The 72,089-nt window shown below is 33.7% G+C and overlaps 4 protein-coding genes and 1 non-coding gene across 8 annotated transcripts in view; 2 read left to right on the forward strand and 3 right to left on the reverse strand.

The window, feature by feature from the left end:
* The first annotated feature begins 5,185 nt into the window (after positions 1 to 5,185).
* LOC128211273 (uncharacterized) lies at positions 5,186 to 7,720 on the forward strand. Its single transcript, XM_052915921.1, has 3 exons — positions 5,186 to 5,307; positions 6,922 to 7,102; positions 7,450 to 7,720. Exons 2-3 carry the CDS (start codon positions 6,928 to 6,930, stop codon positions 7,716 to 7,718), a joined length of 444 nt encoding a protein of 147 aa, XP_052771881.1. The 5' UTR covers positions 5,186 to 5,307; positions 6,922 to 6,927; the 3' UTR covers positions 7,719 to 7,720.
* A 25,533-nt stretch (positions 7,721 to 33,253) lies between these two features.
* LOC128239437 (uncharacterized) lies at positions 33,254 to 36,783 on the forward strand. Of its 3 annotated transcripts, XM_052956072.1 has the most exons (4): positions 33,254 to 33,461; positions 34,669 to 34,807; positions 35,157 to 35,334; positions 35,688 to 36,783. In XM_052956072.1, exons 2-4 carry the CDS (start codon positions 34,670 to 34,672, stop codon positions 36,224 to 36,226), a joined length of 855 nt encoding a protein of 284 aa, XP_052812032.1. In that variant the 5' UTR covers positions 33,254 to 33,461; position 34,669; the 3' UTR covers positions 36,227 to 36,783. The 3 variants fall into 3 exon arrangements, 2 of the variants coding, with proteins under 2 accessions (XP_052812032.1, XP_052812039.1); XR_008261884.1 differs by lacking the exon at positions 34,669 to 34,807 and having other exon boundaries at positions 35,157 to 35,386; positions 35,691 to 35,827; XM_052956079.1 differs by lacking the exon at positions 34,669 to 34,807.
* Positions 36,784 to 45,861: 9,078 nt separating this feature from the next.
* LOC128228677 (uncharacterized) lies at positions 45,862 to 49,515 on the reverse strand. Its single transcript, XM_052940124.1, has 4 exons — positions 49,359 to 49,515; positions 48,059 to 48,194; positions 46,345 to 46,543; positions 45,862 to 46,125 (listed from the first exon to the last, which is right to left on the reverse strand). Exons 2-4 carry the CDS (start codon positions 48,182 to 48,184, stop codon positions 46,097 to 46,099), a joined length of 354 nt encoding a protein of 117 aa, XP_052796084.1. The 5' UTR covers positions 48,185 to 48,194; positions 49,359 to 49,515; the 3' UTR covers positions 45,862 to 46,096.
* A 13,794-nt stretch (positions 49,516 to 63,309) lies between these two features.
* On the reverse strand, positions 63,310 to 63,382 carry Trnaa-agc (transfer RNA alanine (anticodon AGC)). The gene has a single exon. It is a non-coding gene; the product is annotated as a tRNA-Ala (tRNA).
* A 4,255-nt stretch (positions 63,383 to 67,637) lies between these two features.
* The window catches only part of LOC128228319 (uncharacterized), a 9,402-nt gene continuing 4,950 nt past the window's right edge, over positions 67,638 to 72,089 (reverse strand). For both annotated transcript variants that reach the window (XM_052939685.1, XM_052939604.1), the window contains 3 exons: positions 70,298 to 70,433; positions 69,004 to 69,190; positions 67,638 to 68,788 (listed from right to left, as the gene is read on the reverse strand). In XM_052939685.1, coding sequence (XP_052795645.1) covers positions 68,253 to 68,788; positions 69,004 to 69,190; positions 70,298 to 70,423 — 849 coding nt within the window. In that variant the 5' untranslated portion in view covers positions 70,424 to 70,433 and the 3' untranslated portion in view covers positions 67,638 to 68,252. The remainder of the gene's footprint in view (positions 68,789 to 69,003; positions 69,191 to 70,297; positions 70,434 to 72,089) is intronic.

Raw genomic sequence — 72,089 nt, forward strand, 5'->3', positions numbered from 1 at the left:
TTAATGAAAATAATCTACGATAATCTTTGATGATAGCGATTCTTATTACTGTCACCTATCCACGAAACATAATTATATCATACTAACAATATGATATTTAAACATATTCAACATATTAACCAATTCTGTTACCATCCAAGAAAACAAATCAATGTGTGAAATTCTTTCCTGGGACTGCGTAAATGACATCGAGCCATGCAAAAAAAGATACAAAGTGTGAAAATCTTACTTGGGATCGCGGAAAGGACATCGAGCCTAGAGAAAAACCGACCCTCGAGAAATCGAGCCATCCGATCGAAATGTTATGGGAACATATATATCGTATACATAAAAATCGTTCCTTTTAATCTGTTTGAGCCAATAAGGATATCAGGACAAACGATATCGAGTCAACGAGTTTTGACTTTATTATTAAGCAGGAATGTTTTTCATTGGCAGTAGTAATACCACTGTAAACCTTAACTACCATAAGTTAAGCGGGAAGAGAATCACATATTAGGTATCAAATATTGAAATATATTGAAATGGTTTGGTTACCTCCGTTGACCGGTGAGCAAGTATAGCGGGCCAGATTGTCACCTTTGAACAGCAAGAGATTTTATTTTACTTTACTGTACTGCAAGATGACTCGAAATCTTTATTTTTATACAGGCCAATTAATTTCACAAATAACTTTACAGTGAAATCAAACCATTTTTGTTGCATTTATAAAGACATATGTTATTCGATCTTAAAGAAATATACCGAGAAAAGCTTGTCTTCAGGCATGAAACACAAACATTTTAATGGTCACTAAGTAAAACATTTTGGAGATATTTAAGAAGTACTTCTTTAGAATTATTAATTATATTCTGTTTTGATTCATTATCTTGATTGTGCATATGATATAATATGTCATCGATGTATATTTTGATGAGTAAAATATGTTTGAACTACGTTTTAAGATATATTTTTTTACTTATGTAGTGTAATGTAGTGCAAAAAATACTGATTATAAATTTTAATTCGTACTTCGAATTATCATTTCGTATTAACTAATTTGTATTTCATTTTTATAACGAAATACATACCGTTGTTTTAAACAAACATGAAAGTGATGCTTCAGAAAGAATCCACGTCTTGACTTGAAAGGCTGTATAACCATATAATATGTTAGGAAGAACCTCTATCATTGAGGGAAATATAAAATATGTTTCACAAGTTTTCTCTCATTCCTGTCGCTTCGGTATAGGATGATCACAGCTTCCATAAAAACAACATTATAAACTCAGAGGACATTATTTTAATCGATGTTTAAATTGGTAAGTATTGGTGTTTCCAAAAATGTAGAAGGTAAAAATAGGATAATATCTGTTTGTATTGCTACTTTGCCATATGTTTAAACACGCGCGATACTTCTTCCAACATGCAACATGCAAATCTTGGAATTGACAGCAAACTGTTTATAACACAATTTATGACTCTAACTAAACTATCAATTCTTTGCCTTTCTAATTTCCACTAAGTTCTTGAAACTCTACGTTTAGCCGTTTTATTGAAGTTTAAATTAAAAAAATAGTTTGTTTTTGTTATCATGTTGGAGGTCTTACAGGTACAATCTGTGCAAATACTTTAATTCGACTGTCATGATCAACGTTGATTGTAGTTTATAATTATTTGAACACACAGCACTCTGTTTTTTTTCTCAATTTATCTAAAGTCATCGGAGTACTTAAATTCGTCAATTAGAGCTGCCGTCAATAAAAAACCCTCAATATCTGAGACTGATCTTTCAGCAGACGAAACAAGTTAACTTGACGGCAGATGAAAGATCTCAATATTAATAAACTATGTAAGACATAAACATAAACACTTTGTTCTTCCGGAATGCTGTGACTTCAATCCGTGCTGTTTAAAAGAAATGCCACATACATGGATAGTTTTATTGCAATCAATTTCTTCAATAAAATATATTCTTTGAACACAGAGATGATGTTAACTCCATATTTTAGATCAAGGTGCCATTGCCGATAATAACTGATTATAACATGTATCAATGATAACATGTCTGACATTTAAATTAAAACTTACATAAAATGCTACACATCATTCACCGTATCATGTTGTTTATACTCTGGCTGATCTTTTTCTGTAATAATAGGATATACTTGATGATATCTGAATACGTAATCAATGTTGACATTTCAGAATTCTACAAACATTCCAATCCAAATTTATCTCCAAAAATTTCGTTGTATGAGCCTCACTAACGGGAAGCGATTCCGATATATTCGAATAATATTATATTTTATAATATTTCATTATTTAGTATATTTAATTATTTAGCACAATATATCTTAGTGTAAATGCTTATGTCTCTATAATAGGCATTGCCAATGAGTGAACTTCAAAAATAACCCCGTCAATAAAAACCAATGAATGGCTAAATGCAACTTTGGCGTTCGTTATCTTCTGGGGCCTGCTTCAGTACTAAATCAGACTCCATCTTGCGATCAAATTTCTTGAGAAATGAGCGCACACATAAAAAAACACAACTACCTGAATATAACAGATCTGGAATCTTAACATATACCGATTCTAAATATATACATTTTTATAAAATCGGACATAAAATCAATACTTTGTAAGAAAATAAGACTGATCCAATATACTTTATCAAATGTTTCCGTTCATGTTATAAGCGAGGTTATAGTTTAGTATCACGCTTCAACTCAAGACACTAAATGGTTCTCCACCGATGGTTCTCTACAGACAGCCATTCTAAAACGACTTTATTTTCGTATTTGTATATTCTGTTTATATTTGTTCAAAACGTCTTTTGGAAATGGTTATATATTACGTCGCATTTATTCGCAATGAAACAATGTAGCCGTAAGCTCGTTAATAAGATTGCCAAAATACAATTGTAAAGGACTTGAAGTTATGTATTACGTCTTATGTCTTATGTATAATATTCCTTGACATGGCATTTTTTCAAACGCAGTTTTGGTATCATTTTAGAAATGATTTAACCAATTTCAGAAACGTTCATTAAGACATGCAAATAACTGAATCAACGTAATCAAAAATTACTTTCGTTCTGTTTAAAAGTACTTCGACCTGAAATAACAACAGTTGGAGCAAAGAACAATGTTTTGTTATTTTGTAAGACTTTTACAGAAAGAAATGTTATTAATTTTCACAATGTTGGCATTTTTTTCCATTTTCGCTTCAATGTATTGACATAATGTTACGACTAAAACATGAAAAGGGAAAAGAACTACTTTATCGGATTAGTGCGTTCTCGGAAGGCCAAAACACAAGACGTGTATCTACAAGTTGAAGACACGTGTTGTGAGGCCTAACTTGGATTATAACGTCACGTCCGAAACATTGACGATGATACCGAGGGAAGGTATAACTTGATTAATTGTAACGTCAAAATACAACAAAGACATATAACTTATGCAGTGAAATATATTTATCAATAAATGTTGGGGTTACCGCATTGGGAAAGCCAACAAAACAGGGAGGTAACTCATGGTTTAAACTAGACTATGTGTATTCAGTTGAACAACACAAAGATTGCTTTGTTCTTACCTGGCCTGCTAACAGTTAGAATGTAGAACACATGTTTCAAATCTTTTCTGATGGCCTACTGGTCTTATTATAAACTATATTGACTAAACGGTCAAACAACTATTCCGCCGCGGTAGAGTCCCCCCCCACCCCCAACCCCCTTTTACCGTAATAGTGAGTGAAATACGAATTATTTATGAATGTGGAATATTGCCCCTCTTTTATTGCCTGCTGGTGTAAATTGTACTTGGTAAATAGGTTGCTCCTTGCGATGTTGAAAATGCATCACTTATAATTGTTGATGATCTAAATTATAAAAACAACACTTTCACAATACATGGACAAGCCGATGTTCCGTGGGTTGCAATTGATTCTTCAACTTCAGATCTGATAACTTGAAGGTTTTCTAATGGCCTATTATGAACTATTGACTTGATGGTCAAACAACTTTTCCGCACAGGGAAATACGTTCAACCAACGGCTTCAGCAACTGCGTCATCCTTTTGAATACTGATCATGACTTATTGATGTATGAACATTGAATTCCGCCTTAACCGGCGCTAGGAAGCGTTGACACTGTTGCAACTACTATTTCTGTCAATATAACCGAGACTCTTGTGAACCTCATTTTGATGTATTGACTCCCAAAAGGTGTTCTTTTTGTATCATATTTTATACGGAAATAACTTTGTTTAGCACTTTAAAGGGACTGTGTCACAGATTGCCACCAAAAAATGTTTTGTTCTGTAACAAATCTCAGGACAATTATCTAATAGAATGTGTAACGCTTTGATATCATAATTGTAAAAAAGTACCAAAATGTAAAAAAAAATTGTGTCGTCAAAATTTAAGTCCAGCGTCTTACTCACTGAGCTACAAAGACTTATTCTAATCGGGTGACATAATTAAGCTATGCACCTACCTCGGTAATATCACGTGATAACACCGACTAGCCAATCACGCATTAGGAATGAATCCTACGTGGTAGACATACCCAGTAATCTTTTTTAATGGAAAAATACGAAATAATTGCTAAACTTAAATAAATTGTAAACTATGTGGTCCTTCAGTTACTAGTAAGTTCCAATGCATTGTTCACATCGATGCCAAGTTTATGTCAGTTTTCGACAGTTTTCTTTTTTCCGCTATTTTATCATACGTGAGACAGTCCCTTTAAGAACATGTAGAATAAAAATATTCTTTAATTCAAAGAAGAAGACAATATAATGCAATTTCTTTCACGTTTACATTTAATGCGTTTATAAAAAACGGGTTATTTTACGACATTAAATAATATGGGAAAATAACATAATATAATAATATAAGAAAATAACATTTGAATTATCTGCTGGGCAAGCGATGAATACCTCTAGTTTTAAAGATTATTGAATAGATGTAATAGTTAAGCGAAACTATGTAAGAGCAATTTTACGTTTTTCTTTAACTGTATTATTATCATGGCAGCTTATCAGAGGAGGAGAAATATAGACGAATACTACGAAGGTGGAATGATTCCAATTAATTGAAAGTCGCGCCTCAACAGCAGTGGGATTTCTGAAAGGCTAAAAGCTTTACGAAATCATCTGTTTATGTGATTATGCTTCCATTGAACATGCGGGGACATGGAAAAAACCGACAAGAGTGTAACTATTGTTGGATTGCCGTGAAGCCAGTGAATTATTATATCGGAGATTAAATACGGTTGGATCATAGATTGTTGCGTAACAGAAATTCAGCATTTATTCAGAGGTAAGCGCATTCATAACGTTTAACAATTTATATATAAGTGCTTTAAAGAACAAAACGTGCTTCTGATACAAACACTTAAGTAGAAAAATACATAACAATAGTTTATATATATATTTATATGTATTTTACTTAGGCGCAATCAAGAGATCCGATAAAAGATTAAAGATCACACTTGCTAAAGTAGGTGCAAATGAAAAAAAATGAATACACCTAATATTACATTAATAAGAAATAAATATAAAAAAGGTAAAGGAAAAAATATTAAAAAATATAAATGAATGAATGAATGAATGAATGAATGAATGAATGAATGAATGAATGAATGAATGAATGAATGAATGAATGAATGAATGAATGAATGAATGACTGAATGAATGAATGAATGAATGAATGAATGAATGAATGAATGAATGAATTAATTAATTAACAAACATGTCTTATTAAACTAGGATTAATATGTTCTAGTAAATTAGTAGGTGAAGTCATTAAGCACTCTCTGTTTAACAGCTGCACATGCAATAGCATACATACTTGCTTTTTACGTGAAAATATAACTCTCATTTTCGTCAGTATGCAAGATTAAATAATCCTGAAAATACCAAACATCTGACAAGGCCATATGGTGTAACATCATTATAGCTTGCGTATCGACAATTGAAACAGACGTTTAACAGGTACTGAGAATTTATGTCAAACCTGTACTGTATGTATTTGAACGATGAGGGGAACATTAATTCCTTCGGAAATTCTGTTTAATCTGAATCCGATGATCTATCACTGCTTAATCGATTGTTTCAAATACCGTTGATTACTCGAATTCTTGAAATTTCAAAGCGATCATCAATTGAGATATGTTTACAATGAATGCGGAAGTTCTTGCGGTTTTAAATGTTATCCTAACCGATATTAACTGATATTTCTGGGCTAGATAAATTGAAAAACTGAAAGGCATTTTCAAGTAAAATGAATAACAACTACATTTGTATTTTCAGAATGTCAACTCGCATGGACCGTTTCATGTATATTTTGGTCGTTTTGGCCTATAATTCTTACTCGAGTCTCTGTATTCAGCCCGAAATCCCACGCATATATCAAAACTCAGAGGTACCGACATCACACCGAAACAATCAGAAAGCATAGTTTAATCCGATTGCTTCAGATTGGATCAAGTAAAATTGAAAATGTTATTTACAAATAAACTGTTGCCGATGTGTTTTATCGACCGGTTCACACTAAAAGTAATTTAATTTTGATTCAATATCTAATAGTTAAGACAGAATAAGTGCCATTCAAAAAACTATGGTCTATTTGGACAAAATAATGATAGCAACAGCTAGTTATATACATGTTATAGGTTTGATTGTCATCAGAGTAACAAAAACAAACATAATACCAGCAACGCCTTCATACTTCGTTTACTTAATAAGCTGTATTATGAGTTACGCTTGGAATTATATCTTGGACAAAAACTGGAACTGATGCAAATTTAATATCATCATAAAGTAAGTTTTGGTTGGCCTCGAAACTGGGACCAGCTAAGTGTGATCACCTAAAAACCCTTCCTCGCCTACTAACCATTCATCTCAATTTAATGCTTATTTGGGTTTCTTTTAGATACAGATGAAAGAGCTTCGCAACTTAGCCATCATAAAAGCCGACATACTGAGGCGCTTATGGATCATGGATCCTCCAATGCGTCCAACTGCTCCTCATCTCACCACAAAACCCCCACAAAGGTCAAAGGGGATGGCTTTTAGATCACGCGATATCACCAGAATTCTCTCAGAAGTATCAGGTAAAAACTACATAAAATATGTAACGTTTGAATGATATTTTGATGAAAGGAATGCATGTAGAAGGAAATCATATCATTTACTCACGATATCATTTTTGTAAATCTGGATATATGCATGTAAAATGTTTTGTTGACGGCAAATTAGTAACCTATTTAGTAGGACTGTCGTCCTAAAAGCAACAGTGGCTTATAAAGTAATAAAATAAAACGGTTGACTAATACGGACAGTGATTTAAATGTCACTTCGAATAGTACGTTTTGGAATTCTAAATTTTATCAGTATCAAATAATCAATGTCACTTATTGTTACAATCGAACAATTTACATTGATATTTTTTTATTCTCAGCTACGGCCGCAGACACTCACACCATTCAGTTTGAGCTATCCGGCATTTCGTCCGATAATCGAACGGTTATAGACATGGTAAATTTACTTGTGAGACTCAAATACAAGAAGAAACGAAATCAACTCAGTCTGGATTTCCAGTCGGTCAAATCATCGGATAAAAACAACATTGATTTGACAAAGATGAGCAAAAAAGACATTTGGCTTACGGTGTCCAATGTGAAGCACGATGGAAAACAAGGGACTGTACTGACATCTCGCCTCAAATAGACAAAGACCCTCTTGTATGGGAATATATATATATATTAAATTGCTTGAAACAGTCATCATCGGTGAAAGTTTCAACATAATTATTTATTAAAATATTTATTTATTAAAATATTTGCTTTCATTACAAAAATGTTTCTTGTCTGTGCTTGTACGATTTAAGAACAAAATAATAGAACAGAACAGAACATTTATTTCCAAGAAGGTCATGGCAAAACATGTACATATACAATGGCGACAAAAACAACAATAACACAATAAACACAATTTGTGAAATATAAATGATATAAATAAATCATAATATTAAATACACAATTATGCAGATATAGAGAGGTGCACTAACACTGTGTACTTCTTAACAAACAAATAGACGACAGTTACAACAAACCTATACACATTACATGGAATACAACGTAGTATTTCTAAATTCAAAAGCTTTAAAAATATAAACACTTACATTTTTCAAAATAGCTTCATTTTCGATATTAAAAAGTTCCATTAATTTATGCATACTGAGACGTTGTCTATAATATCTAAGTAGACATCTTACTCTGAGTTCAGTATATAATGTGCACTCTAAAACAAAATGATACTCGTCTTCTAATAAATTACAAATGGTACACATACGTTCGTTTAATGGTGTTGATTGCGGTCTATTCCATCTACCTGTTTCAATGCTTAATCTGTGTGAGCATAGCCGCAATTTAGACATAGATTTACGGAACTTTGTAACATTAAATATTTTGAGGTAAGGCTGAAGTCTAAGACTTGATACATTAATATAAAATCTAGCTCTACTCGATGCCAATCCTTGATGAAATTATCTCTTCGCCGCTTTTTCACTAATGACAAAAATAATTAAACATTACCTATTTCTTGATAAAACCATGCATCAAATAAACCTAGACTACAAAGAAGGTCTTTAGTAAGTGAACACCAATTCGGCTTGTTGACATTTGTCATTTTAAGCATAATATAAACCATTTTTATGTACTTGTTACTATATGTATGCAATAGTTTCACCCAGTTTTTAATTATATGCATATATCTAATTGTTTTAAAACTTAACCTTCCTAATTCTCCGTAAACAAAATCATTCTGGGTTGTCTTTTTGACACCGAGTAGATGTTTGCGGAATTGTAGATGAACTCTTTCTACAGCATTACCTTGCACAAAACCCCAAACTTCTCATGCATAATTAAAAATTGGGGCTATACGTTTGTCGAATAGACCAAGTCTATGCTTTACTGATAGACAAGTGAACTTATAAAGATATTTATTCATTTGGAAAATGGCTTAAAGCGCTTGGCCTGCTAATGTAGTCTGGGCATCCGAAAAAGATCCTCCTTTACTAAACACAACACCAAGATATGAAAACCCATTGGCAATTCCTAATTCCTCGTTATTAATAATAATAGTAATAAAACTTTTAATCACTTCTCAATCTCCCTGCCTTACTAAATATCATAATTTTTGTTTTAACGGTATTTACAACTAATTTCCATTTACTGCAATATTCAAACAGAGCATCTAAACATAACTGAAGCTCATTTGCTGAGTTATAACAATATAACAATGTCATCAGCATATAAAATAAGGAATACCTTAATCATTTCGACATCAATCCCATCTAAACCTTTATGTATAAAAATATCTTCTATGTCATTCAGAAACATCGAGAAAAGGAAAGGAGACATACTTTCTCCTTGTCTTACACCGAGAGTACAATTAAATCCATCGCCTAATACATTATTATGTTTCACCTTTGAGTTGACCAAATCGTACATAGATTTAACTATATTCAGCATATTACCCCTAATTCCAAGCTTTATCAATTTTTACCACAGATTGTCTCTAACTATATAGTCAAATGCTTTTGTACAATCTATAAAAGCGCAGTACAAATGTTTGCTTTGATTCAACATATGAGTTATAATGCCATGCAGGACGAAAATATTATCAACAGTTCCCATACGTGATCTAAATCTGTGCCTGTGCTTCTCTATATACATTATATGTTTCTGCCCAATCAGTCAATTTATTATTTAATATTCTCGTAAAAAGTTTACCAATAGTTCTCAGCAATGTGATTCCTCGGTAGTTATTCTCATCATTGATATTACCCTTTTATGCAACGGTACAACAAGACCCTCAGAACATTCCGGTAGAAAATACCCTATTTCAAAAAGCTTATTAAACAAAGTAAGAAGATGTGGCAACAAGACAGATTTCCCATGAATGAAATATTCATTTATATGCATATTTGGGCCCCCACTTTTGTTAGTATTCAATTGTGTTAAAGCATTAAGTAAACAATCAGAGCTGATGGGCGTTTTCATTTCTGCACACATAACATCAAACTCATTTTTCTCATATCTATCTATAAAATCCACAACTTCCTCGTCTACGCAGAAAAAAAAGGATCAGTAGGATTATTCACACTCTTAAAATAGCGTTCAAATGTATGTATTGAAATATTCGTACTCTTGATATTAGCACAACCTATAACATATTCCAGTATGTTTTTGCATTTTTAAATCTTGACTCGTTTAATTTCTTTGTTTGTAATTTATCATAATTTAACTTTTTTGATGAACACATATGTTATATTGAGATCTAGTAATTACCATATTTTTTTTCTATTTCCCTCTGATTTATCCAATCTATACAGACTTATCATACTATAGAAACTCCTTCTTTTTATATAACAATCCTCATCAAACCATGGCTTGTCAGAAGTAATAGTGGCATATTCATTATGACTTGTATCTGAATGCACATTACATTTGCGCTTAAAGGGTTTTGCTGAATCATATAAAATTGACGAAAAGTCAGAAATACATAAATCAATTTTATATGCCGAGTTAGCATCTTGTATCGTTTGATTACACGATTGTAATTTATCTAGTGTTTCCTGGTTTGATAAATTTTGCATAAATGCATCTTTTTTATCACAATCCCAAACAAATTTACTATTAATTGAGCTACGAGTTCTATCTTCAATGATGTTAACTGAGATAGGTTTGTAAAATAACAAAGAAAATTTAACAGCACAATGATCCGAGAGTATATTTGATGATTCAACTCGATACATGCTAAAATAAATTCTGTGTAGTCAAAACATAGTCTGCAACACTTGAACTCCGACTTCCAACGTGTGTAAAATTACCCTCTTTATCTCTATCAAATTGACCATTTAAAATACGTAATCCGGTTTCTTTACATAAATCTAACAGCATTAATCCATGATGTGCTGTCGTTTTTCTCTGTACACATTTACACGCGTAAAAGGTAATTATTCATTTACCAAACTATGTTAGACACACGGTGTATATAGTATTGCATCTCGAAGACAAGATAAAAAATAGGAAAGAGACAGTTACACGTTCAATTCAAAGCATATGTAAAAACAAAAACGCAAACTTATTAAACTAGTATATAATGCTAACTAATATTAACACTAAACATTTCGATACTAGACAGTAGCTGGACGCAAATGGGCTATATCCATCAAACTGTCATAAACATAATTCTCTATTCCAATTTCATACCGCTATACAATTATTAATCATAATTATACAATTTTTTTTGATCAGTATTACCTCAAACGAAATATATCCCCTAAAATTAGTTAATGCTAATATTACCTCTTAATAGATGGAAACACGTTGCAAATATGCACAGATGTTGTAAGATCCGAGGGAATTGCTTGTGTTTCTAATTCAAGGCGTCATTTTACGTATTTTACGCATGCTACTAATGCATATTCAATTCCTGTGCCTCTTTAAATGCCATCATGCAATTTTGGAAACTCCCGAACTTGGTATAACTTGGCGATGGTAGTTTGTCGCTGCCTTGTAAATATTGTATTTAACCAAAAACAAAATGCATTGAAGGTGTTACAAAAAACGCAAAAGCTCGAAAACATGAATTTGTATGGTACTTTTCGTTTTAAAATTTACACATTGTTGATATTTAGATTATAAGTAATACCTCGGTATGTTTACACAATACAAACCATTACTGATATGGCCTCGTTTAGTTTTAATTTAAAATGCTCAACAAAAGACATTTTTATACTGAATTTTCTTGGTGTAATAAATAATAATAATATATAAATAAATATATATTATAAAGAAAGAAACGTATATGCTAAATTTTATTTTTAATATACATGTAGTCACATAAGTATTTTATTTGTGTACTGAATACAGTTGTCAATACAATTCGATAACTTTTTACTTTTGTTTTTATTAAACTGGTTCATGATGTTAAGGCCTTTAAGGGACTCGCTTACGTTTTTGTAAACTAAATTTTTGTGTGACGAACTGAAGTGTAGCAAATGATTAGAATTGTTAGAACTAAGAGCGTTTTTGTTCATACCAAAGTAGTTTCAGTTTAGGCTTCATGCGTTTCGGCGGATTGGAAACCTGTTTTTACTTGAGGTAACAAATGCATGGTTTTGTGTATAGTTTCAACAACAAAGTATAGCTTCTGCATGTAGCCATTACTTCTGAATTTCTTCAAAGTAATGGTACTGCAGATGGTCGTTTTCGTGTTCTTTACTAAATGGTGTTTCAACACACGTGTTAGTTCACTGTCCGCCATGTTGTTGCTTCAAAGTGAACTAGTTTTCGGATGGAGCAAACCGACGAAACCGACTCCAGACGGGGTTTCGATAGCTTCAAAAACCAGTTTCGGCTACGTAAAACAAACGATAAAAATGTTTTTTTTTATTTGAATCTTTTACAACATAAAAAATCCGACGTTAAACCAAAACTAGTTTATTACCAACAAAACCACCATAAGACACCTAAAACTGGAACCCTTCAGCAAATGTTGATATTTGCTCAAATATCCTCTTTCAATACCGCTATTTTCATTAGCGTTAATAAATGTAATGATCACTTAATTACTGATTACTTGTTGCGTGATTTGTGGATTGACATTATCACGTGACGTTATCAATGTACAGTCGAACCTCGCTATGTCGACGTCGGATAAGTCGACTTTCCGGTTATGTCGACTTTTTTCTTCGGTCTCGAATTTATTCCTTCTTATTCTATATAAAATAAATCTGTTTGTGTCGATTTTTTATCTCGACTTTTTCGCTATGTCGACCTCGTTTTTTCAGTCCCAGTGGTCGAATTTTACACATTTCCTATGTTCTTTATGTCGAACTGTAGATCGAGAAGTAGGTGTGAAAATATTCATGACAGTTTGCGGCATGTCGCAAAATACCGTGCGTGTCAATATAACAAACTGTCATAATTTGGGGATACAAAAATGTAATTGGTAAGTGCAAATAATTAAAGTTGTTTGTTTATGTATTTAATCAAAGAGACATTTATTGATCAAGCTCTTTGGTATTGTATAAAAAATGAACATTTTATTGATTAGACATCAATCCCGAATGGGAACAAAAAGAATAACTACAAAATGTCAAATGTTAGTTCCACTGCTCTGGTCGACCAATTCAGTGAAGGACCCGGTATAAAATCTTACAATGTACAAATGTATGCAATTGTGGTTTTATATGTGTTTTGTGTGATTTTTGTTTCACTTTATTTTTCAATAATAAGTTTCCTGTTTTCACGACGAAAATATTTAACAAGACCGTTCAATTGTGGATGTAAACATCGTACAATCCAACTCAAACGTGTTGGGATTGGTGATATTTTTTGTATTTCGGATGAGTCGACTTTTCGTTATCTCGACTTTTTTCACTAGGTCCCGAAAAAGTCGACATAACGAGGTTCGACTGTAATGTCAAAAGGTCAAAATATGCATCACTTTTGTGTATGTTCGGTTAACTTTTTTTGCAGTATAATTGCATTTTTTCTGCAATTTCAATATCATAGAGTAATGATCAAATAAGCGTTTTCAGATGCATTACCGGGAAAGAACATATTTTATCTATAAATATCACTGATTTCTGACTAAGACCGGTTGAATGCTCAAACCTCTCCCCCTTTATTACGCTACGTGTTTTTCATAAAAACATTCTGAAGGAAAATATTTAACCGGTACCATATAACACATTAAATAGTTATACTATCTTATGTTTTAGTCAGTTTTACAAAACTACGATGCTGCTGTCACTCATTGTATCATGTCCTTATTAAAAACTGGCTTTTCAAACTGTACACACTATAATTCTTTTTAGAGAATTATAGAATTATAGAAAACTTGCGATAAGGATGACATATATATAGAGGACTTCTGGTGGGTGGAGTATTGTTCTTGGTGTATCTGGGAGTATGTGGGGCTTACGTTAGAGCTTCCGTTGTTCTTGAACGTGAGCAATTATATAACTTAGTCACACGTCCCTCATGAAAGACAATCAGTGTTTATAGTTTTGAGGCGGGGAATCGAATATTGCTCCTATGACATTAAAGTGTGTTTCCACTAAATCATGGATGCGGTATATAAGTCAATCCTATGTACAAACACCAATGACTACATGCACCGTACAGATCCGTTTTTTATATAGTGCAATCCGAATGGCTACATCGTTTCTATAACTTGGAAGGAATGTACACCTACAGTAACAATTTCTTAAGGAGTGCTGATTATGCATAGGTTTAATGTTAGAAATGACAAGATACAATGTATTGTATGCCAGAGAAAGACTTTAGTGCTAAGATACATTAGTCGTAACAGGAAATTGTATATATGCAAAATAAAAATCTCACTAATAACTTTACATTCAACACTTTTATTCGTTGACGTATTACCAAAGTGTTTCTTTTTTCTCATTTATTGCCAACATATATCATCTTGACATTATATATCAATAATATATGTTAGTCTTTCTTTGAGTATTATGGTTTGAAATAAACCTGCCCAGGATTTAACACTTATGGCATCAATGCATGCTCTTAACTTAATAAAACATTAAAACAGTGTTTGGTCGATGTTATTTCGTTTTTTTGAATTATAATTGAATACTTCGTTTTTACGAAATACCTTTTTTAAGAATAAAAATGATGCTTCGAAAACAAACTTTAACTTCCATTCGTAGCAAAAAAGAAAAGGAAACACTTCCAACATCGGGGAAATATGTCAAACAATTTTGCGAACAATCCTGCCGCATCAGTCAGGGATGATTAAAGCATACATAAAATACATATTATTTGAGAACGAAATTATTTTAAAAGATGTTTAAATTGGAAAGTAATGCGGAAGTTCAAAAAATGGGTGCAACTGATTGTATTGCTACTTTTCATCATTTCAGACACGCGCGATATTTGTAAGAATGTGAAACATGCAAACCTAAAAATTAAAACCAATTAAAACCAATCTGATTTAAACATAAGACTATTTATGACTGTGAACTAGTTGAACCAATTGATGTTTGTGTAATTATATATTATTTCTTTAAACACTTTCTTTCTTTTTCGTTTTATTGCAAGTTGAAAATCCAAAAGTTCTTTTTGTAAACACATTGAAGATTTAACAGGTACATACCTTTGCACTCAAAGTTCTGCGCAAATGCTTTAGTAATTCGACTGTTATGATAAACGGGAATTGCACTTTGGATTCCAATATTTGGAAACGCAGCAGTCGGTCTTTTCTTTATCAAAACTTAAAGCATCCGTCAAGAGCTTCCGCCAATAACATACCTTCAATATTAGGGACGATGCCTTTCAGCGGATGAGACTTTTTATATTGACGAAAGATGAAAAATCTCAATATTAATAAACTATAGACAAAAATATAAAAACTTCAATCCGTGCTGTTTGTAAGCAATATCACATGAAGCGATTGATTCCAATCAAACGTATTTCCCTTCATTGAAATATATTATTGAAACACATGGATGATGTAATCTCCATATTTTAGATCAATGTGCCATTGCCGATAATAATTGATAACAACATGTTTCAGTGATAACATGTCTGACATTCAAATTAAAACCTACATTATATGTTACATTTCATTCACCGTTTCATGTTATCTATACTCTGGCTGATCTATTTTCGTAATAATAGGATATACTTGATGGTATCTAAATACGTAATCAATGTTGACATTTCAGAATTCTGCAAACTTTCCCATCCAAATATATCTCCAAAATTACTTTTTTCATTCTTTGTATGAACCTCACTGACGAAAAGCAAGTCCTATTAAAGCCGAAAAAATTGATACTTAATTACATCTAATTATTGAACACACTAAATTAAACTGATCTATTGCAGTGTTGGTGCTAATGTCTCTATGCAAGGCAATTCCTATGTGTAAACTTCAGAGCCCACTCAGTCAAATTTAGTTATTAACTAAATGCTAGTTTGGCGGTCGATACGTCTGGTGACTTCTAATGTACTGTATCAGACTCCATCTTGCGATTCAATCGTTGGAGAAATAAGCGCAAACAATACTGTAGTATGAATTAAACATACAAAATCAAAACTTAATTATGACAACTGTGGAGTCATGTGATAAATCAAATATGATATCACGTTTCAACCCAAGACACTTTATGGTCCGCTACAGATGGCTCTCTAGAGATAGCCATTCTAACACGACTACGTTTTCATTTTATATTTTTGCAAATGGTCATATATCACGTCGCATTTTATTCGTAATGAAACCATGTATTGGTTCGATCGGTGTTTTGAATTAATGTAACTGAGTTTTTGTAATGTATTTTTTTCTAAACGATGTGCTTTTCTTGCTTGTTTTGGCACAGTGTATGATTTATGCTACAATGTTTGTTTGTACTCTTACGATTCACCTATAAGTCTTGATCTTAAGATATGAAGCCGTACGGTCGTTAATAAGATTGCCTAAATATAATTTTATATCACTTAAATTGTATCATTTCTTATGTACATTTTATTTCCTGATATTCTTTTAACGTTACCAATGTACTGAAATGAATTACTTTGATTTGTGTCTCAATAACCAGTGTGTGTCTACCATGTAATAAATAACATCATATATGCTACGTCGGAGGGCAAAATTTTGCTTAAAATGAAGACTTAAAACAGACCGAAACTGTTTAGAAACCTCTTCCGTTGCATTTCGTCGGCTCGTTCCATCCGAAAAATATCCCACATTGGAAAAAAGCAGCATGACAGACAAGTTATCCAACACGTGTTTCGCAACACGATTTAGTTAAATAAGGCAAACGACCGCCATTAATAAGTTCCTTTCTCTTTAAAAGCTGCATTCTCCTAGATTTGACAGTGTGTTTTTACAAAAGGTCTCCGGAACGGCTTATTTTTGCACCACTGCATTCAATTCAGTCATATAAGATAAGTAACAATATGACTGATCTCATTTGCCTTGAATATGCAGGGTTTTTTATAATTCGTCAGTAACGCTTTTACTCATAAAACATCAATAAACGGAAATATGATAAACGGCGATCAGATATTTTGTCAGCAGTCTTATATCACAGTACAGGCTTCCAGATATTTACCCAAAAAATAGCTAATTCGAACATAAACAAAGATGCGAGTGCAGCTTTACGTATACACACGATTGAAAGATAAGTCAATATTTATCCTATAATAGGTGTTATCCAATCTCATCGTTTAATGTGCAAACTGGCTAAAAGATAACCCGTGGATAACTGATCAATGTTTTATACAATTTGGCTGTCGTGATCCATGTTGATAGAAAATGAGAGAATATTACTTCAGGGGCTCGAATCAGCAACTTAAATAATGACAGGCTTTTTCACAAAGCATTTTATTATACAATGAGCAAATGCAATTGTGACACAGAGTTTTAACTTTTTAGTTCAATTTCAATTATGCTGTTACCAGAAAAATTAACAGGTTCAACATTTGTTCTTGAATCATTTTCACATTGAAGATAAGCAAAGCCGGTATTTCTGATTAGAAACAAAAATACTATGGCGCCCGAACATTTTTCTAATAAATCAAGCACAAAAAGTATGGGAAATGACTTGACGAATGATGATAACCGCTACGTAATCATTTTTCTTAGATTACACATATCTTTTCTCATCCACGCGAAGCACAAACAAAAGTGCAACACTTCATCGTTTCTGTTCTGTAATGTATCAATTTTGAACAAGGGATTGCTTTCAAAGTATATTGACATGTAGGAAATATAGGGAGGTGTAATTTGAAATTGAAAAAAACACACTTTAACATTGAGAATATAAAGATGGGTTCAATGCATGTAATTTGTACCGTAAATACATCCTTAAACTAAGACATTCAAGGTTTGGAGACAGCAGCCTCGGTATACAAAACATTTCATTGCTCTTTATTAAAAAATAAACTCCAATGGGCCCGAAAACAACAACAACAAAATGAACTTTAATGGGGCTAGACAACGATAGGTCCCAAAATCTTCAAATTCAGTATTGAATCAAAACAAGCCAAGAATTGTCAGAATGAGCTAATATGATGCCGATAATACATTATTTTTGCGAGGTTGTTTTCGATGGTGAATGGTCGAGGAGTTCAGAATAAATACAGGGATAACATCACTTGAAAATGAACAACATTAACGATGACCCTGATGCAAATACATAGCATACATTTCACGGGTAACATGCAGCGTTCCACTTCAAAGAAGAGAGAAAACATAAATTATGCTGTTTAATGTTTATTTATGAATGCTAATACCGTTCACAAGCCGCCTATATCAGTGTATAAACAAGACACGCTCTTGAAGGGCATTATGATGTCGTAAAAGCATTCAATTTGTTTCATTTAATGTTGCCACCATTGAGCATTCGGGGACATAAAAAGCCTTCAAGAGTGTATCAAGTGATGGATAGTCGTGAAGCCTGAGCAATATTTCATTGGACAAATATTACTGTTAATTCATATAGTAATGTGCAACAGTAAAATAACATTTATATGATGATAAATTAGTTGGAGGTCTTATCATTTAGTGAGGACTTATCCGTTCTCATAAAATAGTTGGTGGAGCTATTTAGCACTCTCTTTTTTTGAAATTCTAAACATATCAGCACATACTGTAACATATACTTTTGTTTGTTGCCTTGAGGCTTTCCATTTCCCTGTGAGATATATAACTCTGATTTTGCTTTATAATGCAAGATTACGTAATCCTGAGAATATCAAGAAAAATCAGACAAGGCCATATGGTGTATCTTCGATATAGCTTGAATATCCACACTTGTTGTAGACGTTAAACAGGTAAAGAAAAACAATGTCGAACCTGTGATGAGAATATGTGTAAAATGAGTGGTAGCATCCGTTTCTTTGAAATTCGATTCAGATTAGATGATCTTTCTTTGCTGAATCGATTGTTTCAAATACGGTTCAATTCTTAAATTCTTCAAATTTCAAGGAATAATCAATTAAAATATTTTTTTAAAGGAATGCTAATGTTCTTGCGGTTTCAAAGTTTATGTTGAACGATGTGAATATTTTTTTCTGGTCCAGTTTAATTGAAAAACTGATAGGCATTTTCAATATCTTTAAATATTTGTTTCAATACAAGGAAAACATATTGCTACATCCTATTATATTTAGGTAACAGTTAAATGACATGGAGTAAATTCTTAATGAATAAGAATGGGTGGCGTGAGCGTAGCGAACGAGTCCTTCTTAAGCAGTTAGAAATTACTTCAAGCTTGCCATTTCATTGGCTAAAAATGAAGGTTAAATTCAAAAGAATGTTAACCCTTTGAGCGTTACATCTATGTATTGGTCGTTCTGGCCTATAAGTCTTACTCGGGGGACAACATTCTGCCCTATGTTTTGCGCTGATATCAATACTAGGAGGTACAAACGTTAGAAAAAAAAAAAACAACTCTAGGTTCAATCACTACGGCTTGTATTAAACAAAATCTAAAAATGTGAATGCGCTTCAACAGGGAATAATTACATAGATGAAAAAGAACTTCCAATCCTGCAACTGTTTGTTTATAATTATGTCTTATATATATTTTTATAAATCACGCTTGCATCTGTTTACTTGGAAGAAACATTAACTGTTGATGTAACAATTCACAGGATGTTGGCCCCTCTTGGGCTCGACCCAAGGACCAGTTGGTTGAGATGCGAACACCTATACAGCTAAACCATAAAACTCGAAACTAATTGATTTCATGTTTGTACCGTGTCATAAACCAAAATATTGTACGCGAAAGATGTATATGAAATTGCAACTCGTAGCTCTGAAGAAATAAATAGATAAACATTTTCATTTTGTTCATTTACTGAATAACCTTTTACTCCATTTAAATTTTACAAAAGACAGTGCTCAAACAGACCCGTCTTATTCGCTCAATTTATATATTATTTAATTATAATTTAAATTAATGATTTAAAACAGTCGCTTTATAAATTTTTTAAATTATGCATCTATTAATAAAACTACGTATTCCGTGTTTTTCGATACAGGAACACGTGTTGGGTGCTAATGAAAGCTGGAAATTAAACTGTCATCAACATAATTCTCTTCTCCACTTTATACCGTTATACAACCATTACTCTTTATTATCCATTTGAGTTAGAACATTATCATCATAAGCCAAACATATCCTCTTTATTTCGTTGATTAATTACAAAATTCCAGAATTATCCAATAAAAGAGGGAAAAACAAATGTTAATTTGCAAAGTGGAGGCAACTGCTTGTGATGCTGATTTAAAAAGTCATTTCACAAAATTGAAGTCACGACGTTTCTATTCCTGTGTCTCTAAGAACTCACTTTGTTTTCCTAGAAAACATTCAGACGTTTAAAAACGCATCCCGTACAGAATAACCCACTATAAAACTCGACTAAAATGGATATTTCAATCAGTTTTTCAACAAGAGCCTTCTTGAAAATGCATTTCGGAGGATGGCTGTAGCATCAAGTGAAGAATGTCTTGTTGGGGAACTGGTTTCTAAAATGAAATACAATATTTATTTTATAAGTGAACATTTTCTAGGAAAGTATTTGAATATAATTGCGATTATTGTTACTTATCCGCAAAACATATTAAGTCGATATTTAAGAAATAAAAAGAGAAATAAACCTGAACAGTTTGACCAACAATGATATCAAAGCTTGCATTGCACGCATAAAACACAAACATTTTAATGGTCAAGGGTGACACAAATATGTTTCAACTATGTAAGATATTTCCTATAACTAATGTAGTGTAATATAGTGTAAAAAATACTAATGATAAATTTCATTTAGTACGTTCGAATAATCATTTCGTATTTACTGATCAGTATTTCAATTTTATTACGAAAGTATTCCTTTTTTTAAACAAAAATGAAAGTAATGCTTCAGAAAGAATCCACGTCTTGACTTGAAAGTCTGTATAACAATATAATATTTGACGAAGAACTACTATCATAGAGGGAATGTAAAATATACTTTACAATTGTTCTTACATTCCTGTCGCGTCGGTCTAAGATAATCACTTCCATAAAAAAAACCCATAATATATGCAGAGGACATCATTTTAAATGATAATTAAATTGGTAAGTATTGGTGTTGCCAAACATGTAGAACATAGTCTCTTTTTTGTCAAAATGGGACAAAACTGTCTGTATTGCTACTTTGCACAATTTTCAGACACGCGCAATATTTCTTCGAACATGAAACCTGGAATCCTTGGAACTGACAGCCAACTGCTTATAACACAATTTATGACTCTAAACTAGACAATTCATTTTTTTCCCTCATTCCCAATAAGTTATTCAAACCCGACGTTTAGCCGTATTACTGAAAGTTAAAATGCAAAAAAACATAGTTTGTTTTTTGTTATCACGTTGGAACTCTTACAGGTACATTCTGTGCAAATACTTTAATTCGACTGTCATGATTGACGTGGATTGCAGTTTATGATTATTTGAAAACACAGCACTCTGTTTTAACTCAATAGACACAAAGGCATCGGAGTACTTAAATTCGTTAATTAGAGCTTCCGTCAATAACATTACCGCGTTATCTGGGACTGACCTTTCAGCGGACGAAACAAGTTAAACTGGCGGCAGATGAAAAATCTCAATATATATAAACATGTTAGATATAAACACGAACACTTCGTTCTTCCGGAATGCTGTGACTTCAATCCGTGTAGTATGTAAGAAATAGCACATGGCGAGTTTGATTCCAATCAAACGTATTTACCTTCAATGAAATCTATTCTTGAAACACAGGGATGATGTAATCTCCATTTTTAGATCAATGTGCCATTGCCGATAATAACTGATTACAACATGTTTCAATGATAGCATGTCTGACATTTAAACTAAAACTTACATTATATGCTACATATCATTCACAGTGTCATGTTCTTTATAATCTGGCCGATCTACTTCCGTAATAATAGAATATACTTGATGATATCTGAATAAGTAATCAATGTTGACATTTCAGAATTCTGAAAACATTCCAAACCAAATATCTCTCATAAATTACTTAATTCGTTGTACGAACCTCACTTTCGAGAAGAAATTCCCATTATAGCCGGACAATGTAATATTTAATAATAATTAATTATTATTCAGTGCACTAAAGTTAACACAAGCTATCATGGTGATGGTGCTAATGTCTCTATACTAGGCATTGCCAGTGTGTGATCAAACCAATTTATTACTAAATGTAACTTTGGAGTAATCGTCTGGGGCCTTCTAAAGTACTGAATCAGATTCCATATTGCGATCAAATTGTTGGAGAAATGATTTGTACTGTAGTATAGATTAAACATACAAAAACACAAAAAACAACATGAATATAACAATTGTGGAATCATAATATAAATCCAATATATAACATCTCACATCAAATCAAGACTTTGCAAAGAAAAATATAACTTTTAGGAAATACGACTGATCAAATATACTGAGTTTATCAAAGGTCCCCGTTCACGTTAAAAGTGAGGTTGTAGTTTAGTCCCACGCTTCAACCCAATACACTTAATGGTCCTCTACCGATGGTTCTCTACAGACAGCCATTCTAAAACGACTTTATTTTCGTATTTATATATTCAGTTTATATTTTTCCAAAACGTCTTTTTGAAATGGTCATTTAATGGTTCGGTCGTTTTATCGAATAAATATTACTCAGTAGTTATAATATCTGTTTCGAAACGTAGTGCTGTTCTTGCCAGTTTTGACAAGGTATTTTATTGATACTGCACTTTTGTTTGTACTCTTATGATTTACCTACTATTCTTGATCTTAAGATATGTAGCCGTGCGGTTGTTAATAAGATTTCCAACATAAAATTGTAATGCACTTGAAGATATGTATTACTTCTTATGTATTTTTTCCCTTCAAATGCCAATGTTTTATTTCAAACGCTATTTTTGTTATCATTTTAGAAAAAAAATAACCAATTTCAGGAAAGTTCATTAAACACACCAAAAACTTAAACAACATTGCAACTGATATCACGTGTAGAATATAGAGTACATATGGTAAATGACTTTATGTTAGTTTTCTGCATTATTTATACTAAAGGGAGCTTATTTGATCCGCCAATCTAATCACGATATGCACTCAAGTTACACATTTGTTTGAAACTGTATACAATACCTATTTTTTTAATAAATTATATTTTTGTCAATTTCGAGGAATAAGTTAATAGTAAGAGCAGTTGGAGCAAACAACAATGTTTTGTCATTTAGGCTAGACTGTTATAGACAAAAGTGTTATTATTTTTCATTTATGAAGATTCTGAATGTCATCATTATAGACATGTTGGCATATGTCATGCTTTTGCGCTTCAGCGTCTTGACGGATTGTTTAAACAAAACATGATTAAAAGGGAAAAGGAATACTTTTTCGATCATTGCGTTCTCGGAAGGCCTAAACACAAGACGTGTACTAGTCAAAATAGAGCGACCTTACGTCGCTATTCATTTATACGACGCGTTTTCTGGTTATCAATTACAAATTTCTCTAGTATCAGATTATGTTTTAGTTCTTATATTATGACAGATAAGTTTAAAATTTTCACATGCTTCTGTATCACCTTTAAACTTATTGTTATCACTAATTTTTAACCACGAGTTATATCATACAGTTTAATACATTAGATAAAATGAACGAACAAATACATCCGTAATTTAATCTCTGTACTAACGTTATTTCACCTGGCTACAGCGATCTTTGCCTCTATAACTAAAACTAATATGGCATGCTCTCAAAATGTAGCAAAATGAACCAATTTACAGAAAACTGGATGGTAAATTGAGAAACACTTTTATTTTAGATTGTCATTTTTTCTTAAATTGGGGATTTGCAAAGTCATTCAGAAACATGAAAAAGCAATTATTTTTCAAGAAATCAAAAACGGAAAGCATGGCAAATGTCTTTGATGGAGAAATGATTACCGACACGCTATCATTTGTTTGAGATTACATACATTTTTATTCCCTACGCAAAAGCGTCATGTTTTACCATTACTTAACAAATGTTAATCGGACGCGGTCTTTGCCAAAGTTTGAATGAAAGATGTAGTTCTACATCAATTCCGCTCATAAATGGCACAGGGTAGATTTTAAATACACAGAACAATAACACACCCCTACACAAACAACACACAACATATATAATGTACAGAACTAGAATTGTCGATCGAGGATTGTTGGAGTACAGCCTTGAAACGGTCAGCAAAATGTAATTGCACTGGGGATTTAAACTAGTTTCCTTAAACAACCTCACACTAATCCCAACTCTCCCGAAGAAACATGGATGGCATTTCCTATTCAAGTATGCATTAATTTGAGCAAATTTAAGAATATAACAAATGCTAATAAAAAGTAATAGATAAACGCAAAGTTCTTCTATAACAGGGACCAAACTCTATCTGCAAATATAATAATACACTTAAGAGCACCTAATGCAAACTTTTTTAAGGTAGTATGCTTATGTTTGAAACATTAAGAATCCAGTCTGCCACAGTGATGTTTCGCGTGTCTACATCGAAGTTTAGACGCTGTTAATGCCAAGACATTTGCGTTGACGATGTTTAAAATGAATGTTAACAAGTACTTCAGAGCACAATTTCTCAACACTTTCGTATCATAATTGTCTTACACTATTGGAGACAACCTTGAATAATTATGTTTACCCGACACAAGTGAGAAATACTTTTACAATTTGTTCTTGGCGACTTGATCTATTTCTGATTTGTTTATTATTCTTGCAATTGTCAGAAGTGCACATTCTTTCTTAAATGGATGTACACCTACAGTAACAATTTCCTGTGAAATGCTTATTTTTGTAACAGAAAGGAACAATATCATTATTAAGAGACCAGACTGTCATGTGATGAAGGGCGGAATGATAATGATGAGATTGTAACCACAACCCATTCTCCCATTGATGTCCGATTACTCCATCATTTTCTCCCCTGCAGTGGTTTAACAAATACTAGTAAACGACTTTGATTGTCTGCATACCGAATACTAAGTTTCGTTTATTTGCGCACCACTAACTACCCTCTTGCAACGGAGTAAATTCCGCTGAATAACCCTTTCAAATGGTTTAAGTCTGAAATAAGGTCAGACTCAAATACATAACAAAGAAAGTGTCACGGTTAAAGATCTTTCCAAGAGCACTTATCTTTTTTGCTCGTTTTGAGATTAGAATAACATCGGCTGGGGAAACATTTCGTCGAAAAAATGGCCATCCCGTGGACTGTGTAGATTAAGTCTATAGGTAGGCCAATGCTTATCAACATTTTGTCAAGGAAGAAGTAGAATACCTTGTGACGGATTCACTGAAACAAACTCATGTACTTGACTAACTTAGACTGGGCAATAGTCTATCGGGAAAGGAGAACATTTTCAATTCACAGTTTCCTATGACAATAAGGGTACAGATTTCATTCTCTATCTGGCCTTAAGATATAATCGATGGTAGCAGAGAACAAAGAAACGTTGTCACACGATCAATTCGTTTAAAAAAAGGTTCCCAAAGTTGCCTGCCAACTCCATCGTAAGGGTTACTAAACCTCTAATACGGACGCGTTCATTTGGATGATGTATGAATTACCATTAAATTGCGATCTTATAAATCCAAAATGTTATTAAATTCTTATTAATGACTTACAATGCAACGATCATCATAGCACTATTACGAATTATTGGAAAGAAACAAACCCATCACATGGAAAAAGAGAGTTCTTGGTATCCTGCCTGAGTGTTCGTTTAAAGTCGAAATGCCAATTATTTGATTTGAACGCAACATGAAAGATAAGCCGGTACATTGGCCTGCAAAAGTAATTCAGTGTAACTAGATTTGTTCTTTTGTCAAGATTAATTTGGAGTAAAAAGTACCATTTGACATTGAAGCGCTTCGTATTTGGCAAAGACTGTTACCCGCTTGACGATCAGATTCTGCCTACGACAGTAATATCGATTATGTCGTGTACCGTAATCGCGTTTATTTTCGGGGCGAACCGGTTGGTTCGAACCATTGGGTTGCGAATGCAGTTACGAGTTCTCTCCCTTTCACTTCCGGTTTCAAAATTTCCTAGATTTACTTTCGTTATCTCGCAAAAAAGGTTTTTTAATCCAATTTAATCTTTAATAATCTTCAACAATCGGCTATCATCTAAATTTAATATAGTTTTCAAATTAGTTTTGCAAGCTTTTCATAATGCCAGGCAGGGGTAAAGGCCGGAAACGGGTTAAATCTAACACCGAGCCCGCTCCAAAGAAAACAAAGACAAGAGCGGTACCGCCGACGAAGGAAGGCGAGGTGGCGGAGGTGGTGCGTTTGGTACCGGACGCGGACGAAGCGGAAACGGAGGCCGAAGGTGATAGTATTGGTCCTTATTGATTTTGAGAAAGATTTTAGGGCTAATACATTTGAGCCATTTGGTGCTCTGCCAGAACTGTTAAGGTGCGGTGGGGATGGACTTTCTGCACATATACCTGTCCAGATTTGTGATAAGATCTGGAATAATGAATACGTTAATCTTGCTGTTCTGTTAAAGGGCTCAATTGAGCTCACAGCTATGTACAATGAGGGCGGTGTTATTCGGTTGAATGAGCAGGGGGTCCTGGAGTCCAAAGCGCGGTCATGCACAGACAAAGTGACCAGCATAGAAAAGTGGACAGACGCCTTTAAATAAAGCACGGGAATTATTGGGGTACATGAACACTATAAGGGAATGTGCTGCACGCCAGGCAGGCTTTGCATGGCGTACCTTTGATGATCAGTTCCGTCTGCGGCAGGCTATGTTTCCACAGCCATGGGATAAGATAAACCCTGATTTGTGGCTGAGGATCATGTCAATGCCTCAGCCCCTGCAAACATATAGACAACCATCTAATCCTTCTTTGGGCAATGCTAAAATGCCTTCTTGCCTTGATTTCAACAGGGGGTACTCTGGGGGAATCCCTGTAGATTTGCGCACAAATGTTCTATATGCATGTCGCCACGTCATGGCAAGTCAGGTTGTTCTCTCGCCATCAGTACCACTGGTGCCAGTCCAGATAATTTTGACCAGATGGGAAACATGAACAGTAATAATTTTCGTTCCAAATACAGGATTAGGGGCCAGCAAGGCAGGAGAACCTTTGGACAAGTGTATGGCCAGCGAGGGTCTTACAATCGTCAGTAGTAATCATGCGTATATTCCAGGTATTTTGTCCTAAGCGCCCTCCCCAATTCACATACAACAATTACAAATCGAACTGCATGGTTATCCAAGCGATCAGGCTAAAGTCATACTTGATGGTTTTACATTTGGTTTTCCTTTGTATTACAGCGGTCCTAGGCAATCCTCATTTGCAACTAACCTTAAGTCTGCAAACTTGAATCGGGGCATAATTTTAGAAAAAAATGCGAAAGAAGTTGCTGCAGGTCGTGTAGCAGGCCCATTTGTTTCAAGTCCAATTTCGAATCTTCGGTTGTCACCATCTGTCTTATCCAGTTGGTAATTCTGTTAACGATTTTATTGACCCAGCCCTTTGCTCGGTCCAGTACACAAATTTTGACAAGGCCGTTGAAATGATACAAGATCTGGGACAAGGGGCAATGCTTTTCAAAATGGATATTAAGAGTGCATTCAGACTTTTGCCGGTTCATCCAAATGACTTTGATTTGCTTGGGTTCCATTTTGGGGGTAAAATTTATTTTGATAAATGCCTGCCATTCGGTTGTAGCATTTCTTGCAGTACCTTTGAAATATTTGCCAATTTTTTTAGAATTTTGTGTGCGTAGAAAAGCATCGAGTGAGAATTTATTACATTACCTTGAAGATTTTCTGGGTGGGGGCAGATGTGATACTACCGAATGTCAGCATCTGATGTCTGTATTTGTTAAGTGTATGGCAAATTTGGGGGTACCATTGGCAGACGAGAACACAGAGGGTCCAGTAACTGTTCTTTGTTTTCTGGGTTTAGAGCTTGATTCAGACGAACTTGTTGTACGCATGCCTCTGGAGAAAATAAAGGACATTGTTAAAAAATTAGAATCTGTTGTAGCAAAATCGAGGGTAAAGTTGCGGGAAATGCAGTCGCTCATTGCTGCTTTGAATTTCGCCTGTAGAGCAATTCTTCCAGGTCGTCCTTTTTGCCGTAGGCTCATCAATTCCATATGTGGATTGTCAAAGCCGCATCATCATCTCCGGGTTACAAGAGCAATCAAGGCCGATCTGGAAATGTGGTTGATTTTCTTCAGCAAGTATCACGGAATTTTTATGTTTCATGATCGTTTTTGGTGCTGTAATGCAGACGTTGAACTTTTCACGGACAGTGCAGGTGGCAAAGGCTTGGGCTTTGGTGTGTATTTTAAGGGCAACTGGTGCTATGATGCGTGGCCTGATAGTTGGGATGAGAAGGAGTTAACAAAAGACATTACGCTTTTAGAAATATTCCCAATGCTGGTGGCCATTAGGTTATGGGGTGCCCAGCTGCAAAGCAAGAAAATTCAATTCAATTGTGATAATCTGTTGTGGCGGTCATAAACACTATGACCTCCAAAAATGTTCATGTAATGGTGGTTTTAAGAAGTATTACACTTGAGTGTTTGGCACATAATATCGTGATCAGAGCTGCGCATCTCCCTGGTACAAAAACTTATTATGTGACTCTTTATCTCGTTTACAGATCAGGCGGTTCAAAGAGTTGGCTCCAAGGGCCAATCCAGAACCAGAGCCGGTCCCAGCTCAAATATGGTGCATATTCACCACACAGCAACACAATTAATAGCTGCTAGTATTTCATGCAACACGACCTACTAATCATATAGTTCTTTTCAGCCAGATGTTTTGAGCAACATTATGCCTCTTCGACAATTTCTGTATATCTTGCCGGTCTTAGTTTTTATCATAAGTTACATGGTTGGGCAGACCCATGTAGCGCATTTGTAGTTAGGAAGATGTTAGAGGGTTGTCGTCGGTCATGCAAAAGGCCCGACACCAGGGGCCCAATCACGCAGTCCATATTGTCGAAGATACACACCGCTTTGGGCAGTGTTTGTTATTCGCATTTTGAGACAACCTTATTTAGGGCAGCGTATGTCTTGGCTTATTTTGGTTTATTTAGAGTAAGCGAGCTGGCGTTATCGGGTACGTCACCAGATCCACTTCGCAGGAGCGATCTTTTATTTGAAGGCGACAACAGAGCCTTATTGGTTACGGTCAGGGCATGCAAAACTAGCAGGACACCTATGACCAAGAGGATCCCGAAGGAGAGGGCCAACCTTTGTCCAGTAAAGTTGATGCTGGATTATATATTTTGGTAGGACCATGTGGTGATGGTTTCTTGTTCCTCCATCAGAACGGGCGGCCACTAACTAGGGCTCAATTCTCAGGGGTCCTCACCAAAACCATCACGAAAGTGCATTTATCCTATGCTAATTACAAATCGCATAGTTTCCGCATTGGTCGAGCCACACAGTTAGCGTTGGATGGTGTTCCCGATAGTGAGATAAAACGGATGGGGAGGTGGACTTCCGACTCTTATAAAACATATATCCGTACAGAGAACTTACCTAATTAAATGATGTTCTTACAGATATATGGATAATTGGCGACTCACTGGTGGCTTGCGCGGGTCAGGCCCATAATGGGTCAGGTGGACGCTGTCTGAAGGTCGATAGCTTTAATATACAGTGGCTGGGGTCCCCTGTGATGCGATGGAAAGATTTGTTGCCAAAATTTCAACTGAAGACCATGTCAAGCAAGGCACCGCGCATTATTGTGATCAATTTGGGCGGCAATAATCTGTCATCTATGGAGCTAGGTGAATTCAAAGCGCATGTCTTTTCAGATTTAAAGTATATACGTAGCGTTTTCCCTACTGCATTATTAGCTTGGTTTGATATCCTCCCAATGTTGCATTGGAGGGGGGTGGATGATGCATCTGCGAAACCAATGGATTTAAAGAGAAAACGTGCAAATCGTTTGGATCAACAGGCTGTTTGTTGCAGTCATAGTGGTCGGATAGTTGTCTCAAATATTGATCGCAGAACGCCTGGTTTCTACTCTTGTGACGGTGTCCACCTGTCCCAAGTTGGTTGTCGGATGTATCTTGTCACATTGCAGGCAGCTTTAATCAAGTTCCTCAATGATCCTTCTGCAGTCAAATATGTTGAAATTTAGATTAGAATTTTGGGGGACAAATTTGTTTAGAAGTGCTCACACAAATTTGCTGTGGCGGAAAATTCTAGGCGGCATGCTTCTGACTTGTGTTGCCATTCATATGATGGTCTAAACTATGGATAAACCTAGCAAGATCAATCATTCTAGTAATTTATTTAAGGATTTATCTCCTTTGACCATGGAGTTGAACCTGGGTTGGGAGGATGGATCGTGCAGGTTATTGGCGAAATATATCCATTAAATGCTGTTGGTTACAATTGCAAAAATTGGAATGTAATTAGGGGCCAGGGTTAAGCCCGAATAGTTTAACACTAGGTTTCTCCCGTGTATCCCCTAATTTTTGGCTATTAGGAATTTGCGGAATTTGAAGTTTGCGGAAATTGGGAAGGATATGGATAAAGGATATATTTACGCAAAACTTTATCGTAACCACAGCATTAGGCATTAGTTTTATTTGGTTAACACATGTCGTTGGCGTGCCGCTTTGGGGTTTTCCTCCTATTCTCTGACTATGGCATAACCTAGCAGAGTAACATTGTGATCAAATATCTCCACATTATAGTTTCTATGATTTTTTCCTTTGTATCGATTTACTATTTTTATGTGCAATACAAACATAATATGTTTGTAATAGAATGTGCCATGCCAGTATTATGAACATTACAGTATTTTTGTATGATGTCTATAAAATATATATTTCTAATCAATTAATTGTTTTATGGAAAATGTGAATAAATATATGTCTAGTTAATTTGTGGTATTTCTCATGTCGTAAAATAAACGGCATTACAAAATTTAAATTGTCATGAAACATGTAAAATAAAAACATCATAATCTTGTTTTCTTTGTTTGTATACATTTTGGTTTCATAAATAGTACAATAAATTACAATCCAACCACTTGACTGTGCGCTTTTTAACTACACACTGATCAAATGAGACACACAGTGCGATAAGATAAAGTACACAAAATAACAAACTAGCATATGACGAATGGTTTCAAATTAAACGACATAAAAAAACTGAAATAAAAATATCCTCCTACAATTATGGCAAATACAAACGTTAAACTGAGGTAGATTCCTATAAACGTATGTGTATGCGATGATCTACTAATCAATGTTTTCTATGAAACGATATCAACTTAGTATTTTGGATCAAAACGCCTTGCTCGATATTTCCCGATTCATTAGTATTTTCGATCAAAACGCCTTGCTCGATAATTCCCGATTCAAAATGTTATGTTTTTTTTATAAATGGGCGAATCTTTGTTTGGCAACATGCAAAGAACAGACTTTGTTGCAATATTGGTAAATGAATATTTCAATTGAACCTAAACACAATTTAGCAAATACTGGATTCTATTTGGAGATGTCAACAGAAACGTATATCAGAAATAGCAATTGTTCTGTTTTACCTTGCTCCAATTAGATATGCTATCTGAAAAGAATAATTAACCTGATGTGGAATTTGGGGTGGTTTGGAAACCAAATCACTTTCAGAAATAGTTCTTTTTAATTTCTGAAACATCTTTATTGATCAGTTGGCTCTCGAGATAACATTGAATTCTACTGTTTCACGCCCCCTCCCCCCAACACAGTATATGGGGAAAAAGTTCCTCTTTTGTAATAATCATTTAACACATTTAGGAAAACACAACGATATACAAGCACGAACAATGCAATGATATTGTTAAAATGTAATTCAAATATATCAAGCATGTTCAGCCATTTTTGAAATCACAAACCATTTCGCTTCAAAACCTATAAAGATGGGAGCAGTCACTGTCATATGATAATAAGTAGGAAAAAGGCATGTGGCAGTGATGTAACCTGTGCCAGTGAGTAATCACTTCCAATTTCCCCGAAATATAATGGGTAACATGATAGATTTTGTGACTTACAGCAGGTGTTTACACAAATACGTTCCTTTTCCCACCTCTTTTTGCCGTAATCGTGAGTGACGTACTATTTATGATAGTGCAATATTGCCCCTCTTTGTATTGCCATACCGGTGTAAATTGTACTTGAATTGGTTGCTCCTTGAGGTGTTGACAGTGCATCTCTTATCATCGTTCATGATTTCAATGAAAAAAAAACACAACAACTAATTTTCACAGTACATGCCATTTGCCGAAATATAAATGAAGACCACGACGCAAGTGGGGCAACACATAACTTGGATTATAACGTCAGGTCTTTAAAATATTGACGATGATACTGAGGGAAGGTATACGTTACACTACATAAGTAAATACAACGTCAACATACAACAAAGACATATACCATATGCTTTGAAATATATTCATCAAGAAATGTTGGGGTTACCGCATAGTCTTATTAGCAACTATATGGACTAAATGGTCAAACATCTATTTCGTCAAGGCAAATACGTTCAGCCAACAGCTTAAGCATCTCCGTCCACAGTGTAGTTCGATATTGTCTTATCGTTTGAAATATTTAACATGACTAAATCATTCATGAACATTGAATTCCGCCTTAACCGGTGCCAGGAAGCGTTATTACTGTACTGTTGCAACTACTATTCCTGTAAATATAACCGAGACCCTTGTGAACCTCACTTTGATGTATTTACTCCAAAAAGGTGTTTTTTAAAAAAAAAAAAAATATTTATACGGAATTAAATTTGTTTAGCACTTTATGTAATGTATCACTATCTTGAACATGTAGAATAAAAGTATTCTTTAATTCAAAGGACAACACAATACAATGCAATTTCTTTCACGTTTACATTTAGTATGTTTATAAAAAACGGGTTATTTTTTCGGAACAAACGACATTTAATGATATAGGGACCTTATAAAATTTGAACTATCTGCAGGGCAAGCGATGAATACCTCTATTTTTAAAGATTATTGAATAGACTATGTAAGAGCAATTTTACATTTTTCTTGAACCGTATTATTATCATGGCAGATTATCGGAGGAGGGGAAACAAAGACGAATACTATGAAGGCGGAATGTTTCCAACGTATTGGAAGTCGCGCCTCAACATCATTGGGATGTCTGAAAGGCTTTAGGCTTCACGGAAGCATTTGCTTATGTGATTATGCTTCCATTGAACATGCGGGGACATGGAAAAGACCGAGAAGAGTGTAACTAGTGTTGGATTGCCGTGAAGCCAGTGAATTATTATATCGGAGATAAAATACGGTTGGATCATAGATTGTTGCGTAACAGAATTTCAACATTAATTCAGAGGTTAGCACATTCATAACAATGAACTATTTATAAAAATGCTTTAAAGAACAAAACGTGCTTCTGATACAAACAATTTAGTAGACAAATACATAACAATAGTTTTTATATCACAAAGATATATATTCTATTTAGGCGTAATCAAAGCGATCCGATTATAAAAATTAAAGATCACACTTGCTAAAGTAAGTGCAAATAAACAAAAAATAAAGGAATAAACTTTTAATTATTTATAACATTAATAAAATATATATATAAAAAAGGTAAGGAAAAAATATTAAAAAATTTAATAAATGTAGAACTGAATGAATGACTGAATGAATGACTGACTGACAATGAATGAATGAATGAATGAATGAATGAATGAATGAATGAATGAATGAATGAATGAATGAATGAATGAATGAATGAATGAATGAATGAATGAATGAATGAATGAATGAATGAATGCATGAATGAATGAATGAATGAATGAATGAATGAATGAATGAATGAATGAATGAATGAATGAATGAATGAATGGATGGATGGATGGATGGATGGATGGATGGATGGATGGATGGATGGATGGATGGATGGATGGATGGATGGATTAATTAATTAATTAATTAATAAAATTAATTAATCAACAAACATGTCTTATTAAACCAGGGTTTATCTGTTCTAGTAAATTAATAGGTGAAGTCATTAAGCACTCTCTGTTTAATAGCTGCACATTCAATAGCATACATATTTGTTTGTTACGCAGGCGTTTTCCTGTGAAAATATAACTCTCATTTTCGTTAGTATGCAAGATTAAATAATCCTGAAAATACCAAACATATCTGACAAGGCCATATGGTGTAACATTATTATAGCATGCGTATCGACAATTGATACAGACGTTCAACAGGTACTAAGAATTTATGTCAAACCTGTGCTGTAAATATTTGAACGAAGAGGAGAACATTAATTCCTTCGGGAATTCTGTTTAAACTGGATCCGATGATCTATTACTGCTAAATCGCTTGTTTCAAATACCGTTGATTACTCGAATTCTTGAAATTTCAAAGGGATCATCAATTGAGATATTTTTACAATGAATGCGGAAGTTCTTGCGGTTTTAAATGTTATCCTAACCGATATTAACTGATATTTCTGGGCGAGATAAATAAAAAAACTGAAAGGCGTTTTCAAGTAAAATGATTAACAACTACATTTGTATTTTCAGAATGTTAATTCGCTTGGACCGTTTCATGTATATTTTGGTCGTTTTGGCCTATAATTCTTACTCGAGTCTCTGTATTCAGCACGAAGCCCCACGCATATATCAAAACTCAGAGGTACCGACATCGCACCAAAACTTTCAGGTAGCATAGTTTTATCCGATTGCTTCAGATTGGATCAAGTGAAATTGAAAATGTGCTTTAAAAATAAACAGTTGCCGATGTGTTTTATCGACCGGTTCACACAAAATGTTATAAAATTTTGATTCAGTATCTAATGATTAAGACTAAGTGCTATTCTAAAAACTATGGTCTATTTGGACAAAATAATGATAGCAACAGCTAGTTATATAACAGTTTACAATTTAATATCATCATAAAGTAAGTTTTGGTTGGCCTCGAAACTGGGACCAGCTAAGTGTGATCACCTAAAAACACTTCCTTGCCTACTAACAATTCATCTCAATTTAATGCTTATTTGGGTTTCTTTTAGATACAGATGAAAGAGCTTCGCAACTTAGCCATTATAAAAGCCGACATACTGAGGCGCTTAGGGATCATGGATCCTCCAATGCGTCCAACTGCTCCTCCTCTCACCACCAAACCCCCACAAAGGTCAAAGGTGATGGCTTTAAGATCATGCGATATCACCAGAATTCTCTCAGAAGTACCAGATATAAACTACATATAATATGCAACGTTTGAATGATATTTTAATGAAAGGTATGTATGTAGCAGGAAACCATATCATTTAGTCACGATATCATTTTTGTAAACACAGAATCTGGATATATGCATGTAAAATGTTTTGTTGACGGCTAATTAGTTATCCATTTAGTAGGATAGTCGCCCTAAAAGCAACAGTGGCTTATAAAGTAATAAAATAAAACGGTTGACTGATACGGACGGTGATTTAAATGTCACTTCGAATAGTACGTTTTGGAATTCTGAATTTTATCAGTATCAAATAATAAATGTCACTCATTGTTACAATCGAACAATTTACTCTGATTTTCTTTATTCTCAGCTACGGCCGCAGACACTCACACCATTCAGTTTGAGCTATCCGGCATTTTGTCCGATAATCAAACGGTTATAGACAAGGTAAATTTAATCGTGAGACTCAAATACAAGAAGAAAAGAAATCAAAACCGTTTGGATTTTCAGTCGGTCAAATCATCGGATAAAAGCAACATTGATTTGACAAAGAAGAGAAAAAAGGACAGACGTCGAAGGCGATTTTTGGAAATCAAGCTTACGGTTTCCAATGTGACGCACGATGGAAAACAAGGGACTGTACTCACATCGGTGAAATCTCGCCTCAAAAAGACAAAGACCCTCCAGTTAACGTTACACCCGTCAATTCTTGTAAACGCACTTATTTCTGACAGCCAAACACTAAAGTTGCATATTGTCTGCGGCGGGTGCGGGCGTCGAGCTTCCCTGATTCTTCTACACAAACACAAAAAGCGAAAACGGGCAAAAGGCAATCACACAGCAAGATTGTTACACAAACGACGTCCAGTTTTATTCATACAAACTCATAAAAGTGTGCCTAGTTGACCATTATGGTCTGATTGTAGAAGAAAGTTTGCTCATCTCCATTACGTTTAATTCATTTATAAGGTTTAAAACATGCTGCCAACGGAAACTTTATTTTACTTGACCTTTAAATCGAAAACTTGTAAGACAGAAATCAAATTGAAAGCATCGATACTGAAAGGTCATATTGAAATGTCAACAATTTAAGAAATATATAAATTGAAAGGGACGTAAAAATGGTGGTGATTTCTAGATTGTATTTGGTTAGGTTAAGTTTTTAAAATTGCAGTTCCTTATGAAATATTCAAAGTTGTTGGCCACAACTGAAAATATAAGGCAAACACCGTTATATTCAGGATAATGATTTTAAGAATGCAGTCGCATAACTGTATTACCTTTATGTTTAAATGATTTACTGTTACTATTTTGATATTCATGCAAAGGATATGTGATGATATTCAGATTTGTCAACGTTTTTTTTATGAAGCATTACTACTTTGTTTTGAACGAAACTGTTATGCTGGTCTTTTATTGATCACAGTGGTGTGTTATTGCCAGATAAAGATGTTATATTGTTAAAAGTTATATTGTATAGAAATAAAATTTAAAAGAATTAGAAACAGTCAACGTCAGTGAGAGTTTAAACATTATCATTGAAAAAAGTTAATCGAGAAAGTGAATGGTAAGTTTTAAAGTGACACTCTTATTCAAAATCAATACATACACATGTATTACAAACATAAATTTTGGATGATAAACCTTTAACTAATTCCTTTAATGGAAAATATAAATTACTGATTAATACTGAACAAAATTCTAACCGTGTATTTAATAGCTGAAAACGCAAAAATAGTAAATATTTGGTGAATGTTAAAATATTTATTGTGATCAACTATCGACTTATAACGTAGAAATATCGTGTTTTCTGCATATTTCTCCAAGCTTACTCGGCCTCATTCATAAGAATAATTGTTAACGAGATTAATTCATCTTTTTAATATATTTAAACAATTGTTTTAGTTGTGGTACATTTTGTTTGGTAGTAAGAGTGCATCTTTAAGAATAGAATAATATGTCGTGTCGTTTTTTCTATGTACTCATGTTCACGTATAAAAAATAACTATTCATTTACCAAACTATGTAAGGCGAACGGTGTACATTGTATTGAACCTCGTACGCCATATCAAAAGATAACAAAAACAACAGTTTTACGTTCAATTCACTGTCTGTGCGATGATTTATTAATTTAATAAATAACCATGTTACACCATAAGTAAATTAAATTTCAGTGATCACCAGACCTGTCTTACCATCTAAATTATCTTATCACAATTTAGTTATAAAAATACATGTTTGAAACTTGGCTAACATATAAAACTTTTATATAATATATCTTATAATAACACTGTGTATTTCGATACAAGAAACAAGCTGGACACCAATGAACTATAGGTATTAAACTCATGATTATCTTCCCCAATTATATACAGGTATACAACTATCAAACATAATTACCCAAATTGTTAAAACAGTATCACCACAAGCGAAATATATCCCCTACAATTGGTTAATGTATTACAAATTGCCATAATTAAATCATAATATAAGGAAACATGTATGCAAATATGCAAAGTTGTTGCTTGATCCGATGCATTTTATTGTGATCCTAATTTAAGGAGTCATGTAACACATTTAACTAATGCATATTCAACTCCTGTGTCTCTTGAAATGCCATCTTGAAATTTCGGAAACTCCCGAACTTGGTATAAATGCTAAGAGTTCATTTTGGCAATTTACAGCAAAATGGAGAGAGCGCAACTCTAACTTGTTTGTTGTTCCAACTTATTTGACCCACTTGCTCCACCCTTAATGTAGTCATGTGGTATATTGGCGCGAAAGTTAAACCACCCAGTCGTTAGTTCCATTAAAAGAGTGTCGGGCGATGGTAAATTATCGTTCCTTTGGCAATACGATATGAAACCAAAACAAAATGATAGATGGTTGAACAACAAATGGAAAAGCACCGAAACATGATTTTCGTTTAGAAATCAAAACATTTTTGATATTTAGATTATTGAAACTACCTAGGTACATTTGTATAGTTCAGAACTTATATGAGATTAGAGTGTTGTTTTTGTTCATTATGCTCAACAAAAGACATGTTGGTACTGACTTTGCTTGATCAGTTGTATATTATTAAGAGGATATTAAAGGAAGAAACGTAAACACTTAAAGTGATACTCGTATTTAAAATCAATACATACACATGTATAACAAACATAAATTTTGAGTGATAAACCTTTAACTATTTAATTAAAATGCATTTATTAATTACTGATTAAAGATTTAAACCGTGTACCAAATAGCTGAACTGCACAAATATTAAATGACTGATGGATCCTTAAAGATTTACAGTGATCATCTATCGTCGCCTTTCGTTAAACGGTATCCTACATAAAACATTATTTTTGATATTAATTCAGCATTTTCGGTAAATTAATACAATTGAATTAATTGTTGTTCATTTTATTTGGGAGTAAGAAAAAATATTATGAAGGGCAAAACTCAACCCGTACCATAAAACTCACGTCATAGTAATACTATTGTGTATCTTATGTTTTTGTCGGTTTTTCAAGGGTACGATGCTGCTGGTGCCGTCCGACACGACAAAGAAGTCAAAGACGCCACAGACATTTAATTAATTACCATAAAAGTTAGCACATCGTTTCCTTTTGACAAACTGGCTTTTCAAGCTGTATACAATATCCAAGTGTAAGAATGAAACAATACTTGGATATAGATTTAGACACGTATTTAATTGACTTCTGTTGTGTGGTGTGTGGAGTATCGTTGTTGGTGTTTCTGGGAGGTGGCGGGGTGTACGTTAGAGCTTCTCTGGTTCTGAAACGTGCACCATTATATAACTCTGTCACACGTCCCTAACGGAAAACAATTAATAAATTTAGTTTTGAGGCGAGGAATCGAATATTGTTCATGTGGCATTTAAGTGTGTTTCCAGTAGACTATGGAAACGCCATATAAGTCAATATTATGGACATACACAAATGACTGCATGCAGAGTGTAGATCCGTTATTTATAAAGTGTAATCCGATTGACTACATCGTTCCTATAACTTTGAAAGAATATACACCTACAGTCAATTAATCCTAAGCATTGCTGATTTTGCAAATGTGGAATGTTGAAAATGTCGAAATGTGAAATATTTCGAACAATCCGGCCGCATCGGTCAGGAATAATTACAACTTACGTAAAATACAAATTATTTGAGGACAACATAATTTTAAAAGAAGCTTTAATTGGTAAGTAATGCTGTTACCACGCATGCAGAAATTCCAAAATATGAGTGTAACTGACTGTATAGCTACTTTGTGCCTTTTTCAGACACGCGCGATATTTTAAGAATGTGAAACATGCAAACCTTGAACTAAACCCAAACTGATAAAACATACAGTTTATGACTCTTAACAAGATAAACCATCTGATTATTGTCTAAGTATATATCACTTCTTGAAATACTTCGTTTTATTGTTGTTTATTGTTATTGTTATTGTTTTATGTTAAAATGCCAAAAGTTCTCTTTGTAAACGCATATAAAGTTTAACAGGTACTCAAAGTTCTGCACAAATGCTTCGACAATAATTCCCCTGTCGTGATACACGTGGATTGCAGTTTAGAATTATTTGAAAACGCAAACGTCGGAGTCTTTTTTCAACAAACCTAAATGCATCCGTTAATAACATAGCATTCATATTTGGGACGACCCCTTTCAGTGGACGACACTATTAAAATTGAAAACAAATAAAAACTAAGTATTAATAAACTATGTAAGACGAAACATGACGTTTTCTTTCTTTCGAAATGCTGTGATTTCAATCCGCATTTTTGTGTGAAATACTCGTATGATATATTAGATATGATGAGTTCAAATACAATCAACGGTATGTCTCTTCTTTAAAGTTAATTGGAAGACAAGACTAGAAAAACAAGGTGGATGTATTCAGAACAAAGTGCCATTATCGATAGTTCCTGATAACGTGTTTCAATGATAACATGTCTGACATTTCCATTAAAATTTCGATTAAGTGCTACATAATACTAACCGTGTCATGTTGTTTATAATCTGACAAACTATCTGATGGTATCTGAATACGTAGTTATGGTTGCCCATTCAGAAATCTGCAAAAATATCCAATCTATATCTCCTAAAATACTTTTTTGTTAGAACCAAAATACGAGAAACAATATTAGAATAGCAAAGATGTAATATAAATCACAAACAAAACAATACAATAATTGTTAGTCTGCTTCAGAAATGCAGCGCTGTGACTGTTAACGTTTTAAACACCGGGATGATTGCAATCAAAAACGCGGAGTTAGGATGAATTGAAGTGTAACGCAAATGAAACAACATGCACACGTCTAGTAGTAAACTGTTCCTGGGTCGCTTTACTAGTCATTGTTTTTGTGCGAACTTTTGAATATCACACTTATTAAAACCAATTAATCACTTATGCAGCTATGGCTGTCGTTATCGTCAGGGATCTTTTGATGTGTTAAATCATAAACAAGCTTGCGATCCAAAATTAACGCTGTCAGAATAAAGACAGATACAATATACTAACAACGTTCATCAAATTATTCCGCTCAAATTAAAGTGACTCGCTCAGTTTTTGGACCAAAATAAGTTTCCCCGTAAATGCATCTGAAAACATTTAATAATCGTTTTACTCGATGAAATTCATATTGCATAAAATAGAAAACCGACGGCACTAGGCAACTAGGACTTATAAAAACTAACAATTGATATCGTTGTGTACAAAGCATTTATGGGTTGGTATAGCAAACCTTAACAATATTTGAACAAATTAGCAAATCAAATGACAGACGCCAGCTTACAGAACAGAACAGAACATAATCTTTATTTAACTTAAGCATATATAGCTCATCGTTACAAACACAAAAACAAATGTACATTTTAAATATAGCACGCATGGAAGAACAATTGAATAATTTTGCAAAACAAATATACATTTTGAATATTGAATATTGCATGCATGGAAGAACAATTGAATAATTTTGCAATATATTATTTATTAATTCAAGTTATACAATATCGTGCAAAACTACAGCTAATTTAGTACTGTATGTGAGGATGTCTTTAGTGTTAATATATTTATATTCAAGTCTCTTATTTTAATAGCTAAACTTACTAAAAGGGTTTATAATTACAATAAAGTAATGATTTATATTTTATCATACTCCGATTTCTGACATAATATCTAGAACTAGTATATATAATTCTGCCTTATATCATTATACATTGAACAAACTAAAACAAAATGAAATTCATCATCAATATCGTTTAAATTGCACAGTGTACATTTCCCATCTTGTCAATGAATATTATAATGTTTCTCACGTTCATTATTTAAATTATGGGAGAACAATCTAACTTTAGCTAAAATATTTCTATATTTGAAAACTTCGAGTAAAAACAATGTAAGTTGGCATTTTGAATGTTTCCTTCATTTGCTTATTTAAATACAAGGGTGGTAGCACGCCAACATGTGATATACACATCTCGTAATCTCACTATGAGATTAAGAACAAATGCATGAAAATTTACAGCTGCATGCAAACATTTGTTCACACTAGCACTAGGTTTAATTCAGGATTATATATTTTGCCAACCTCTTGCGCAGTTATCTCCCTTGAAAATCAAATACCTCTGCAAACACGTACGAAAAAAGCAGACGCTGAAATGTAAACTGGTACATAAAATAGCATATCATATTTAATATCATTTGTACAGTTTCAGTTATTAACGTTAATGCGTTTACAAATATTCAAAATAGCAGCTAAAAGCATTTATTAACGATTAACATTTAGTTACGTAAGATAACATTTGTAAACGATCAGTTTCTGCCAACCAGACTACTTCAAACTTCATCGGATTTTAATTGTCAGGAAAAACATTAACACTTAATTTATTTTCTTCCTTCATTTTGTGATTTTTGTCTCCGTGAACATTGAATTAATTTGCATTTAAAGGGACATTACAAATTAAATCAGGTTTCTTCATCGTTAAAAAATAATTGAACTGCTCTTGACTCTAGAACATTTTTAATTAATCCTATATTATTGCTACTACCATTACTACTGTTGTTAATACTGCTTCTATTTCAATAACGGCTTCAACTCTTTTTAATAGAAGAAGAAGAAGAAGAAGACTTTATTATGCAAACAAATATGACAAGATCCATAGCATAATAGAATTAACAACAAAGTATAATAATAATATACTGGTACAGCAAGATGTCATCTGGCATAGTAAGTTTACATAATATATTCAAAATAGCAATATGAAACTTATATACTTGAAGGAAAAAAATCATGTCGGGAGAGACAACATGTGTTCGATTCAATTCATATTAGGTAAAAGCACGTCAGTCATATACTAAATGGCGTCTTATTTCAAAAGCCTTAAATGTAAATGTGGCAATTTTTTTTAATTTGACTGAATTTTCACTATTTATCAATTGCATAAACTTGAAGAAACTTGGATTACGCCAAAAGTAGTTGTCTATACTTTTTTTCTGATATCTTTATAACACTCGCATTGCAGAACAAAATGAAATTCATCTTCCAATACCCCGCATTTCATACATTTGCGTTCGTGATATGGTAAACTTTCTGGTCTACGCCACCTTCCGGTTTCCACAGCTAACCTATGTGACGACAAGCGTAATCTAGATAGAGCTTTTCTGTATTTTGCTATGTTTACTAGGTTGAGGTACTCGCTAAACTTAAAACTAAAAATGGTTCTGTAAAACATTGACCTAGATGATTCATGTATAGTTGCATTTAGATTATGGACAAAATTGTCTTGCAATCTTTGTTTAACTAGCAGTAAAAATAATTTCGTACTCCCTACTCCTTGATTTAACCAAGCTTCGTAAAACCCTAACTGGAAAAGTAATACTTGCACTATCGAAGCACAATATATTTTGTTAGGATTTACATCAAGTGAATTTTTTTAACAATAGAAATGTTATAGCAAACTTGACAGTTTGTCGTTTCACCTTCTCGCACCGTTCTCCAGTACACTCACAGTCACAATTTTCCTATGGAATGTTCATTCTTTGTACAGACAGATGTGATGACGTGAACTGTCATTTTGCTGGCATCATGATATGGCATGCATGAGTTTTTTGCTTTTATCTTTCATTCAGGCTGTGTCAAGGACATAAGAGTGCAAATAATGTATTTGCATCTTGTTGCAACAAGTTTCCGTCGATTTCATTTTTTAAATTGTAAAAAACTGTAATGACTTTACTGTTAAGCGTTCATACTGAGAACGTTTATCAATTATACTTGTCGAGTTTTAATACTCGTTTATTTGAAACTAAATGTTTTACCTCACATTTACCAGTTTTATTTATTCCGATACTGCTGTAAGCCGCTGACTAGGGGCGTTGACAGGGTTGTACTTATCATTGGGGTCAATTAACAGTTTCAATTATACTCATACTGCTGTAAGCTGCTGATACGGGGCGTTGACAGTGTGTATTTTTCCTTGAAGTCAATGGACCGTTTCAATAAAACCGAACATTCTACTTCCAAACAATCCAACATCATACACAACTTAAAACCAATCAGTCCCAATCATTGACTCTATATGTAGATAATAATTAAATATTTATAATTCTTGTAATATTTTAGACAAAAATCGATATGTGTTTGCCCTGTAAGTTTGTTTAAATGCGTTAAAATTTACAACTGCAACTTCACGTGATTGAAATTGCGCAATGTATTTTCAACGATATTAACTTCAATTGGATTACTTCTTTAAAAATCGATGAAAATGAAATGAAAAAAGAAAAACAGCAATTCAGAACTATTTAAAATATCCCGAAATAATGATTTGTAAGCATTGATCGCTAAACAGTGTACTACATATATTGCATTAGGAACTGAAGTGGTGATATAAAGGTGAAAAAGGATTTTGTTCCATTCTTACAAAAGATATAAACTACTTCATGCCGAAAGTCATTGAGACGGAATCAGGTCTTTGGAAATGGGATACACAGTGTTTCAAAATTTACTAAGTCTTGAAGGTCGGAAAACTGATTCTAATGAGATGTAATTAACATACAGATTACACCACGAAACTGTTTTGAAATGTGATACTAGTTTATTTAACAGAAACATATCATATCTTGACATCATTAAGAACTAACATTTACGAACATTGTACAGTACGTTACAATTACGTAGATTACTTAATACGTAGATCACGAGGGATTGTACAATTTCAAAACACAATTATGTTGCAGACCATCTTAATAAATGTATCTATACATTATATCTGTCATTGGGAATTAAAGAGAGAAATAATCTTGGACATAGGACGGTAAGCTCTTAATTAGGAACCGTTATGGGAATAAGTTGATAACCAATAGCGATATCGAAACGAAAGTGACGTATCATTAGCGCTATGAATGAGTTTAATCCCGTCAATGCGACAGGAATGTGTTTTTTCTTAAATGCAGACTAGTCAGATGTATGCAACACACACACACACACACACACACACACACACACACACACACACACAGAAACCAAACACAGGTCAACGCATCGCTGCATCCAAATCAACTTTGTCGATATAGAATTAATCTTGAAACTTGGTAAATACAACTAATTGTGGGGTGACCCTTTTCAATGTTTAATTTGCTTTATTTTATTCTTTCATGACACTTAAACAATAATAAAGTGTGACCTTACACATTAATTTCATGCAAGATATATCAACATGCATAAAACAATGAAGCGGGTTCGATTCATGCGGAAAACCTTAGAAAATTAAATAACAATAGATTGACTGACATGGAATGACAGAATAGCATTCTCATTTAGATCATTTTAATGATCGGAATTCATTTCGGTGGCATTTATGATATCCTGAATGCTCTGTTCAAAATAGCAAAATGAAGCGCAATATTTGATATTCAAGATCGTAACGATTGCTCCCTCAATTAATTTCAATCCCTGTATAGTTGAAGTATTTTAGGAATAGTTGAGGACATACCAACATGAATATAGAAACATTGAAATTTGACAACATCTTTTGAATTATTCGTTTCCTCTACCATGCACACTTTCTCACTGCCTTTTGGGTGAGTGTCGTTTTAAAATAACCGATTTTTCATGAAGCGAAGTTTTTGCTTTCCTGTACATTGATGTCAGTTACTTTAGTTTACTTAACAAGGTTTCATTGATAATGGTTTGCAGCTACATATAAAATGAAATTTGTCTTAGATAAATGAAAAATAATGCTAAAATAATGTAACTAAGGTCAACTATACACATTATTTACGAGTTTGTATGAATAGGACTGGACGTCTTTTTGGTAACGATCTTGGTGCACCTGTGCGTTTTGTTGGTATTAGCTTCTTGAGTTTGTGTAGAAGAATCAGAGAAGCTTGACTCCCACATCCATTACAATCGATATGCAACTTCAGTGTGCGGTCGTCAGCATTGAGTGCGCTTTCAAGAATGGATGGGTGTAACGTTATCTGGAGAGACTTTGTTTTCTTGAGGCGAGATTTCACCGATGTGGGCACAGTCCCTTTATGTCCATCGTCCGTCACATTGGACAAAGTTAACTCGATTTGCAAGAATTGTTTACGACGTCTTTCCCGTTTGCTCTTTTTCGTTAAAGAATCTTTGTTGACCTCATTTGATGATTCTGCAGACAAATTTTCCAAACGTTCTAGTCTTCTTTTCTGTTTGTATTTGACTCTCACTAGTAAATGGACTATGTCTACAACTGTTCTATTATCGGATGGAATGTCGGAAAGCTTAATTTAAAGCATGTTAGTGTCTGCTTGGGTGTCTGAAATTGAAGACATTTCTCCTATCAAAAGATATTCTCAGACATGAGTTATAAATGACTACGGATGAGGAATAGTATGTTCAAAAGTGCTGATGCAGTTCTTGTTTTAAAAACAATGAACATTGAAGAGACAAGGCCTGAAGCCTAAAGTAACTACTATCTTGGTTGCGTGTTCAATGCTAGGTCTTCTTTTTAAAAATATGTTAAAATAAATTTTACCTGGTGATCCTGAGAGAATTCGTGTGATGCCGAGTGGCTTGAAAGGAATCCCATGAGACCTTTGTGGCGATTCGGTGGATCTATGTAGTGGAGAAGAAATAGTGCGCTGTGGAGGATCCGTGATCCCTAAACGCCGCAGTATATCAGTATAGCAGTCTGCTCTTATGATTGCCAAGTTTATTAGCTCCTTCATCCGTATCTACGAGAGTAAACGCTTTAGAGTTGTGATGATCTAATTGTACAATCGTCAGCCTACACTGTACATTTGCCAAAAAAGAGAGATGTTTCCTTCTTTTTGTCCATTTAGTATTCAGTATGTCAATGTATTATTGACATGTCACAATGCATATTATTCTATGACATTTGAAATTGAATATTAATAGTAACACTTATCATTACGTCTTCCAAAACAATATAGATCATAACAAAAGTTCAGTAATAAGCGATCCGCAAAAAAAATATCGGCAACTGTTGTTTGTTTTCTTAAGCTAATTCACATTTTAGTTTATGTTTTTTGTTTAAACTTATATTTTACAACGAATATGAAGCAAGCTAGTACAAGATTGCATTAATCACTCTCGTTGGTACGATGTTACGCGAAAAGGTGGTATTGTGTTGTAGGGACAACCAGAGCTTCTTGAGAAAACCAACATGTCCGGCATGGTGACCTCAAACCAAACTTACATGCGCCCAGGGCGGGAATCGAACCCGTGTCGCAGATGTAAGAAGCGAGCTGCGATAACCGGACAATCTTTTAGAATAGTGTTTTATTATTTTACAGACTTGCATATATTCAAATAGAGAATAAAAGGATGTTGATCTGGTAAAGCGTAGGAAGTTATCATGCGAACCGTACCATGTTAAATATTCGTTTCATATCAAAAACATTATTTATTTATTTTTTAAATTATTTTAATGTAAAAGAAAATAAATCGACGAATTTGAAAGATTGTAAGTATCTACCATGACCCTAACGTAGGTTTACCGAGTTTCCGCAAAACACCCTGCGCGAGCGTTGGGATGAACCTATCTTACACGAGAAGCTATGGTAGATGCTTTTTCTCCCACCTCAGTTAAACAAAATAAAGTAAAAATGTATTTTTTTGCTGGAACTCTTTTGTTGGTAGTGATAATAAATGCGTATGGATATGCGCGCATTGATTCAGACTATGTTAATAGTCAAATCGTTATTTAAATAGTTCTGTGGAGAGTGCAGAATTATTTCTGAAATGGTGTGTGAAAACTTTTTTATGGTGCCATTTGAATCGAGAAATAATTAATTGTATGCTTAATATTACCACAAGGCAAAGTTTCCACGATGCTACAGACGACAGTCTTCAACAAGGGATGTAATTATGTGATGGCAGTAATAAAGGAGTTCCATACGGGTACTTGTTTTACCTTTGCCCGTTTGCAAGGTAAGAATATCTAATATGGTTAACTTTTTCGATCTACTGATCTGAGGTGGGAGAAAGATTATTCTTTATTCTGAAATCTTTAACAGGATAATGTATTCTATTAACATATTTGAAAATTTTATGTCGCCATTCTCCGTTTTTTAGGGTCAAGAATCAACGGACAAATTAAAGCAAAATGACATTCTTTACACGAAATAAGCGCAGTGAAAAACAATATACGTATTACTTATACACACACATACTTAGAAGTGTCGATTAATGATACGCCGTAAGGGATTGGAATAAACTGAGGCTACCTGAAGGTTTTGTCGTGAAGTTGGTAACTCTGAGTCTCGATATTTTCTTGGATCTTCGGTCCGAATGCAGACACCGGAATTCGTGTTATATGCCAGAACGACCAATATATACATTAAAAGGTCCATAGTTAATTTTCTGAAACAAAAATATACAAAGTTTTTCACAAATCTTCAGATTTAGATTCTTATATACGATGAAGAATGTGTTTTGATTAGAAACACATTCCGGTTCATTTGTTAATCATTGTCAAACATTTTCTGTTTTAAAATTCGAAAATTCAATAATTTCCAAATTAATTGATGATAAAAATAACGATAGTTAGAACATTATTAAATTAAAATTATAACGATTTTTGTTTTCTAGTTTATTATTGAATCTTTATTTGAATTCACTAATTCCCATATTCACAAATAAAATAAATAAAGAATATTTGTTGAATTCAGTGTATTATCGTATTTAATTTTTCACAAATGGCGAAGCCGAAATTGTAGTATAGTCACGCAGGAAACATATTACGATCTTACAATGAAGCAATAATTTTCTGCTTCGTTTATGCTTATTTTTGGAGTATATTGGTAGTTTTCTTTCTTCATAGTTTACCTTTTTTGGAGTACCCCTTTGCAACCCGTAGCAAACCCATCAAGCAAAGTGATATGGAGTGTCGTTCCAACGCCGACTTGCGGTGAAATAATTCTCCAAGATGTTTTTAAAGTTTATAATAGTGAATTTTCTAAGAAGTTTGTATTACAAAGTCAGACTGATTGAAAAACAAATAAATAGATGATACCATCGAAGCTATGTTCGACCATTTTGTTTTCGTCTACTGTTTTGTACGAAAGCAAACGTTCAAGCTTATCGTTTAATTTTTGACTTTATAAAATATCATAAGTTTGTAATACAAACATTCGTGTTAACATTAAAACAAAGTGGGTGTTAAAGAACGCCAGAAAAATCAAATCGAAACGATAAGGCGTTCAGAAATGCAAAGAAAATATGTATGCGTACTTTTCAAATCTTTTGTATCTTTATTTTTTTTTTGGTTTATTTGTTTGTTTGTTTGTTTGTTTATTTGTTTGTTTATTAATTTACTTATTCATTCGTTCGTTCGTTCGTCCGTCCGTCCGTCCGTCTGTCCATTAATCAATCCATTAATTAATTAATTTATTTATTTATTTTTTTATTTATTTATTTATTTATTTATTTATTTATTTATTTATTTATTTATTTATTTATTTATTTATTTATTTAGTTAAAATAATTTGTTTATTTATATTCATTTATTTATTTAAATCTGCTCACCTTTAGAAAGAAGTTGCATTTCTATTGCTGAACGACCATTGATCCACCATTTTTCCTTGATAAAACGATTTTAAAGATATCCCGAAAATTCATCACTAGTTACACACTTGTAGGAGTTTTCATGTCCCTGCATGTGCAGCCGTGTCAGCAGTATCCAATAAACCAATGCTTCTTTGCGGTCTGCGGTCTAAGGCTTATATGTTGTCTTGAACCTTTCACACACCCCACGTTCAAGAGCTTCTTCTTATTCGTTGGAATCATTATGACTCATCATTGTTTTCGTATGACTATCTTCGTTGAATACGCAGCCATTACTAGACAAACTGTTTCAAATTAGTTTAATTAACGTTGCTATGACCACCATCCCATGCAATCTCATTGACTTATAATCAAAGTGTTAATAGTTTGCCCACGATTCACCCTTCCTAGAATGCACTTAAAATCTGAAAAAGATAACTGTAAGAGACTATCGTTTAAACAGTATTTGCCAAAAACTCGTTACATTCAAAGTTTGGTACAATGTAACGTTCTTGTTTTTATTATGATCATTTATCAAAATACATGTATATGTTATATATTTTTTTTTTAATTTCCAACAAAAAGTGAACAAAGGTATATATAATATGACCTATAGTAAAAATTGAAAAGCTTCGGCTTAGCAAATGTTAGAAATGGCTATTACTCCGAAATTCTTAACTGCAACACTCCTGCTACTCCTATCTGATGTTTCGATCAAACACTTATGTCAGACTTGCTATTATTGTAAATGTCGAAATCGGGAATTAGCTATAATGGCACACTTATCATAAGCGTGGAGTTTACATCACCTTTGTGTTTGAAAAGTAACCTTCAATGAACATCGAAGAAGAGACATTTTACATTGGAATCCATCTAAATATAAAAATATTTGTTATGATATATTTTTTTCGGTAGATACGTTTAAGGCATACATATTCGTATAAAGCTCATATCATGAGATTTCATCAAAATAACACTGGTAGAAATTGCAACATTCCGGGGAAAAAAGTACAAACAATATTTGTTCTTACTCTTGCATTAACAATTCAAAATATCCATCTTCCGACTAATAAACATACCTCGTCGTCTAGCTTGCTATTAGCAGATTGCTTTGCTGCACATTTTTTTAAAACATTTAGAATTTTACTTATGGACAATCATTTACTTTGTTTGCCAATCACAAAACCCTGGTGTGTTAAGTAAATGTCAACTTCAATCCAATTAATCACGACAGCGAAATTGCAGCTTTGATAAAAAATAAACCAAAAATCAGGCAGGGTTTAACGAGCATGTAGAGAATTGGAATAACATCAATCGTCTGATCCGTTTAGACAAGCATGCTGCTTTGCATTCTAAATGTTGCTTTTGTCTTTCTAAGTTTTCAAAATCGTGCGATGAAAAATTAAAAGATTAACCTGTTTCCCCCGGATCTAAAGACGTCATGCACTGTGAGAAACACCATTATGAACCATTGTTAAGAAAGTCTAAATAAATGTTGCTCGTGGCAAAGAGCGTTTCCTCCAGCCTCCATTGAAGTGTTTGTGGGAAGTTGAGCTTGTCTCTTTAAGCTTTAATATGAAGAAACAGGTTAAAAGTTAAACACCAACCAACGTATTATTCCAATTTTAACTGCCTTTCGCAAATAAATGAACTAGGCTCTTGTCGCAATTAATTTGCGTCATAATGTTTACCATACGACGACAATACGCTCCGGAGTTCGAAATGAATAAAGGTCGCCAAGTTGTTCTGGAATGCCGCTTTAAATCTCGATGTTCGTCACTCACACAGAGTGTGTCACACTTCCCATTTCACTAAATAGTTCGATATGACTCCAGTAAAGTTAAAACGAGCTTGTCTATGTTTAACATCCAGAGACAATACTACAATCAGTGTAGGAACGGACCATAAACGGACAACATTCGCGCTGTCTTTCATGGCTTGCCGAATTCGACAATCAATGGCTACAATTGTGGTTATCCTCCTTCAAATTCCAAGCTTGTACATACTTTGTAATTTTATTCCTAAAATACGGTTGCGACCTTGATATGTAGAGTAAATTACAATGTTGTGTTTTTATCACCATTCTTCATGATAACGATCATCTCCTGATACGCACAGCAAAACTCTTTGTTCAAAAAATGCAATTATCAAATATGCTCTCTATATTCATTTGCTGAAGATTTTATTTGTAGATTTACTTATTTTTAGACGAATTGTGACTCACCAACAAGGCCTTATTCCCTAAAAGATATCGTATGTGTATTATTTTTTAATCTTATTTCAGGACTGTTTTTCAAGGTCTCTGATATTAAGCAAGGTATATCAAATACAATGCAGATAACTGAATGTTGATCTTAACTTATTTCAAAGAGAATAGATCTTGTTACTCCAGCATGAAGTTGATTTTTATATTTGCAAATTAAATTTTGCAATCTTCGTTTTGTTTATTTACATTGATATGTATTTTAAACAGTAACACGATTGTGAAAGGTGGCCGAGTGATATAAAAATATTACAAAATACTGGAGAATCCGGGTATCGATCCCGGTACGTCTCACATGCTAAGCGAGCGCTCTACCACTTGAGCTAATTCACCTGCACACTCTATCACTATCTCGTTTGTTTAGATTTAATCAGAATTTAATGGCTCACTTACAAAACTTAAAGTTAAAGTTTGATATACCATGTATGTGTAGTTAACAAAGTCGGATTTTGTAGGCATAAAGAGCATACATATGAGGGGATTAGCTAGTGAGTACTTAAAGTGCACTTTTATGTCACCTGTTCTTTCCTCTATCTTATTTGTATAATTGCCAACACATTGTACGATTTAAAGTGTTTCACAATGCTGCTTTCATACATCCATATTCTGTCATACTGACATCGTCAGATGAAACTTGGATGTGTTCTATAGTTTTACCAAATGGAAACAATCATTTAACATCTAATAGAGTCCCCACATTTTCAAATAGTATTTGAGTTTAATGATTGATTTCAAATTGACAAAACATTACACTGCTATGCGTTACACCTATGTTTTTGTTTTACTGGAAGCAACAGGCCTATTGGTCAGCATATACAGCTGGACATTCCCATATAGGTGCGATTTTGACAGACATTTTGAGACTGCTACCCAGGAAATAGACATGACCAAACATTATCTAAAGGATCTTCGATGCCGGGAAAGCGACAAACTCCTAGGATTTGGACACATTTCTCTTCTCAGCGGCTTGGTTAAGACTACACAATTTGGAGTTTATCTAAAGCGTCCCTTGTGTGTGGCACTCCGCTTCCCCTCGCCCATGTGGCAAATTATAAATAGGTACTGTTGTCCCAGAACGACTCTTACTCTTATCTGGTTTCCAGTTATTCATTTTCTTCTTTTGTTTGTGGAGTTTGGTGTTGTTCTTGTGTGTGAGTTATTGTTTTTGTTCTATGTCTTTGGCGTTTACCCTGTGCCATTAAACGGGGTTTATGTAACTTTTGGCTACTGAGCTTGACTCAGTAGTTTTTTACATTAATATTCAAGCAAAAATCAAACATATGTAAAAACAAATTCCTTTGGGGCTTTAGAATATTATCCTGGAAATAAACTAGCTCATCAATATTGGCACAACAATACCAATCGTAATAAATAACAAGGCATAGAAAACACGCATTAGTTTAATGGAAACCGTGGTAAAAGTATATGTGAAATCTTCACTTTTTGCATTCTTCAGAGTTAACGTTACGTATTTAACATGTCTCTATAAAATGGATTGCAATATTAAATGAATGATACCACTACATTTCCCTTTCCTCATGATTTTTATTTTAGAAAAAAGTAGCCAAAGTTCATTAAGCATGATTAAATTAAGCTAAAGAGAAACACGATAACAAAACAACCAGTATTTTTTTCTGTCTCGAAATAATCACATACCGTCAGGTACTCGAGTATTTTTATCCATAGCATTAAAGTGATAAAATTGAAGGTTATATTATGTGAAAACAATTGCTGCAACTTGAACATGTGGTTCTTAACTAGTTTGTCCTTTAAATAAACTTTCAGTTGAATCAGAAACCGATTGCTTGTGTTAAATATTAAAGAATTCTTCACATTAGCTTTAAGCTTATAACATCATTGTTTTTATTTATGTATTCATTTTTATTTTTATTTATATCAATCATTCTCATTGGCGCAATGGTACGCGAAGGTATGTTTATCTGTTATGTGTGGAGCTGAAGTACCTTAACATTCAATTTTAATCACTGTGTACTGTAATTGATATAATCACTCCTCATTTAGTGATTGTTTTTGGCTTCATTTTACGTGCTCTAACTCTTTTGTGACCTTTTTTCATAAATGTAATATCTTCACAGACACTTATAATGATTCACGCATACTACAAAAGTTTCTTCGATGATTCTTCACCATAATTGATATTAGTGCTATAATAGATATAAACGCTTTGAAAGATATAAGCGCCATAATAGATATAAACGCAATAAGGTGCAAGTATTAATATGAGCGCAAGATGTATATAAACATGTCGCCGTTTCAGCTTCAGTTGTCCATATTAAACAAACATCTAACGTGCAAATCTAAAAATAAAACTACACGAAATCTGGAACACGAGACAAAATAGCTATTCCACCTTTTCGAATCCTCGAATGCATTTGCAATGAAAAACAAATGAATTTACATCCCTGTTATTTATATATACTTTCACGACGACATGATTGATGGGGTGGTACTATTGAATTAGGCGTTTTTCATAAAATGGAACTTTTGGACAATGTAAAAGCTTATTATAAGTGGGTAGAATGCACGAAAATGTGTTTGCCCATTCGGTATTATTCCTGAGTGTCAATTGTCTACAAATTGTAAGTACATCAATTTAGCTAAGACATGTTATGCCAATGACTTTCTCGGGGAGTTGCTGAAAATCTGAATAGCCGTTGAGCAACGCCATTTGTTTGATTCAAGAGCAATATAACTGTTGTATTTCTCAAGAGAAAATACAACTAATAGTTTGGTTTAAATAGGAAAGCGTTTGCCCAATGTCCAATGTTTAACAGTCTCACGAGATCAAACTCAGGATGGTTTTTTTTAAATTTTATTTTAAATTTCATTCTAGCAATTCATTTCTGGCGAACTTTGCTAGATTGTATTGCCATTTTTTAGTTTGTTCTAGTGTTATTCGGGAAACCGTAGAACCGGGAATAAACCAACGTATCCGGCTAGTTGACCACAAGCCAAACTCGCATGCATGCATAAACATTCAAGTTTAATTATCAATAAGAGAAAATTAGATAATCAGTTATCAGTTATCATTTTCTGTTTTCAGATCTTAAAGACAATATACACTGCAGAATAAAATGGGATAACATTCATTTACGTTCCTTAATCGCATGAATGGGTACATCTTAAATTATCTATATTAATCCTATTATCCATGGTTTGCACTACTAGATGAAAGGTGTTGGGGTTAACCGTGGACCGATTAAATTAGTTGTTATTTTCCCTGAAAACAAGGAGTGATACAACAGTAGTCTTGATACAGACACATTTTAGTGAACAATGTATAATTTCATTTTAAGCTTTCCTCAGAAAAAGTCCTTGCAAAACATCAAATAGATTTACTCACACTCTTTCGACATTTGTCATTCGAAATATATATGTTTTGGCTAACACACGCTCGTGAAACTAAACGTTATAAAAACATCGTGAATTTCATTCAGGCAAAAAATATAAATAAGCAACCTTTTTTATGTAATCTACCTACTTATATGAACATACCAGTGCTTTTCAGCAACGAATTAACAAATGGAATTTGTGATGAGATTGCACCTAAAAATTAGAAAAGAGAGGATTAATGACAATGTTAAAACCAGTGTCCTCACTTTTGGTTCTCTTTGTAGAAAGATGAATAAATATACTACAATGTTCATACATTAAAGAGCAATGGTGGTGTTTTGGGATCCACGTCTTTGAGTAGTGGATTTAAAGACAATATAACATCACCTTTATTAAAGGAATTCGCATATTCAGTGTTATTTGATATCTACAGATCAACCCATATTTTTCTCACCCTTTCAAAAGTCACTTTTCTTTCAGGCAGGTGTCAATCATTACACACTACATCTATAGAAGATTTCGTACTATACTGAAGATCTTCGCGCACCTTTGCGTTTTGTTGGTTTTCGCTTGAGTTTGTGTAGAAGAATCAGAGAAGCTTGACTCCAACACACATTACAAACTATATGCAACTTCAATGTGCGGTCGTCAGAATTGAGTGCGCTGTCAATAATGGTTGGATGTAACGTTAACTGAAGTGACTTTGTCTTTCTTATGCGCGATTTCACCGACGTAATCACAAATTCTTGTTGTCAATCGACCTACACATTGGACACAGTAAGCTCGATTTGCAAAAATTGCTTACGACGTCTGCCCTGTTTGCTCTTTTTCGTTAAAGAATCTTTGTTGCCCTCATTTGATGATTCTGTTGACAAAGTTTCCAAAGTTTCCTGCTTTATTTTCTTCTTGTATTTGACTGTCACCAGTAGACGGACTATGTCTACAACCGTTCGATTATCGGATGGAATTTCAGAAAGCTTAAATTGAATTATGTAAGTGTCTGCTCGGGTGTCTGAAATTGAAGACATTTCTTCTATCAAAAGATGTTCTTCGACATAAGCTGTATATGCATACGTGTTAAGAATACTATATTTTAAAAGTGCATATGAAGTTCTTCTTTTATAACAATAATAGTAAGGGGACAAGACCGGAACCTAAAATGTTACAACTATCTTGGTCGCATGTACAATGCTGTCTTCGTTTTGAACACATTTCGGAAGTTTTATCTGGTGATTCTGAGATAATTCGTGACATGCCGAGCGGCTTGAAAGGAATCCCATGAGACCTTTGTGGAGATTCGGTGTATTCATCAAGTGGAGAAGAGGTAGGGCGCCGTGGAGGATTCGTGATCCCTGTACGCCGCAGTATATCTGCTCTTATGATGGCCAAGTTTAATAGCACCTTTATTCGTATCTGTGAGAGTAAACGCTTTAGAGTTGTGGTGATCTAATTGTACAAGTGTCAGCCTCTAACTCACTAGCGCTGGATTCGACTTTATGGATATGATGTTAAACACCAGGACCGCCGACTCAATTAGACCATTCGTTTTACATTTGTCAAAGAATAGAGATGTTTCCTTCTTTTTGGCCATTTAGTATTAAGTATGTGGATATAACACTGACATGTCACAATGCATACTCTTCTATGACATTTGAAATTGAATATTAATAATAACACTTATCATTACGTCTTCCAAAAAAGTAAACATTAGAACAAAAGTTAGGTTCAATAAGATCCGCAACAATTATCGGCAACTGTTTTATTTTTCTAAAGCTTATTCACATTTGAGTTTAGGTAAGTTAAAACTTGTTTTTACAACGATTGTGAAGTAAGCTAGTACAAGATTGTAGTTATCACTCTCGTCGGCACGATGTTACGCGAAAGTGTAGTATTGTATAGTGGGGGAAACCGGAGTACCAGGAGAAAACCCACATGGCCGGCATGGTGATCTCAAACCAAACTCACATGCGCCCGGGACGGGAATCGAGCCCGTGTCGCCGGTGTAAGAAGCGAGCGCTCTATCCACTGCGCTAAGCGGACAACCTTTTTGAATAGTGTTTTATAATTTCACAGACTTGTAGATATTAGAATAGAGAATAAAGGTTGTTTGCCTGGCTAAGGGTAAGAATTTATTTGGTAAACCGTACCATGTCACATATTTGTGTCATATCAAAAACGTTCTTTTCAAAACTCATCTGTTTAACAAGTTATTTTCTTTCGTAAAAGAAATGTTGAAGAAAATAAATCGGCGAATTTGACAAATGTAAGACAGATTATTCTTTATTCTGAAATGTTAAACAGTTTTTCAGAATTATTTAGTCTATTTACATATTTGAAAATTTTATGTCGCCATTCTCATGAATAAACCAACGGACATTTAAGCACAATATGACATTCTTTACACGAAATAAGCGCAGTGAAAACAATAGACGTATTACTTATACACCCGCATACTTAGAAGTGTCAGTTAATGATACGCCGTAAGGGATTTGAATAAACTGAGGCACCTGAAGGTTTTGTCGTGAAGAGGTAACACTGAGTTTTGATATTTTCTTGGATCTTCGGGCCGAATTCAGACACCGGAATTCGCGTTATAATCGAGAACGACCAATATATACATAAAAAGGTCCATAGTTTATTATCTGAAACAAAAATACACGAAGTTTTACACAAATCTTCAAATTTAGATTCTAGTATACGATAAAGAATGTGTTTTGATTAGAAACACATTCCGGTTTATTTGTTAATCATTGTCAATCATTTTCTGTTTTAAAATTCGAAAATGTATTAATTTCCAAATTAATTGATGAAAAAAGTAACGGTGGTTAGAACATTTATAAATTAAATTATAACGATATTTTATTTTCAAGTTTATTATTGACTCGTTATTTAAATTCACAATTTTAAGAATTCTCATATGCACAAATAAAATAAATAAAGAATATTTGTTGATTTCAGTGTATTATCGTATTTAATTTTTCACAAATGGCGAAGCTGAAATTGTAGTATAGTCACGCATGAAACATATTACGATCTTACAATGAAGCAATAATTTTCTGCTTCGTTTATGCTTCAAAACTTCAAAAATCTTCTCCTCTTAACTTACTTGGACTAGAGCTTAGATGTTTGGCATGGTTCATCGTCTAGTGGACCTCTACAAAGATTGTTCAAATTATGGCCCTGGGGTCAAAATTGGCCCTGCCCCGGGGGGTCATGGGTTTTCTCTATATGTTTATAGTGAAAACCTTAAAAAATCTTCTCCTCTGAACTTACTTGGCCTAGAGCTTAGATATTTGGCATGATTCATCGTCTAGTGGACCTCTACAAAGTTTGTTCAAATTATGGCCCTGGGGTCAAAATTGGCCCCGCCCCGGGGGTCATGGGTTTTCTCTATATGTTTATAGTGAAAACTTAAAAAATCTTCTTCTCTGAACTTACTTGGCCTAGAGCTTAGATATTTGGCATGATTTATCGTCTAGTAGACCTCTACAAAGTTTGTTCAAATTATTGCCCTGGGGTCAAAATTGGCCCCGCCCCGGGGGGTCATGGGTATTCTCTATATGTTTATAGTTAAAACTTCAAAAATCTTCTCCTCTGAACTTATTTGGACTAGAGCTTAGATATTTGGCATGATTCATCGTCTAGTGGACCTTTACAAAGATTGTTCGAATTATGGCCTTGGGGTCAAAATTGGCCCCGCCCCGGGGGGTCATGGGTATACTTGATATGTTTATAGTTAAAACTTCAAAAATCTTCTCCTCTTAACTTACTTGGCCTAGAGCTTAGATATTTGGCATGATTCATCGTCTAGTGGACCTCTACAAAGATTGTTCAAATTATGGCCCTGGGGTCAAAATTGGCCCCGCCCCTGGGGGGTCATGGGTTTTCTCTATATGTTTATAGTAAAAAAAATCAAAAATCTCCTCTGAACTTACGTTGCTTAGAGCTTAGATATTTGGCATGATTCATCGTCTAGTGGACCTCTACAAAGATTGTTCAAATTATGGCCTTTGGGTCAAAATTGGCCCCGCCCCGGGGGGTTAGGGTATTCTCTATATGTTTATAGTTAAAACTTCAAAAACCTTCTCCTCTGAACTTACTTGGACTAGAGCTTAGATATTTGGCATGATTCATCGTCTAGTGGACCTCTACAAAGATTGTTCAAATTATGGCCCTTGGCGGGTCATGGGTTTTCTCTATATGTTTATAGTGAAAACTTCAAAAATCATCTCCTCTGAACTTACGTTGCTTAGAGCTTAGATATTTGGCATGATTCATCGTCTAGTGGACCTCTACAAAGTTTGTTCAAATTATGGCCCTGGGGTCAAAATTGGCCACACCCCGGGGCAGATGGGTTTTCTCTATATGTATTATAGTGAAAACTTAAAAAATCTTCTCCGAACTCACAAAGACAAGTAACGTCTAAATTTAAACTGGATAACATATTTAGTACACATACCAATTTTCAATATGGGCCACATACAACAATTAATAACAAATATACATATATAGATACACACGTAAAATCAAGTAGTGACAAGAGCTTAGATATTTGGCATGATATATCATCTAGTTGACTTGTACCAATATTGTTCAATCTTTGGCTCTGGGGTCAAAAAATGGCCCCACCCGGGCGGTCATGGGTTTCCTTATATATGTATATGATGAAAACTTAAAAAATCTTCTTCTCCGAAACCAAAAGGCGAAGGCCTTAGATATTTGAAATGAAGCATCGTTTATCGGACCACTATTAAGATTGTTCAAACTTTAGCCCTGGGGTCAAAATTGGCCATGCCCTGTGTTCATAGGCTTAGGTTTTCAATATTTGTATATAATGGAAGAATGTGCAATATATGACAGGTGAGCGATTCAGGGCCATTTGGCCCTCTTGTTTAAATATTGTGCTTATGTGAATCCTTTTGATTAGTTTTTGTCATAGTTTTACATGTAAATAAGGTATAAGTTGTCCTAGACACAACTTTATACTAAAAGCCAAATGAGAATTATGAAGTATATACTTTCAAACTGTCTTGGCTTAAAATTGTCATTCCATGTTTTTTTAAGATGCCTTTAAGTCTATTGTTTGAAATATGTGTAAAAAATAAAATGTAATAAAAATCATTGTGCTATAATTTTATTATCACGCCTTCATCAACATTTGTTGAAATATTACTAAGGAGAAAACTGTCTGAACACCTGAGCACTGAAACTTCCATCAGTTTGTTTGAGCGCTCAAACATTTTACCAGTTTTTCGGTGAAGGCATCACTGCAAAACTGGAAAATGTTCAAGCGCTTAAACAAAATGCCATTACTGAAAAAGTGTTAGAGTGGCCTAACAAATCTGGAAATTGTTCGAGCGCTCAAACAAAATGCATTGAAAGAAAAGTGTTAGGGCGCTCAAACAAACTGGTTTCACAGGAAAATGTTCGAGCGCTCAATCAAACTTCCAACTCTTACAACTAATGTTATCGCTTGAACCAACCACCCACTGTATCTTCACAGCATTTTGTTTGAGCGCTCGAACAATTTGGCCTACTCAGTCCAATTTCATGAGATCATTTCTCTGTGTAAAGATTCTCTGTGTTCGAGCGCTCAAACAAGTTTGAATTATCAATGATCTAAGAAATTGAAATTGGAAATGGAGTCTTGGAAAATGTTTGAGCGCTCAAACAAAATGCCACCACTAACAAAGCGCTTGAACCAACCATTCGCATCAAAACCGGCCACCTTCGCCTAATTTTGTTTGAGCGCTCAAACAATTTGGCCTGTTCAGACCCATCATATGAGATAATCACTCTGGATCAGGTTTTTCAATGTTCGAGCGCTCAAACAAATAAAATTTCCAAATTGATAAGAAAATGAAGTTTGAAGCTGATTTTTAATGTGATTATTCAACACTGATTTGTTGATTTTAAGGCCTATAAAAGGTATAGAAAGACAAATCCCATTTGGTTATATATTCATTTTTATGCTTATTTTTGAAGTATATTGGTAGTTTTCTTTTCTTCATAGTTTACCTTTTTTGGAGTACCCCTTTGCAACCCGTTGCAAACCCATCAAGCAAAGTAATATAGAGTGTCGTTCCAACGCCGACTTGCGGCGAAATAATTATCCAAGATGTTTTTAAAGTTTATAACAGTGAATTTCCAAAAAAAAGTTTGTATTACAAAGTCAGACTGATTGAACATTTTTTTTAAATAGATGATAACATCGAAGTTATGTTCGACCATTTGTTTTCGTCTACTGTTTTGTACGAAAGCAAATGTTCAAGCATTTAGCTTAAAAAATAAAATAAAATTGTGCTTAATTCAAAACAATCTTAATTCAAATAAATGAAATCTCTACTTAATACCAAATCGTAAATTGTTGACATTAATTCCTGGTTAAAAGGTGAGGTATTCAATTTTGATAAAAGGGACATAGATGTAATTGATTATAACTGTAGTTCTTGAAGTTGATGTTTTAAATCCTTAGTTTGCAGTGAATACATAAAATTGGTATTTCACTGAATTTATTTCAGAGTTAAAAATCCTTATTTCAAGGACGGGCATGAGCATATAAAATGTTTGAATTTTCAAACGATAAAAAATTGAAAAGTGTTTTTTAAGAAAGCAATTTTGCAACTAAATAGCCTCAGATCCAGAATAAACATTAATGTCAAGAGATTTAGATATGATCCAGACTGTACCCACACCAACATGACAAGGTTGGCATTGCTTCTCCATTTCTGTACAACGTCTACAAGTATTTTCGCTATGCAGGTATTGAGAGAGGTATATGGGCTGGTCAAATGATGCCATGTGTTGTAACATCATTATAGCTTGCATATATCGGTTAGTGTTGCAGACGCTCAACAGGCAATGATAATTAATGTCAAACGTGGGCTGTAAATATGTGAACAATGAAAAAAAAACATAATTTCCTTCGAGAACACTGCTTAATCTGTATTCAATGACTGCTAAAGCGCTTGTTTTCAAATATAAATATTTGACTTTATCAAATATCATAAGTTTGTAATAAAAATATTTGTTTAATATTCAAACTAAGTGAGTGTTAAAGAATGCCAGGAAATCGAAACGATAAGGCGTTCAGAAATCCAAAGAAAATATCTATGAGTACTGTTAAAATTTGATTTATTTCTTTTTTCTTTTTTTATTTGTTTGCTAGTTTGTTTGTTTGTTTGTTTGTTTGTTTGTTTGTTTGTTTATTAATTTACTTATTCATTCATTCGTTCGTTCGTCCGTCCGTCCGTCCGTCCGTCTGTCCATCCATCAATCCATCAATTTTATTTATTTTTTATTTTTTTATTTTTTTATTTTTATTTATTTATTTATTTATTTATTTATTTATTTATTTATTTATTTATTTATTTATTTATTTATTTATTTAAATCTGTTTTTTTTTATTTTTCGTTTTTTTTTGTTTTGTTTTTTGTTAATTATTTTACTTATTCATTCATTCGTTCGTTCGTCCGTCCTTCAAAGAACATTGAAGAAGGGACATACTCATGTTCCATTTGAATCCATCTAAATATAAATATATTTGCTATGATATTTTTTTCAGTAGATACGTTTAAGGCATACATATTCGTATAAAGCTCATATCATTAAATTTCATAAAAATAAGACTGGCTGAAATTGCAACATTCGGGGGGAAATTGCAGATAGCTTTGCTGCACCTTTTGAAAAGCTTTAAGATTTTTAGAACTTTACTTTTGGACGTTTTTTTTTTTTGCTTTGTATGCTACCCTGCTGTGGTAATTAATGTCAACTTCAATCAACGTTATTCACGACAGCGAAATTGTAACTTTATTGAAAATGAACCGAAAATCAGGCTCGGTTTAAAAATTGGAATAACATCAACCGTTCGATTTTTATAAACAATCATGATGCTTTGCATTCCAAATGTTGATTTTTTTTCGTTCATAGTTTTCAAAATCTGGCGATGAAAAATTTAAAGATGAACCTGTTTTACCCGAATTTAAAGACGTCCTGCACTTTTGAAAACCCCAACTAACCCAATGTTAACATCTCTAATAAATGTCTCTCGTAGGAGTATAAGTGGGAATTTGAGCGTGTCTCTAAAACTGTGTTTATATGTATCTGATATTAAAAGTGATATATTCAAAACAATGCAGATATCTGATTGTTGACCTTAACTTATTTCAAAGAGAATAGTTATTCCAGCATAAAGCTGATTTTTATATTTGCAAATTAAATTTCTTCGCTTTTGTTCTTTTACATTGATAAGTAATTTTAGTAACAGTAACACGATCGTGAAAGATGACCGAGTGATGTAAAATTATAACAAAATACTGGAGAATCCGGGTATCGATCCCGGTACCTCTCACATGCTAAGCGAGCGCTCTACCACTTGAGCTAATTCCCCTTAACACAGGTTAACTATCTTTATTGTTTGGTTTCTATCAGAGTTTAAAGGTTCAATTATTAAACTTAATATTTTAATTTGATATACCATGTATGTGTAATTAATAGTCGGGTTTGTAGGCATATAGGGCATATACGTGAATGGATAAGCTAGTGAGTACTTGATTTGTACTTTTATGTCACGTGTTTCATCCACTATCTTTTTAGTATAATTGCCAAAACATTGTATGATTTAAAGTGTTTTACAATGCTGCTTACATGAACAGAATATTCTGTCACATTTACGTCGTTAGATGAAACTTGGATGTGTTCTACAGTTTTATCGAATGGTAACAATCATTAAACGTCTAAAAGAGTCCCCACATTTTAAAGCAATTTTCGAGTTTCAAGATTGATATCAAATCGACATTACACTGCTATGCGTTACACCTACCTATATTTTTGTTTTACTGGAAGCAACAATCATATTGGTCAGCATCGACAGCTGGAGATTCCCATAAAGATGCGATTTTGACAGACCCAGTGAGACTGCTACCCAGGAAATAGACATGGCCAAAACCTATCTGAAGGATCTTCGATGCCTGGAAAGCGATAAACTCCTAGGACCCATTTCTCTTTTCAGCGGCTTGTTTAAGACTACACAATTTGAAGTCTATATAAAGCGTCCCTTGTGTGTGGCACTCCCCTCCCCCTCGCCCATGCGACAAATAAGTGATTGGTACAGTTGTCACAGCAGCATTCTTACTCTTGTCTGGTTTTCAGTAATTCATTTTCTTTAAACGGAAATCAAACATATGTCAGACCAAATTCGTTCGGTTCTTTAGAACTGTTTGCTGGAAATGAACAAGCTCATCGATATGGGCACAGCAAAACTAATCGTAATAAATAACTAGGCATGGAAAACTCACATTGGTTTACTGTAAATCGTAGAAAAAATATATGTGAAATCTTCGCTTTTTGCGTTCTTCAGAGTTACGTGTTCAACAGAGCTATATTAAATGAATTGCAATAACAAATGAATAATACCACTACATTGCCCTTCCAGTAAAGGTGCACGTTCAATACGTGGGCGGTACGGTAAGTAATTATTGAAGTTGATGTTTTCATAATTGTTCTTTACTAAAATATGTTGCGTTCTATTTAACTTTATGAAAACAATGCACCACTTTGGTAATGAGGACATCATAGTTATTCTGGTACTATTCATTTATCGTATTGTCACCTTAGTGTAATAAGTCAACTGCATATAGAAACAGGATCAGATATTGAGTTCTTGTAGCCAAAGTTTATTAAGCATGATTAGATTAAGCCAGGCAGAAACACGATAACAAAAATAACAAGTATATTTACTGTCTGGAATTAATCACATACCGTCAGGTACTCGAGTATTTTCATCCATTGCATTATATTAATCAAGCTATATTATTATCAAAGTTTATATTAAGTGAAAATAATTGCTGCAATTGAAACATGTGGTATTACAGTTCCTAACTGGTTTGTCCTTTAAATAAAACATTCAGTTGAATCAGAAACCGACTGCTTGTGTAAAATATTAAAATTATTCTTAACATAAGCTTTAAGCTTATAACAACATTATATAAACCACTCTCATTGGCGCAATGGTACGCGAGAGTATGTTTATCTGTTATGGGGGTACCGGGAGGAAACTCATATATTTGGCTAGGTGACCACAAGCCAAACTCACATGTTGTCCTTAACATTCAAGTTTAATCCTTTTAAATGTCAATGATATAATCAGTCCTCATTTGGTGATTTTTGGGCTTCTTTTTCCGTCCTACAACTTTCACTTTTGTGTGACCTTATTATTTCATGTTAGAAATATCTTCACAAACACTAATACTAGCTCACGTATACTACAACATTTTATTCGATGATTCATCACCATAATGGATATTAGTGCCATAATAGATATAAACGCTTTGAAAGATATAAGCGCCATAATAGATAAAAGAGCAATAAGGTGTAATAATTAATATGAGAGCCATATTGGTATAAACATGTCGCCGTTTTAGTTTCAGTTGTTCATGTGAGACAACAACTTACGTCCAAATCTAAAAATAAAACTACATAAAAACTCGAACACGCGACAAAATACCAGTTCCAGCTTTTCGAATCCTCGAATGCATTCAATAATGTATCAACCCTGTTATTTATATATATACTTTAACGACGACATGATTTGATGGGGCGTTACTCCCGAATTAGGCGTTGTTTTAGAATGAAACGTTTGGACAATGTTTAAGCTTATTATGATTGGATAGAATGCACGAAAATGTGGTTGCTCATTTGGTATTATTCCCGATTCAAATGCTCAGTTTTAGCCGTTGGTAAAGTCACGATATTTCCATTTCTGTCTGTATCATGCGTCTACAAATGTTATGACATTAGCTGAAAGCAATTTGTAAAGCACGTCTTTGTCTTGATTCAAATATTAAATGAATGATGTTGACAGGAAAAGCTCCGAGTGTCAATTGTCAACAAATTGTCAGAACATCAATTTAGTTAAGACATTATATGTCAATGAATTTCTAGGAGGTTTGCTGAAAATCTGAACAGACGTGAAGCAACGCCATTTGTTTGATACAAGAGCAATATAACTGTTGTATTTCTGAAGAAAAAATACATCTAATAGTTTGGTTTACATAATCAAGCGTTTACCCAATGGCCAATGTTTAACAGTCTCACGAGGTCAGACTCAAGATGTTGTTTTTTAATTTTACTTTAGATTTCATTCTAGCAATTTATTGATGGTGATTGCATTGCCATTTGTTAATTTGTTCTAATGTTATGTGGGAAACCGGAGCTTGCATAAACATTCAAAATTATCAATAGGAGAAAATGAGATAATCAGTTATCATTTTCTGTTTTCAGATCTTTAAAACAATATACACTGCAGAATAAAATGGAAAACCATTCAGTTATGCACCTTAATCGCAACATGAATGTGAACATCTAGAAATATCTACTTTAATCCTAGTATCTATAGTTTGGACCGCTAGATGAAGTGAAAGGTCCTGGGGTTAACCGGTGACCGATTAGATTCGATAAAGTAGTTGTTATTTTCCCTGAAAATATGAAGTGATACAACAGTAGTCTTGATACAGACACATTTTGGTGAACAATGTATTATTTCATATTAATTTTTCCTCTGAAAAAGTAATTGACAAAACATAAAATAGATTTACTAACACTCTTTCTACATTAAGCATTCGAAATATATAAATCTGGCTAACACAAGCACGTGAAACCAAACGTAATAAAAACTTCGTGACTTAATTTCATTCAGGCAAAAATAAAAAAGAGAGCAACCTTTTTTATGCAATCTACCCACTTACATAATCTAACAGTGCTTTTCAGTAACGAATTAACAAATGAAATTTGTGATGAGATTGCACCAAAACAAATTAGAAAAAAGGATTAAAGACAATGTTACAACATGAACTTGGGTAGAGGTTTTACGAAGATCATGTATCCTGCAGTGAGAGTTAAAAGACACCCAATTTAATGACTAGACTGTTGCAATGCGTTTCAAGAAATCATGAATTTTATACAAGACTAATCCCTAGTCGAAGATTGAATTAAGTGTATGCATATACACTTTATCTGTTGTCAAAATAGCCAATGACATTGTTTTTATTTCGTATTAATAAATGCATTTCAACTGTCATAATCTTAGAAATCAGACCATATCTGTACTCTAAGAACTTGTCTATTATTGAAATTAAGTGTATCTATATACATACTTTCATTCGGATGGCAATCAACAATATCACATTTTTTTAGAAATTATCGATGTATAAAATAAAATAGAGATATTTTCAGATCTTGAGTCAACATTAACATTTGCAAACATGACAATTATTTGTACGACCTATCAATACAATATGTATAACATGCTACACATATCGCAATTCAGTGATAAAATTGAAGATATATCCTATGATTTACATATATACGCTAAATGGAATGGAAAAGCTATGCACCAGTTGCTACGCGGACTCAATCGTAATTCAAATACACTGAAAGCGGTCTTCCGAATTAATAGGAAAACCTGCGTACTCACGTTTGGTTCTCTTTGTAGACAGCTGAATATATATAGTACTATGAACATAAATAAACGAGCTTTTGTGGCGTATTTGGGATCCACGTCTTTATGTAGTGGATTAAGAGACAATATAACATCACCTAATAATATTCAGTGGTACTTGATATTTAAAAATCATCCCATACTTTTCTCACCCTTTGAGATGTCACTATTCTTTTAGGCAGGTGTTGTTAATCATTTCACTCTACATTTGTAGAATATTTCGTACTGTATTTACTACGTCATAGTGGAATTCTCTCTTGATATATTTTATTGATTTCTTTGACATTTCGATGTATGCAACTGTCTTTATAACTTGTAACTTAAATTGATGGCTATTTATCTGTTGATGTGACCAAGTATTGTTTTTAGGATCTCGTTTATGGTTAGTAAAATGCACTTTTTAAGAATTAATTTTAAAATAAAGTGTGGCAAATCATAAATGGTGTTAAACCTAAGCTTCTTGCGACTCTTCAACAAATGTTAATATATGCTCAAATAAAGTGCCCAAATTAACGCGATTCAACAAAATACTGTAGCTTGGTTGCTTGATTGTCGTCTTAACGTTATGCTATCAATGTTTTAAATCAGATTTACATACACGGCAGCTTCTTACGAATCCCTGTTGGCGAGTGGATAAGATGTCGGCTTCCTTTTTTGCTAGACTGTAACGGCAAGGTATCATTCCCCACCAAAGCTAGACTGTTTGCAGATGCAATACAGAGAGAAAAGATGCCAAAACTTGAGCGAGTCCTTAAATGCGAATCTAGAACAAAATGCTTTGAGAATGAATAAATAAGACTGGACGCCTTTTCTGTAACAATCTTGGCGCACCTGTGCGTTTTGTTTGTTTTCGCTGCTTGAGTTTGTGTAGAAGAATCAAAGAAGCTTGACTCCCACACCCATTACAAACTATATGCAACTTCAATGTGCGGTCGTCAGAATTGAGTACGCTTTCAATAATGGCTGGATGTAACGTTAGCTGAAGGGACTTAGTCTTTCTTATGCGCGATTTTACCGACATAATCACAGATCCTTGTTGTCCATCGACCGTCACATTGGACACAGTTAGCTCGATTTGCGAAATTTGCTTACGACATCTGCCCTGTTTGCTCTTTTTCGTTACAGAATCTTTGTTGCCCTCATTTGATGATTCTGTTGACAAAGTTTCCAAAGTTTCCTGCTTTATTTTCTTCTTGTATTTGACTCTCACCAGTAGACGGACTATGTCTACAACCGTTCGATTATCGGATGGAATGTTGGAAAGCTTAAATTGAATTATGTTCGTGTCTGCTCGAGTGTCTGAAATTGAAGACATTTCTCTTATCAAAAGATGTTCTCCGACATAAGGTGTATATGAATACGTGTTAAGAATACTATGTTTAAAAAGTGCATATGAAGTTCTTCTTTTATAACAATAAAAGTAAGGGGACAAGACCCGGAACCTAAAATGTTATAACTATCTTGGTTGCATGTACAATGCTGTCTTCGTTTTGAAAACATTTCGGAAGTTTTACCTGGTGATTCTGAGAGAATTCGTGTGATGCCGAGCGGCTTGAAAGGAATCCCATGAGACCTTTGTGGCGATTCGGTGGATTCATGTAGTGGAGCAGAAGTAGGGCGCTGTGGAGGATCCGTGATCCCTATACGCCGCATTATATCTGCTCTTATGATCGCCAATTTTAAAAGCTCCTTCATTCGTATCTGCGAAAGTAAACGCTTTAGAGTTGTGGTGATCTAATTGTACAAGTGTCAGCCTCTAACTCACTAGCCCTGGATTCGACTTTATGGATGATATGATGTTAAAAACCAGGACCGCCGACTCAATTAGACCATTCGTTGTACATTTGTCAAAGAATAGAGATGTTTCCTTCTTTTTGTCCATTTAGTATTCAGTATGTGGATACAGCACTGACATGTCACAATGCATACTCTTCTATGATCTTTGAAATTGAATATTAATAATAACACTTATCATTACGTCCTCCAAATAAGTATACATAAGAACAAAAGTTAGGTTCAGTAAGAAGCGATCCGCAACAATTATCGGCAACTGTTTTATTTTTCTTAAGTTTATTCATATTTGCGTTTAGGTAAATTAAAACTTGTTTTTACAACGATTGTGAAGTAAGCTAGTTTTGTAGTTATCACTCTCGTCAGCACGACGTTACGCGAAAGTGTAGTATTGTATTGTCGGGGGGGGGGGGGGGGCAGAGTACCAGGAGAAAACCCACATGGCCGACATGCTGATCTCAAACCAAACTCACATGCGCCCAGGACGGGAATCGAGCCCGTGTCGCCAGTGTAAGAAGCAAGCGCTCTATCCACTGCGCTAAGCGGACAACCTTTTTGAATAGTGTTTTATAATTTCACAGACTTGCAGATATTAGAATAGAGAATAAAGGTTGTTTGCCTGGAAAAGGGTAGGAATTTATTTGGTAAACCGTACCATGTCACATATTTGTGTCATATCAAATACGTTCTTTTCAAAACTCATCTGTTTAAAAGGTTATTTTCTTTCGTAAAAGAAATGTTGAAGAAAATAAATCGGCGTATTCGAAAAATGTAAGATAGATTATTCTTTATTCTGAAATGTTAAACAGTTTTTCAGGATAATTTAGTATATTTACAGTTTTGAAAATGTTATGTCGCCATTCTCATGAATCAACCAGGGGACATTAAAGCAAGATGACATTCTTTACACGAAATAAGAGCAGTGAAAAACAATAGATGTATAACGTAAACACACACACATACTTAGAAGTGTCGATTAATGATACACCGTAAGGGATTTGAATAAACTGGGGCTACCTGAAGGCTATGTCGTGAAGTAGGTAACTCTGAGTTTCGATATTTTCTTGGATCTTCGGTCCGAATGCAGACACCGGAAATGGCGTTATAAGCCAGAACGACCAATATATACATGAAACGGTCCATAGTTAACTTTCTGAAACAAAAATATACGAAGTATCACACAAGTCTGCTTGTTAAGTTCAGTCGGCTGCTATACCGATGTTAAATAAAACGTTAAAGCTGTTACTCATATTCATTTTATTTCATTTATGTCAGATAAATAAATGTATTTCTAAACATTGCTTATCTGTAAAAATGTGAGTGCTAAAACTGATTATTATTATTTTTATTTATTATTATTACTATCATCATCATCATCATCATCATCATCATCATCATCATCATCATCATCATCATCATTATTATTATCATTATTATTATTATTATTATTATTATTATTATTATTATTATTATTATTATTATTATTATTATTATTATCATCATCATCATCATCATCATCATCATCATCATCATCATCATCATTATTATTATTATTATTATTATTATTATTATTATTATCCGTTGTTTTAAACTGCTATGTTATCGGAAGATCTGCAAATTTGGTAAATCAAGATTTTTTTTTAAAATTAGAAACACCTTCTGGCTTTCTGGTTAATCATTTTCAATCAATGTCCATATATATTGATAAAATAATCAACGATTGTTAAAACGTGTTTACGTAAAAATAATAACGACCTTACACTGAAATCAACATTTTTCTAATACCTTTATGCTTATTTTCGGAGTTGTATTAGGATTTTTTTTAAATGCCACCGTTTTTTAAAGGATATTGTCGCGACTCTACCCGTTTGACAACACTCCCGCAAAATTATAGATGATGAGGTAGCTGTCAATTTCTGGTTCTTTGAGAAAAAGTTCTTCGATATTTGTGTTCTAGTTAATTATTCGCTCGTTTTGGAAATCCGTAATTTCAAAATTCCCATTCATTGAGTAAATAAAGAATATTTTTTTATTTCAGTGTAAGGATGTATTCTAGTTCACAAGCGGCGAAGCCGAAATTGTAGTATGATCACGAATGAAATAAAATATGAAATTACACTGCAGACAAAAAAAATTCTTCATCGTTTCTGCTTATTTTTGGAGTATATAGATTTTTTTTCTAAATATCCCTTTTTTGAGTAGCCCTTTGCAATCCGTGGCACAATATTTATGCAAAAAGCTACAGAAACAAGCTCAGTAGCAAAACATAAACCCGGTTTAGTGGCACTGGGTTAATACCAAAGACATAGAACATAAAATCACGAACAAGAAACACCGAAGAACAGCACAAAACTCCACAAACAGCACAGTGCATACATACTATATATAAAAAACTAGGTATGTTTATCAAGAATTAGGTACCGCCTTGGAACGGTCAGTAAAATGTCAATTTTAGCTGCACAACCCTCATGCGCAGTTGTAATCGCCGGTGATATATACTAAATAACCTCCTAGATGTTTATTAAGTTTGTAATTGCTAATTTTCTAAGAAGTTTGTATTATAAAGTCAGATTGATTGAATTAAAAATTAATCAAATAGATGATAACATCAAGTTATGTTCGACCATTTGTTTTCGTCTACTGTTTTACCAAAAAGATTGAAATTCTCTAAAAAAATCAGTAAGTTCTGCTTATTTCCAAACAGTATTGATTTAGATAAATGCAATCTCTATTTAATGTGGAATTAATAGTTTTGGGCATAATTTACTGCTTAAAAGGTGAGGTAATCATTTTTGATAGAAGGAGAGGT

This window comes from Mya arenaria, chromosome 1, assembly GCF_026914265.1.
Source record: "Mya arenaria isolate MELC-2E11 chromosome 1, ASM2691426v1".
Lineage (NCBI taxonomy): Eukaryota > Metazoa > Mollusca > Bivalvia > Myida > Myidae > Mya > Mya arenaria.

What these genes read in the sequence shown, in the direction of transcription:
- LOC128211273 (XM_052915921.1), top strand. Translation starts at nt 6,928, where the DNA reads ATGAAAGAGCTTCGCAACTTAGCCATCATAAAAGCCGACATACTGAGG. An exon ending in AATTCTCTCAGAAGTATCAG is followed by an intron (nt 7,103 to 7,449) that starts GTAAAAACTACA and finishes TTTTATTCTCAG; the next exon opens with CTACGGCCGCAGACACTCAC.
- LOC128239437 (XM_052956072.1), top strand. Translation starts at nt 34,670, where the DNA reads ATGTTAATTCGCTTGGACCGTTTCATGTATATTTTGGTCGTTTTGGCC. An exon ending in CATCGCACCAAAACTTTCAG is followed by an intron (nt 34,808 to 35,156) that starts GTAGCATAGTTT and finishes GGTTTCTTTTAG; the next exon opens with ATACAGATGAAAGAGCTTCG. An exon ending in CAGAATTCTCTCAGAAGTAC is followed by an intron (nt 35,335 to 35,687) that starts CAGATATAAACT and finishes TTTCTTTATTCT; the next exon opens with CAGCTACGGCCGCAGACACT.
- LOC128228677 (XM_052940124.1), bottom strand. Translation starts at nt 48,184, where the DNA reads ATGGACCTTTTAATGTATATATTGGTCGTTCTGGCATATAACACGAAT. An exon ending in CTTCACGACAAAACCTTCAG is followed by an intron (nt 46,544 to 48,058) that starts GTAGCCTCAGTT and finishes TTACTCTCGTAG; the next exon opens with ATACGGATGAAGGAGCTAAT. An exon ending in AATTCTCTCAGGATCACCAG is followed by an intron (nt 46,126 to 46,344) that starts GTAAAATTTATT and finishes CTTCAATTTCAG; the next exon opens with ACACCCAAGCAGACACTAAC.